The sequence below is a fragment of the Chrysoperla carnea genome, chromosome 3, assembly GCF_905475395.1.
Source record: "Chrysoperla carnea chromosome 3, inChrCarn1.1, whole genome shotgun sequence".
Lineage (NCBI taxonomy): Eukaryota > Metazoa > Arthropoda > Insecta > Neuroptera > Chrysopidae > Chrysoperla > Chrysoperla carnea.
The window spans coordinates 45692453-45764541 of NC_058339.1; the positions used below are offsets into that span (position 1 = coordinate 45692453).

A 72089-nucleotide genomic window follows, 5' to 3' on the forward strand; every position below is an offset into this window, starting at 1 on the left:
TCGCCTAAAAGACCTCTAAACATTGCTTGACCCCTAATTATCTTTCGAACGAAATCAAAAAAATTAAAATCGGTTCATCGGTTTAGGCGCTTCGATACCACAGACAGACTAACACACAGACACACACACACATAGCGGTCAAACTTATAACACCCCTTTTTTTGGTTCGGGGGTCAAAAAAATAGAAGAATACTCAATTTAGAAATTAATTTATTATAAAACACTTTTCAACAAAATTTTTGTTGAAAACATGAACAAGCCATTTTCGGTTATAACGAAAGCTGAACACATGGTTATTCAATCATCGACATGGACGAATTAGTTAAATTAAGATTTTAAATTTCTTATACAACGAAATTGACGTGAAATTTAAAAAATATTTTAGTACCTAAATTTTTATACTACAACGTAGTACCCTACATTTGAGTGGTCTTAGGTCTTTAGATACCCAGTATATATATAATATTATATATACGTACAATTCGATTTCTATTTATTTATTTATATACTTCATATTAAATAAATAATAAAACGACGTTATTGCGATATTAATGCAAGCTTCAATGCATATAAATAATTGGATTTTATATATAAATGGAACTAGTAAATTGCATACATATTACATACAGAGTGTTGCAAAACAACGAATACAACTTAATTATACCAATTTTTAACACATTAGATCCCACACAGTAAGGAATGGGAGTCATGAAATAGCCATTTATAACTAAACGTATAACGATTTCAATTTTTAACTAGAAGCAGCCAGCCAAACAAGTCAGGACAAATTTTAAATATTAATAATCGCTTATTTTCACATCTTAGAGGCGTAGATAAAGTTTTGTACGATATACGTGTGACTGATAACGCATTATTAACGTACTTCTGCGATTGTCCAAATCGTGCTACGCACTCGTTGTGCAAATTTTACAGGCTTACGTTAATAATGCTGTTCCCACTAGTATCGTAGCTCACTAGTATCGTAAATAACTATTTTTAGTTTTTATTGATGTTTTTGTTTTGAATTGAATATCCCTGACATCTTGTATAACTAAACTATAAAATTATAAAACAATTTGTATAGAAAAATATTATGAAAAAAATTAATTAATTTAGTTCATTTTATTCATTGTTTCTTCATGTTTTTTTTTTTTTATATTTTAAACGATTTTACAATTTAATACCTTTTTATATATTGAATTACCAAGTCATTAAAAATAAATTGTTATCTAACAAAAGTCATGAAAATTTAAAACATTCATATCTCTATTATGTAGTTAAATGTTGAATACCGTTTGTCCTTTATTATTATGACTAAATAATTTTTCAAATATGAATACATCTTTTATTTTATTAATTTATTATGAACGAAAACAAATCCGATAAAATTTTATGTTTAAATATGTATCGAGTAGTTCTGTTTAATGGGATGTAATGTAATTGCTCAATTATGCAACCTTTCTTTCCTTCTCAAGGTGTCGAATCTATAAAGTTTATGTTTTTAAATTATTGTATGTTAGTATGTTGGTATGTTAGTATTTTAGTATGTTAATACGTAACGGAAACTTTGAACATTATGACAATACAATAAGTAATATTTAATAAGTTTATTTGATAATCCCGAAACACATTTTCTATATCTGAAAACTATACATTTATTTGCGCTCCCATCATATTCATACTGAATTTTTGATGAAAAAATAATAGTCTAAAAAACTAAAAACACAAAATAAATAATAGTTTAATAAAAACTAAAAAACACTTAATAATTTCTTTAAATTCATAAAATTTGTTTTATCGTAAAAAAGCGTGTGGTGCTTTTTACGATATTTTATAATGGCTTTTTCTTTTGCCAATATCTGTCTATAAAATATTTACAATAATTGTAATTTAGCATCCCACGCTTTTTTATAATAAAATAGTTTTTTTGAATTTAAAGAAATTATTTTCTACCTTTTAGTTCAGCTAGTTACAAAAGCGTGTTTTTTAGTTTTTTTTAAACTATTATTTTACCGTATACGTTAAAACAGAAAGCTATAGATAACATTAAGAAAAAAAATTAGCCAGTTGTTTTTACGTACAGTAAAAAGTACAAATCTCAGAAATATCAAAATCGGAAAATTACAACGACAATTCCAACACATCAATTTCACTCATTTAAAAGAAAAAATCACCCACTTTGTTCGTACTTCTTTAACTGATGATCAACTCTATGGTTAGAATTGGAATTTTCGACTTAAAATTTTAGTTCGGTAAGTGTATCCCTGTATTTTATCTTGTAGTCTCAACAAAACAACTTTACTTTTTGCAAACGATTTCACTTACAAACAGCATAGGTATATGATTTTCTAACCAGAAAACTAGAAATTAAAATTAATATTATACAAGTGATAAAAAACTACCTAGTTATAAAATTATAGTCGCCTAGATAAAAAAAAAAAAAACAAAAAACTTCTGTATTCAACTCATAATTAAAAGAAAAATTTCTATTAGTCAGAGCTATTTTACCATAAATTATGGTTACCTAGTTATTCGGTTATCAGGCTCCATAATTGATATAAATGTTTTCGCACAGTAAAAGTTTGTATAAAAAATTTCCCGTTTATGTATTCTATACATGCACAGGATATAAAATCATCTCGTAAAAATATTTTTACAGCATACTATTTTTAAAAATTATTTTCACTTTATTATTTTATTCTTTTAAGATATTTTTTGAACAAAGTAAAGGATTTTCCGATAAAAATAATAAATTTTTGTAAGATAAAATTCACATTATTCCATTACCTGTTGTATCCGTTCAAAATATTATAAAAAAAAGGATATAATAATAATTATGAGGAATAATTATTATTAGATAATAACAATTTCAACTGAATGAGCGTTCGTTACTTCGGTACTTATTACGTTACTCCGGTACTAATTTCGTTATCTCTTACCTCACTTAATACCAACAAAAAAAAATTCATTAATATATTGCAAAAAAGAAAAGAGTTAATTTTGTGTAGGTATATGTTTTATATCAAATAATTGAATGAAAAGAAAATGCTGTAATTCTCTTACGTCCCTATTAATATGGGACAACTTGGAAGTAAAGAAAAATGAACGATTAACGATTTTTGTTTTTCTTTTTAACCGACTTCAACCAAAAAAGCATGAGGTTATCAATTCGACTGTTTTTTTTAGTGTGTTACCTCAGAACTTTCGACTAGGTGAACCAATTTTGATGATTCTTTATCTATTTGAAAGCTGGTGTTTCCTGTGTGGTCTCATTTTTGTCCAGGTCTGACAACGGCATAAATAAGAAAACCATAAAAGTCTTCAAATTGCATTATGTATGAACGACAAGAGGACGAATAACTCAATACCACGCCAACCGATTTCGATGATTCTTTTTTTAGTGACAAATTAGTACTTTAGATTCACTAAAAATCACAACAACAACAAAAATTTAACAAAAAGGAAACCTACTTTTCCCAAACAAATTAATATGCACTAAAAAGTAAAAAAATATCGAAAATACAATGTAGTTAAAATTATTGTTATTTTTGGAGCCGGTGTCAGCCAAGATAATGTTGTAAACTGTTCTATCAGAGTTGTTTCCTAGGCTGACACTGACTCCAAAAATAACAATAATTTTAACTACATTATATTATCGTTATTTTGTTACTTTTTAGTGCATATTAATTTGTTTTGGAAAGGTTTTTCTTTTGAAGTCGGTTTTCGTTTTGTTAGAAATTTTTTTATCTAAATATGTTATAAAGCTAACATACAATTTTTGGGCTTTTTTACAACAAGTAAAAAATTTTAAGCAAGGACGATATTGAGAGACCTGTTATTTTTATATTAATTTCAAAATCATTAGTGAAATTTAAGTTAATTTATCTCAGTTTAAACAAAAACAAAAATTTCTTTTTAAAAATCATTACGCTTAACAAATCCAACTCTCCTGAATTTCGACATAATAATACATGCTGGAAACAGAACCACTAGAAAACATTCGAATATTTTAGTATGCCTATATTCTTACTCGTAAAAGCAATACTAAATAATATAGAAGGTAGTTAGATAATATATTTTAGTGTTAATTTTAAATCCAAAGCATTTAAATTTAAAAGTTTATTTTAAAATATTTTATAATATACACTCAATTTATTTAAGTGGTAACGAACTAACTTCTTCATTAGATGGATAGCTTGATTATGATAGATAATATACAGTTATCAGTAAAAACTAAAATGTCGAATTTACACGTTAACGTTAGAGCTTTGTCTAATCTACACGATACCATTCTGATTGAGACAAATAAATAATCCAATATTTATATAATTTTCTAATATTACCAAAAACTGTACTTCTTTGGTATAACAGAAACACTAAGTAGGAAAAAACTTCACGCGAAACAGTAAAGGTATCTTTCCTTTGAAATACATATACATGAATCAAACGTTGTTTATACGTTAACGTGTAAATATCAAAACCTTTGAAGACATGAATGAATAATTACATTTTATGTAAAATTTTTATTTTGTATGAAACAATGTTTAATCCACATAAATTACAGGAAAAAAATACTACATTAAAAAAAAAAAAAAAAAAAAACTATAAAAAACACAATTTTATCATCAAGTTGACGCGACATTCTCTCTCTGTAACACATAAAATCTGTGACCGAATGATATAGTTGGAAAAATAAAAAATATCTCGCTTTTATATTGCGTTATACTCGTACATTATGGTACATTAATTTCCAACCATCAATTTCCACCGTTTTACAATTTAATATACAATTCTTATGTCATATAAATATATTAAAATAATACACTCCAGAAAAAAAGAATCAATAATTCATTTTAGAGAAGAACACACAAGTCAAACTAAGAATTTGTTGGTAAAAATAATATCTAATTGAGGGGTAGAAGTCTCGTAATCTAGACAAAAAATTATAGTTTTATGCGGTGGTATATAAAAATCAAATAAGTTTTGACATTTTTATTTATCTGTTAGGCTTAGGCATATCATACTTATCATTTTCCGAGTGTTTCTAGGAAATTGGGGCAAAAATCGAAATTTATTTTATCATCAGTATATGTTGAATTACTTCAAGACTGAAAAATGTCTACGCCTAGGAGGAACTCATCTTTAACATGAGTAAAATTTGCCTAAAAACAGAATTCATTCCCTTTAGGATATAACGTTCTTAAGTTATATTTTTTATGTAAAGTGGTAAACAGATAATTCGGAATAATTGATGAAATTTCTTTTTTACAGCGTTTTTAAAATGACACACTTCTCTGTCTCACTTTGTATATTCTAAATATTATTATCGTATATCTCGCAATAGATTCACGTAATGAAAAAAAAATTTAATCTAACGTTCAATAAAGCCTTTGAATTGTAATTTTCAGAATGTTGGACATTTTATCAAAAGGCATTATATAATTCTAGTAATAGTTATATTATTATATTATTCTCTATTATTAATATTATTCTTGCATTTGATTATTTATTAATATTATTCTTACAATTTAAAGCTTATTCGTACAGTTAAAAACTTAAGCCGAGGTCCTTGAATAGTGTTGAAACTTACCTTAGTCGAATCCCAAAACTTCATTTATTTTCTTGTTCATTTACCTACACTTCAGAGATCAGATCCAAAGATGAAACGTACTTGTTTGAGTGGAAAGTAGAATTGAGGATGCAAATTTTATTTTTTGTTAGTTATTCATTATTCTTATAATAAACATAAACTCCATTTCTGTATTAAACTTTGAATAACTTTGTTAAATATTTTGATGTCAATTGGTGACATTTTTCATCCACATGCTAAAGAACGACAGACTGCCTACTATTATCACTAATATACTTAACAGGCAGATGCTTTATCGTTTAAAAAAATTCCATTTAAAATATAAAAAACATTGATATAATTTCTTCTTTGTTTCAGCTGGTGAACGCACATATTCCTGTTCAAATATTGAATATTTTTCCAAGGAAGAGTATAGTCCGGATCCAAATGATTCTACAATGGCTATACCATGTAAGTAAAGTTTCAATTTTCATTCACAAATCAGTAAAGATATTATTGGAAAAATTAATTTTTTATGGAGACAATTTTGCTTTAAAATAGAAATACTATACAACATTCTTAATCTTGGCTTCCGTAGGCGTTGAATAAATTGGACGGATATTAGCAAGTCATAGTAATTTACGACAAAACTGTTCAAATGTACGAATGAACTGTTTAATAAAAATAATCCACTCTTTTAATGGTCTAGTCGTTCGTTGCATTGTGTTTTTTTATAAGAGTCCAACCTGTTTATCACTGTCGTATTAGCTGCTTGATGTAATTAGAGATTTTTCCAACAGAGATAGACATATGTACAAGGTTGTATATGTATAGTTTTAGTTGGTCACTAAAATTCGTTACCAAAACCTCCAATTCTTATTTATTATTTCACCATATAACGTAAATCGAAAGTCACAAAATGTACAAATTTTTCGATTCCGTACAAAAATTTTTTTACGTTGCTTTTAAACTTTTACGTTACTCCGTTTTTCTAGCCACCTTACAAATTTCAAATTTCAAAATTTCGTTCGATTAAAATGAGTTTTGCATTTTAATCATTTATCTATTCATTTCAATATAAAATGTCGCGGAAACGAAGCACTGAAGTTCGAGACTTTGAACAGTAAGGCGAATTTGAATGCGATTCTCCATTCGATTCCTTAGAGTGTCAAGAAATTTGATGACCTAAATTGATTTATAAGAAATTAAAAATATGCAAGCTGCATAAATAACTTGCATTTAATAATTTCATTTTAAATTAAACGTAATTATACTAAATTTACAATTGGGTTAATAATGATGAAAATGATTCCAAACTTTTTACCCGAGAGTTTTGGGGTCACTAAATACGAATATCGCAGAATTGGTCACCGAGGTACTTGGGGCACAGGGAAGTCCTGGACACCTTGTTCACCAAGTACCTATCTCGGACGCAGCAGGAACGCATTTGGGTACCAGGAACGAACCTAATGCAGAAACAACCGCATTCAAATCCATCTTACTGTTCAAATTTGTTGACTGTTTTTAGTGTTTTGTATGTGCGACTATATCTTTAATGAATGTGCCTCAAATTTAAGTTTACAGCGCAACTATAACTTTCATTTTTAATATTTAAAAAAAGTATTACATTGCTCAATGATTTTGTTTCGGTCGTTCCCGTTACTTGAGATTGAAGTAGTATTTAGAACTGTTCTTAAACCGCAAATTGTATAACGTTCAAATATTACAAAACAGAAACAGTTGATTCATAAAAATAAAGCAATCTGTCCATTTTTGTAAAACAAAATTATTGTCTAACAACTCAATTATTACAGTTGTATTGTATTGTATTTTTTAGCAATAAAGTAAAATTTTCAATATCCAGAAGAAAGTTATAAAAATGATAAATAGAATGGCCATTATTAGTTTACCACACAAAACAACGAATCTAAAAGGTTACAATGATAACGAAAATTTTCATTTTCGATTCAAAACTTGTATAGACATTTCACTTTAATAATACTGTTAAACTTTTTAAGAATATTAAGTAAAAAAAGAAAATCTGTAAACGAAGACTGTTGAAAAGAAAAGTTACAAGTATAATATTACTTTTTTAACACATACTATTGCACATCGTTTAGAATAGACGAGCGAAAAACCGAAAACAACCATTGATCATTTTGACATTTGAGGATAGACCAGTAACTTCCTGAGGTAAACGGTCATATCAGCTTTCTTAAAAATGCTCTAAGAACTTAAGGACAACATTTTTGACGTATAATGAATTCGTTGACGGAAATTGTGAACAATTTTTCTTTAATTAATGAAAATAATTACAAAATTTCCTTGTGAATAAAAGTTTTTTCGTGCCTGTAAAAATTAGTTGTTCAGTACCACCTTACTTATTATTAAATATGCTTAAAGTGTACAACAACTATAAAAATATACTCAATAAAATAATGCTTTTAGGTAAGTTTCTGAATATGAAGAAAAATGGCGGATTTTTCATTTATATATCAAACTCTGTGATTATATTCATCCTATGATCCAAGGGTATGCCCAAGTTTGCGAGATTTTTACCCTTGCGTTCAACCTGTGATCCACAAGTTAATAATGATTTTAATGGGAAGGAGTATGAATTTCAAACCAAAAGTATGAATTTTACACGAGCTGGTGGTACAAATGAATGTCCACCTGGTATGGGTACCTGGACACGGGATTTTCCGAAAATTGTGAACCGGACGAGCATGCTAGAAAGGGCACAATTCTGCCGAACATAAGCATCAATAGTCATCCGGGAGTTCCATTTACGAACTGTAAGTTGCTCCTTAAAGAGGATATCTTAAAAACGGCCAATCATAGATGGAGGCAGGAACGTACTTGTCGTACTATAAGACAAATATGGTGTAACTACAATCGTAGGCGCTCCGAAGATCTTATATCACCTCCAAGGGTCTCTATTATGAAAATTGTGGGTGCTACTACAGGACATTGACTAGGCAGCAGACACGCTGAACGTCTGGGTCTGACAGTGTATCATGACTACTGCAGGAGCTGTCACAGTGAGGAGGAGGAAGAAACTATATCTCATCTTTTCTGTCACAGTCCAGCTCTTGCCACGAGGAGGTCACTTAAGCCAGCCTTTCTTTGACGACCTGTCCAAGCTGAAATCCGTTGCCGTCAAAGCACTTCTACTATTCTAAAACAGCTCCAAATGGTTCATGGAGTAGTGGCCGGGCCCTTTTTCGGTATTACAACGGACCCTATGGTCAAAGTATGTCCCACCCCAGGAAAGGGGTGAGACACTTCGAATAAATCTAACCTAACCTAAGCTATGAATTTCGAGGACTAATGGTTTTTTATTTTGGATTTTATCATTCTATCCTTCAACTTCGTCTTACAGTATAAAGTTTTTAGTTATATTAATCAGGATACATTTATAATTTATGATATTTTCTCATATATGGTATTAAATTAAATAATGGATTTTGGAACGAATTTATTTATTAATGCAAAAACACAAAAGCACATTAATGTATTTTTTGAGTATGTTAAGTATATTTCGTTAGATTTTTTGAAATACTTCATTTCGAAGCTTTGAGTCAGCTTTTATTTAAATATATCAATACTAAATCCGCCATTATTAGCCATATTCAGAAAGTTATTTAAAAACATTATCCGAGTTTATTTAAATAATTTGTACATAATAAGCAATAATATTAATTCGTTTTAAAAACACGGAGTAAGACAACGTTTTTGCAAACACCTCCAAATGAAAAAGAAAATTTTTCGTTTCGATTTTCGAATTGAAAACAATATCTTTCTTTCAGAAAGTTAAATATGTGAAGCCTACAGGGTACAAAAAACCTCATCGTTTTCGCTTTGAAATCAGTCAGTACTACATAGCTCAACTACGTAAATAAATGGCAGCTAACCAAGTAACCACCAACGTTCTAATGACGCATGACGTGATAAGGAGACCAAGTGGTCAACATATAACATAGATGTGTTTATACATAGAATGTGTATTTCCATAATCAACCACATCATATAAACGCTCATACCATTTACTTAAACAAACAACAAAAGCCACATTAGCCCCATCGCTCCCATGATCGTTTACCCAATATTATAGCGTAGAATTGTGATAATACCTTTGACATCTGGTAAACTATATAGACAATGCACACGTCATTTTGACCACCTTCTCTATTTGTGCCATCTACTCTACCCTTAGTTGACCTTGAACGAGACCATGGAGCCAGTACGTATGACATCAATTATCAACAAATAAACACGCTACTATCGTTCCACTTTTTCGCTTCTTGGAAATTCTTTTCTAATGCAAAAAACTTTGTTTCCGCACGAGCAATTATCTATTTTGTCGTTTCATACAAAACCATACACAAAGATCAAACTTTCTGCATTCGCAATATAAAAATTTCTAAGCAATTCTTGCAGTTTTTCTATTACCCAGTCAATGTCAGAATGTTCGATAATTTCATATATACTATTTACATGCAAAATAACTAAAAGATAATTTTGAACACATCAAATTTTAGCTGTATCTCTGCGAAATCTGATTAAACCGGATTCTGCCACGTCTTATAGTTTATAGTTTTTGAATTCATCAATCGCTTTGTACTCAAAGGGTTACCAATTTTATCTCTAAATTTTTTATACATTTGGGTTGCGTACAAAAATCTTAGAAATTATTTTAGAATTTTAACAAAAGGACTTGAAAGTCTGTTCATTTTTCGGTGAAAATTGTTCTTTATCCTTATTGTCATTGAATACACTCTGGGTAATCTTTTATCCATTGGATACACTCTGGGTATGATTGTTTCCCATAACTTAAGAATAATCTGTCAATTTTAACATAAAAAATGTTGTAGTCATATAGTCATTTTTATATCTAGTTTATAAAACATTTAAGGTTTATACATTTACCAACGCCTTTGCTCATACAGCCTTCACAGAATCCATCCAAACATTGTTCATCTCCTGTTTAAATATCTTCCAACCATAGTTCTAACAATGTTGCCCCAAGAATATCTTTGTGATATTTGTATTATAACAATAATCTGTCATGAAAAAAATTATAAATACCATCTTTATCCATGGCTAAAGCTATGGGGCGTATAAATATACATTATTACTCAACTAGAAATTGTTGATATGTGTTTGAAATGCCCTTCAATCTGTATTTTCTAAAGTAGATTATTAACTGGTGTTTGGAATTGTTTACCCAGATTCATCCTGGGATTCATTTTACTACATGTGTAATGGTATTTTATACTGAAGGATCTAAGTTAGAGAAGAAAATAGGTTGTGGGATTTTCTCTGAAAATCTAGATTCACGGTTATCATTCCGGCCGAGAAGCGAAAGTGGTGGCTATCAAGCGGAAGTGACTATTTACGTGGAATGTAAATGTGTAAGACTAAACACTCTCATGTGCAGCGTCATTACTTTACCGACCGCTAAGCAGCGCTAAAATCCTTCACCTCGGTCTACCTAGCTTCAAAGGGTTTACAGGACTGCCTAACGTCCTTAAATCAGCTGGTGGAACGAATTAATGTAAACTTGGTATGGGTATCAGGACACGAAGACATCTTGCTAGAAATGGCACATTGCTTCCGGGAACAAGCATCAAGGGTTCCGGTTACGAACTGCAACCTGCTCCTTAAAGAGGATATCTTAAAAAAAGGCCAATCTGAGACAGGCTATCTGTCTTATGGTACTTTAAGACAGATATGGTCTAAGCACAATCGTGGACGTTCCGAAGATCTTATGTCTTAAAGAATCTGTTAGCAAAATTGTTGGGGCTAATACTGGACACTGATTAAGCGGCAGACATTCTGAACGCCTAAGACAGACAGTTAAAACCGCCTCTCACCAAAAAATGACAGGAAGTTTGCAACCATAAACAGTTGGAAATAGGAGTCCTACTGAACTATCCAATTGTCACTAACTTTCTTTTAATAAATACAGCAAACAAAAAAGTCGTCGAAAAACAGGAAATGAAAAATTATATTCCATAAATTTGATACCCAAGCCACGATTAAAACTTCCAAATTTTGTAATAAAACTTACTTTTATCAGCTGTCAAGAAGACAGGTGAAATATGGGAATTTGGTTTCATTGTGGGATCTATAATTAGTTTGCTGAAAAGTGATTAATAATGGTGTCTTACAGTTCATTGAAAAAAGACTGAAAGAGACTGAGTACACCTCATTCATGAATGTACCACGAACTCTGCCAAACAATAACACCATTAATTAAATTACCTAGGCATACTGCATACGAAATTGGCTACGCTTTAAATAACTGAGATACATGGTTTTGGAACACTCTGTAAATTGAATCAATTATAAAATTATAACAATTATAATCAATCATAAATAAATTTTTTAATTTTTCAAAAATAATAATTTTTGCGTAGTTGTTGGTATATTTACGAAGAAATTTTTTGCACTTTGAAGTTGGGAAATTTTTCTGTATTTCCTTCTATTTTTGAGATTAAGTTTAAAATCACCTCTGTATACACATGAAAGTTAAATGGGTTGCTACTAATATAAAAAAAATTTCAATAAGACTAAGGTAGTCATTTTAGGGATTTTTATTATTAATAAAATCTTCTGTCATCAAAAAAACATATAATATTAAAGGCATTAAAATTCTATATTTTTATGAGTATTTATTATACCATGCATATATGTAATATGCAAGGTATACTAAGTTTAGTCCCAAGTTTGTAACGCTTAAAAATATTGATGCTCCGAACAAAATTTTGGTATAGGTGTTCATAAAATCACCTAATTAGTCCATTTCCGGTTGTCCGTCCGTCCGTCTGTGGGCACGATAACTCAAAAACGAAAAAAGATATCAAGCTGAAATATTTACTGTGTACTCAGGACGTAAAACGTGAGGTCGAGTTCGTAAATGAGCAACTTAGGTCAATTGATTGACCTACGGGTCCGTAGGACCCATCTTGAAAACCGTTAGAGATAGAACAAAAGCTTAAATGTAAAAAATGTTCCTTATCATAAAATAAACAACTTTTGTTTGAAACATTTTTTCGTAAACATCACTGTTTACCCATGAAGGCGCAAATTGGGCGTAAATTGTATAGTATGTATTATATAAATTGTATATGTATGTGCAATGTGATAGAGTAACCAACACTATTTATGCATGGTATTTCAACAATTAACTCAGTCAATTGTTTGTTTTCACTTGTTTTTAATACAATTTCTTAATAAAGAATATTATTATTATATATGTTATCATATATTACAGTTTCTAAGAATCTATTATCTTTGCCTTAATTTAAGATGTTTTATTTCTACTAAATTTTTTATATACTATTAATAAAAGCAAATACAAAAATATTGCAAAAAAAGTATTATATAAACGTAATAGAAATTATGGTTTCGCATGACTATTGTCTTTTAATGCGATCTCTATATATTCTACTTCAAAACGTCGGATTAAATTGAAACACACTTATCAAGAACTAATTATATTAGTTTAAAAAACAAAAAAACATGCTTGTGTAACTATCTGAACTAAAAAGAATAATTTCGAAAAATAAAAGTATTATACAAATCGAAGGAGTGGGCTTAATGTGTATATTCAATTGTACTTTGAACCATTCTTATCTGGAAAACCGCTTTCCTTTATAAATTTTTTCCATACAAGTTTCACGCCAATCAAAAATTTGTACATAACATCCCTAATTAATTAATTATTAAAGATATCAAAATTTAAAAAATATATATATACTAACAAACGCTGAATAAACTGGGTTATAGTATTGTTGGTTTTTATTTGCTACCCAATGAATATCAAAGTAAAATATTTACATAAACTAGCTTGATACCCGCCCGCTTCACTGGGCTTAAAAGTAAAAACCACAGCTTTATAGCATCCACCTTTCTTGATCTCACTTATCCCCCTTCCATAACACTCGAATTGCTTTACACAGCTAAAATATATGCATAGTTTTCAATTGTAAAATTGTCATAATTCATTGAGTATATCAAAAAAGATGGCCATGAATTGTTTTACATTTAGTATTTTAAATTTTTACAAAAATCTTTAATTTATGGTTCAAAATATTTATGATAGATAAAGCAGTAAAATGTCAGATTAAATTTAATCTTTTTTTTGTTAATATATCTTTATAAATTATAGCTCATGTGTTCTGATGTAAGAGCTACATTATTGTTAATTTTCATTTTCATTCAAATCCATTCATTAGTTTTTGCGTGAAAGCGTAACAAACAAACAAAAACAAACAAACAAACATCCTTACTTTTACATATATAATACATAGGGATAAAAAAGGTTCATTCACAAAAATACACAAACAAATATAAATTTTCGTAGCTCAATTACGAACTGTATATTATTTAAGTAACAATCCTTGTGCACAAAAATGATATATTTTATATACACAAATAAATCTACTTATGAAAAATTATTTAGCTCTTTTATTCAAATATTTTCATATCATTTTCCTATGTCAGTTTCAATAAAATATAATTTTATGAATTGTATTAAAACTTGTAAAATATTTGATTACATCTGTAAACAAAATTGAGTTTAACAAGTTTGTATATATGGAAGAATCCATCTTATTGTTTTTCTTTCAAATAATGTTATATGAAACCAACGTTTTTCAACGAAAAACTTTATATAGCGTTTGATTAGAATATTAGACTGGATACAGGATGTTTCAAGATTAATAGAAAATATTTAGATACGTGTTAAGGGTCGTATGATGAACTTAAAAGTTACTTTACATATGGGTCTTATTCTCAATCGGTACAGAAGTATAGGGTTGTCCTTATTTCTAAAAGAATAGAGCAAGTTAAAAAAAATAGGATACGAAATAGAAATTTGAATGGTGGAGATCTCGAGAAGCCATATCTGTGGTTAATGTAAACACTGGGTTTTAATCTTAAATTTCAAATACAATTGTAAAATTCAATGTTTTCTCGGGATGGCTCATGGGATGGCTCGAATGGTCGATATCTGATAACATAGAGTTACTACAAAAGATTAACTATACATTTTGAAGCATTACGGTTGTAAACTGACTGTTTCAACTATTAAATCTAGACGCCGAAAAATGTTTGTCACGTTTCCAAAGCTTTATGTGTTGAGTTGAAGGCTGTAAATTGTAATGTCTATCTTGTACTGAAACGCATAAAAACTTGATCATATGCTCTTTCTAGTTTTATTATTATAAACAGGTACGTTTTATAGTCACTCTGTTGGCTAATTTATTACAAAATTGATTGTAGAAAGTACCCCACGCTTTATAATTTTGTACTTTTTAGCTCAGGCGTTGATAAAGCTTGTTTACGTCATGTTTTCAAAAATACCCCATTATCACTATTCAAATTTTTATTTCGTATCGCTTTGTCGAATTCTATTACGACAGCCGGTAGACAATACTGTACAATTGTATTGTATCAGTTTTCAATGCATATTTTCAGACGAAAATGATTTAAAAGTTCAAACAAAAACTCAATTCTCAAATCGAAAATGAGGGTTTATCTTTCTTTTTTAAGAAATGCTAGCTTTTGTAAATTGAAAATTCGGTTTTCTACTCGAAAAGTATCCTACTACATATTCGACTTTATATAAGGTATAATGTTTTAAAACTATCGTATGATTAGTCGGCATCTGAATCTGGATTACTGTATGTTATTATGCCATGTGTATATGAAATATACATAGTATGTTTAGTCCCAAGTTTATAACGCTTACAAATCGCTATATATTGACGCTACGAAAAAAAATTTAGTATACTTGTTCATAAAATCTTCTAATTAGTCCATTTTCGGTTGTCCGCCCGTCTGTCAACACGATAACTCAAAAACGAAAAAAGATACCAAGCTGAAGTTTTTACAGCGCAATCTGGGCGTAAAAAGTCAGGTCGAGTTCGTTAATGAGCAACACAGTTCAATTGGGTCTTGGGTCCGTAGGATCCATCTTGTAAACCGTTAGAGATAGAACAAAAGTTTAAATGAAAAAAATGTTCCTCATCAAAAAATAAACAACTTTTGTTTGAAACATTTTTTTGTAAACATCACTGAATTGTTTCCATCTGGATCACTAGGTAGATTATTTACAGAATGTCATATTCTTTTTGTTATTTTAATAGTATTTCAAACTATGTAATATTCATTGCAAACATAGTTAAGTATACAGTTCATAATATTTTATAATGAAAAGTTTGTTTAGACTTTAGACAATAATGACACATCATAAACGTTCAAACACTAAATAAACATTAACACTGTCTTATATTTCATTACATTCAAGTGAGCCTTACATGAAAGAAATTTGATAATACAATATTCGAATACTTTCAACTTTTGAGATCACCAATCCATTAAGTTTAATTGAAAAGTACGGCTTCTTTAGGTATTCTCTCCTTCTATTGATTGCTTCTCAAACACTTGACACGATAGTTGACACGATCGATTCATACAGTCATATACGTTTTCTTTGATAAAGCTAAGGATATTCAGGTATCAGTGATTGACTCAAATTCATAAAAAAGTAACCAAATCTAAAGCTTCCAGTTATTTAAAAATACTATAATATATAAATATACTAAAACAGGTCCATCTCTCTTGAATGTTTCGTTTAATCAACTCTTTTTTTTGTCGTATTTCTCCGAAAATATGCACTTAGGCACTGTATCTAAGGTAAGCGGAGAGACGTGGGGGTGTGTTACAAATCCATTTTACTTTATCTCGACTTATGGGGTTTTGGGGACCTCCTGTTTGTTCAAATATCGACGATTTTAATATTTTGCACACATGGAAATTTGGACTGTCAAATTCCCACTAAACTTGCCTACTTGCCCTTTTGTCATGGCAAAATAATACAGATTTTAGGGCATTGCCCATACATGTCCGTAATACCATTAACACTTTTATAATTTTGATCTGAATTTTTTTATAATTAGAACAGAATTTTATTTAAAAATATTTTTTTTGAAAAAAATTGATTGATTTCACATTATTCAATTATCTATAATGGTAGAATTAGAACTAAAATTATAATGGTAGAATTAAAAAATAATATTACCGTGTGGTATAAAATGACTAAAATTTTTGAAACTATCCAAAACCGTTTTTCCCCGACCAAGTAGAAAACATAACATCTTTGTTTCTTTTATCTATACTGATATATCAATTTCACTAAAGTTTGAAACACTCTATAATAACAGAACTATACGTACTAGACATAGATAATATTTAAACAAAAGTTTAGTAACAAAGTTTCATCAGAATGTTATGAAAAAAATTCTACCAAATTTTTACAAAAAGAAGCGGAAAGGGCGAGGAAAACACTTCATCCCCTATTTTCTATTTTTTAGGCGTAATTATGCAATAACTTTTCAAATAAAAATGTTATATGGCCTTATTTGTAAAAAATTTAATTTACGTTAACTTTTATCTCTCTACTCTCTTCGTTAAAACCATTAAATTCAAGATGCCGGTTTGACCAAAGATGTAACAACGAATTTTTGAAGTTCAGCTTGTTTAGCTCACCATATATACCAATATATTTTTCGGACTCAAATGATTTCTTTGTCTATCACATATAAGGAAAAGTTAATTTGATTGAAGTTGCAGGGAATTGAAGAGTTGATCAATATTGAGGAAACTATTTATCTAATCGTCTAATGAAGTGAATTATTTATTTTTTTGGATTTTAACCAAATCTATAAATATATAGGAGACTTTCTATAGATATAGATAGATAGATAGATAGATAGTCACTCATCACGATATCTCTGGAACTATAAGACCTAGAGACTTGAAATTTGGGAGGAATATTCCTTTTGCCAAGTAGAGGTCAGCTAAGAACGGATTTTACGAAATTCCACCCACAAGAGGGGTTGCGGAGGTGTTCATGAATAAAAAATTCATATTTTTCAATTATGGCTTTTAATAGTTCAAAACTTGGTCAGAATGTTTTAAATTACATTTAGAAATTTTTTTAACCTTCGGAGGGTAGAAAGGTGTAGCGAGAAAGTGGGAAGGAAATATCGAATATTTACAAATATACCTAAGTGGGGTATCAAATAAAAGAGCATGACGTGTACATTACAAAACTGTTATCCAACGCAAGGAAATGTGGAGGGAGGGGTGCAAGTGGGGATGTTGCCCAGCAAAGCGGGCGGGTAACAGCTAGTAATTAAATATAATTGAAAAATCAACGGAATAAAAATTTTATTTTATTTAGTTCCGATATTCGAAATAGGTGTCACTACTATACAAAAGTGTGATAGTGACATCTAGATTTCATTGTATTAAGCTATTATTCAAGACAAAAGTAGCAATAATTAAAACAATTCTATGCTTCACGATTTATTTTCAAACAGGAATTTTCTTCGTATATCATTAAAATTTATTCTAAAATATGTTCCAAATGTAATATTAAATCAATTTATGTTTGTTTTAGATGCTGTTACACGATCGACAATATTCATACTAGCAGCGACATTATTGCTATGTGGTGGATATTGTAGTTGTTTGATTGGACACTTCGTACGCCACCGTCGATTATTTACATTTATTTCTGGTGTTCTGTTTATAGTCACAGGTTTGTATCTTGGATATGTTATAATATAATAACTCTAATGTTCATATATAGATAGCGTTACATTGATAAGAGAAAACCGTAGATTATATACAGAGTGTAAACAAATACCGGAACTCCAAGCACTGAAAAATGAACTTCGAACTGGTAAGAGACCAAAAAAGCAAAAAGTTGTTAGTTTTTTTTTTGTGTTGAACCACTTTCTTATTCAAGATTTTCTGCGATCTCTAAATTAGTTAAAAGTTACTGCACCCTTTTCAGTGCTTGGGATAACGATATTTTTTTAACACTCTGTGTATTTATAATATGGTGCGCTTATCCCCAAACTTAATGCAGATAGCTGATAGCCTATACTTTTAGGCTATCACACATTAAAAAACGTAAGAATTAAGCGAATAAACCAATCAGAGACAAGTATTTCATTCTCCTAACCGTCAAAAAGTATGAAGTATGACATATTTTAGTCAATTTGTATACGTCCTACGCTTTTTTAATTTGTGACAGCCATAAAGCTTACCAAGATAAGAATCGTTCTTAAAATTTTCGGTAAATGAAAGTTTTAAATTTTTACCTTAGTTACCATATAGTAAATATAGTAAACGGCGCAATGATCAAATGATGAATGATCGGTTTGGAGAAATTTTTCCAAAAAAATAATGTACAGTTGAATCATGAAAATATCTTTGATGCAAAACATTTGAAAACAGAAACAGACAAAGCGAAAGCGATCGTAGCTAAACACGTGTCTATGATACAGAACTATGGAAAAGAGACAGGTATCGACTGTACGGTCTATTCTCTATATCATCGGTTCGAATAATTATTAGATCATATTGGACAGCTATAAAAATGAAAAAGAGAGTCAGTCATTGGAGACTCTCGACGGAAGTGAAAACTTAAAACTTTGGAATAACTGTATGTTTTTTTAAATTAATTAATTAATGATAGTATGAATAATCATAATTTGTAAGTTAAAATTATTAACGCGTGTATAAAAAACTATTCTAATAATAATTATTATAAAAATGTAAGCAAATGATAAGTATCACCATCTATGAACAGTTATTAGAAGCTACCAATATCAGAATCACTAAGATAATAATTAATTTCACAGCTTTAATTATTATTACATAGATGTCGTTCTTTCGATTGTAAAAAGTTTTAATTTCCTATTCCTAGGTTCCTAGGTTACGTATTCTATCTGTAGCTATATTCGTAGCATGTTGCTGACGATGATGATGATGATGATGATGATGTAGCATTTCTGAAGCGAATTCATAAAAATTTCCACTAAAAGAATCGTCTAACGCGCCTATAGAAGTTTTCAATTCAAAAAACTTCGGGACACCAACTTTATCTTCATCTGTTCGGCATCTATTTTAAACTTGAATTCAGAAATATTTTTAGGTATTATCATTATTAAGAAAACAGTTGGCGTCATAGTCATACAGTACAATGAAAATCAACATTCTTTTAAGAATTATATTTAGCAAACTCATTGATGAACAATTTATCACAATTCCAAATAACTGTAATAAAAAACAAAAAACAAAATTATGAAATATTATTTTTATCATTAAAAATTTAGGTTACTTTCTTAATACTATTATTGTTATTATATTAAATATTAAAAATTAGTTCGTAGAATTTTTATTACATTTAATACAATAAATAATTTTGGAACATAACAATCAATCGTTTGTTATAAATATAGCATATCGAAATTATTCCATTTATACCTAATATTATTATATAGTCAATATTGAAAATAGAATTCATTAGAAAATATACTAAAAACTTATTTCTATTATTATCATAGTAATTTACTATTTACGCATAAGTTAAACATATAATAAAAGTCATATATATATAAAACTTTTACTGAGAATTTTTATTAAAAAAATATGGAAAATTGTATTAAATACAGTGTATTCCAAAAGTTTAATAAATTTCATGGTATATAATGATCTTGATTTATAGAGAAGAGTAGTATATTACATATCGGTGTTTAATTCATACTGCCCGGTGATATTTCACAATCGGTGATTTTTATGCGAAGTCTCACGATCAATTCGATCATTTATGATGGTTAAATGTAAAAAATAAAAGTGTCAAAAAATCAGATAACGTCAGTTTAAAATATAAATCTCATGTCTCTTTAAAATACAATTTTTGTAGCATTTTTGATAGGATTACGAGGTTTTCTAAGATGCAGAATGTTCATTCTACGTTTACTATTCCATTTATTCTACGATTCCATTCAGGCAACTTCGGTTTGGTACATTATATCTGATTACATCATTACAAACAGTCGCGCGACAGCTGCTTTCTAGGTAATCGCTTTGAAAAAAGGAAAAGTAAAAAGCTAAGCTGACAAACTTTGTCGGTTTATGATTGATAAATTTTTAAAGATTTAGGATAATCGTCTGAAAATCAGGATACTTATGATCGCCTCGCACTTACATTTAAGTGAAAGTAAAAAAGAATCGTTAAAACTAAAAATTTGTTTTCTGCAGTACCATAACAAAGTTATATAATGAAGAATTACTTCATTAACTCTTTGATTATGATGATTATGATTGATAACTGTTTTCATTTGCAATATCAGGTAAAAAAGATAATACATCATAAAAACAGAAGTGATTGTTTCTTCATGCCAACTGCTAATAAATAAGAATTAAAAAAATTATTCATGTAGCAGCTGATTAAATATATATAGATAATTTTTGGTGACTAATGTACAGGTGTTCCTCTGTACAGAGGTGACTGACTCACCGATTGTTCATGTATTATATGTTATACAGGGTGGTCCAAGTTATAACAGTAGGACTTTAAAAAGTAGATAACGTGAAAATAATGACAATTTAACAATACACTTAAAAAAGGCAAAGTATATTTTTCTAGATACATGGTGTTGATGTGCTAAGAATCTTTTACGATTCGAGACCTATGATGATAAATAACTCAAATAGCGGTAGAAACATGGGTCTGCCATCCTTCCGTTTCGAGAAAGAATCTCTATCGCATTTGACTTGGTTGACAATACTATAACCTTATGCAATACTCTATACAATCGCTTCGGCAATATTAGAACTAATATCCTTTGTTATTTGAAATTTCAAACACTGTGTCTAGGAAAGGAATTTTTTCCAGCTCTAAGTTGAGCAATTGTTATTTTGACGGTATCTACCATTTGATAAAGTTCCTGCTGTTATAACTTGGACCATGCTGTATATCAAGATAATAAAATTTAACATTGGATTCACACTTTAACTTGACAGTTCTATTAAAAGATCACGTCGATTAGAAATGAATGACTTGAATAGTGATGATGTAACGCAAAAATAATATTTATTATTAGAATTGAAGAACAATAGAAAACTATAATTTATCCTTATTCCAATAAAATGCATTAAACTTTTTAAAAACTGGGTTATATGCTTATGTAGGTATTAACATTACAAGGTAGTTGAATATGTCGTATCTTTTATACATACATTTTTATATCGAAATCATTTTTTTTATTCAAAGTGGTTCACATTAACTGTTCATGGTGCATATCTCCTTATCGTAACAAGTGTTTACTGGAAGCGTGTATTCAGACCCGTAAGATAATGTTTCACGTTTTTCTAACATAATTAAACGTACCTTACGTGTCACAAAAATCGCCCGGATTAATAAAGAGTAATATATTAAAATTTGCGTTTTTTGTGACAAAGAGATACGTCGTGTTTCTTCAGCTTTCACTTAATTAAAGACGGAGTCTAATTTAACTTTTGATACCATGAAAGAATATTTTGATACCATGAAAATATGAGATATATCAGGGTTTACTAAGTTTAAATCCAAGTTTGTAACGCTTAAAAATATCGATGTTACAAATAAAATTTTGGTATATCTGTTCATAAAATCACCTTATTAGTCCATTTCCGGCTGTCCGGCCCGTCTGACTGTCAACACGATAACTGAAAAATGAAAAGAAATATCAAGCTGATATTTTTAAAGCGTGCTTAGGGCATAAAAAATGAGATTGAGTTCGTCAATGAGCGACATAGAACATTTGGGTCTTGTCCGTGGTATCCATCTATTGTAAACCGTTAGAGATAGAACAAGAGTTTAACTGTAAAACATGTTCTTTATAAAAAAATAAACAACTTTTGTTTGAAACATTTTTCCCGTGGCTAAAAACAGGCTAGAGAAATAATATATAAGCAATATAATTTACTTTCTTTTTATTCATAGGCAACTTTATTACAGATATGATATACAAATTACATAGTGAATAAAATTAAATCCTTCTATTATTCAGCCTGTTGTTCCCTACTCGGTACATTTTTAGACCGCTAATGACGTATTTTTCGTCATAAGGCAGCACGATAAGCGTTAAAATAAGGGGAAATCATGAAATTTGATAAAGGAATGAGGAAGATATCGCGTACTCAGGAAAAAATAGGCTCGAGAAATAATATATAAGATCGACAAAGTCAGTTTCCACCTGCTTCAAACTACGGCTAAAGTTAAATACCATTTATCTGAATTTAAGTTGCTAATTTTAAAAATCAGTGAATAGGTGACCCTTATTTTGTTTGCATAATCTCTATATATTATAAATGCGAAAATAAGCATGTTTGTTTGTTTGTTTGTTACGCTTTCACGCTAAAACTAGCGAATGGTTTTTAATGAAACTGTACAACAATATAGCTCATACTTTAGAATAACACATGAGGTATAATTTATAAAGATATGTTAATAAATAATTTAAGAATTAATTTAATTTGATATTACCATAAATTACAGATTTCTGTAAAAATTCTCAATATAAAATATTTCACGGCCATCTTTTCTGATATACTCAATGAATAATTACGACTATTATACATTTAAAAAAATAGAAAACCATACATATATTTTACCTGTGTAAAACAATCTTTACCATTATTTCGACTGTTATAGAAAGGGGATAAGCGAAAGAAATCTTTATCTTTACTTTTAAACCCAGCGAAGCGGGTGCGTAACACTCTAGTATTTTATATTAAAATACTTTTATAACTGTTAAACTTTTTTGTATACAACCGTGTATATTTAACATTATAGGAATAATTCAACCATTCAGTTTTTACCAGTTTTTACATAAATTAATTTCTTAGAAATGATTAAAGGAAACTTTCTATAAATAATTAGTATTTAATTCTAGCACATGTATTTTAATGTTTAAGTACGCATGATTTAATTTTTATATTATTTTCTGGAAAAGCAATATCGATATAGTTCAAGGTATATCTAACTAGTGGGGGTGTAGGTATCAATTATATTTTAAAAAAATGAGTTAAAATTTTCTTCGAATTTATTGGTTTTTTTAATGTTATTATTTATTATATGAGGTTTTATAGCCCCCATAATGTGGGGTGGTAATAGATACTACGAATTTCAGTTTGATTGACATAAAATTGTATTTTTAAATGGAAATTGACATAATAATGTGTTTATAATACGCTTTCTACTTACTTAACATTGACAAATGCTCACAAAAGTAGACACACTGTTTTGAATAGCAGGGAATTTGTATGTAAGAACTAAATTGTTTGAGTTTGTTTACTATGTTTATTTAGTTTATGTTTAGGGAATTTTCTGAAACAAAATTAAGGTATTGTATTAGGTACAGGGAAAAATGGTTTATTAACTCAATAATATTTTCTGTATTTTAAAAGGAAGACAGGAATTTTCTTGAATCAAGAGAAAAAAATTCTAGAACCAAGAAATTTATTTCTCAAATATGTTTTTTCTCTCTCATAGATTGCAAAAATATTTTTGATCCAAGAAAAAATTTCTGGCATCAAATTGTACCGAAATTGCCTGCCTGACCTTATAGAAGTCGAAATGCACGATGCTTGATAGAAGTCCGTTCAAAATTATTTGATATAAAAATACATAATTTGCTTTGAATATTTTAGGAAAAATTGAGGATTTTCCATGATAATATTTATTCGACGTGCAACACCGTAGCAGCGATTACAGAATTATACTATAGGGTTGTTTCTGAATTAGCGTTAGGTTGTTTTTGTTCGTTTTAGGTCAAGGGTACTTTGCACTTAAGGGGCAGTCAGGAAAAACGGGTTTTAAAGTGAGAAAAGAATCAAAGATTAAATGGGAATACTGTGTGATGATTTTATAAAGTTGGAATAGTCCAGCGAAGTGTACGGGTAACGGCTGTTAGTGATATTAATATGATTTTTATTTAATTTCGTTTTAAATGTGGTTCATTGTAACAACACTAATGAATTATTTTTAATGTAATTAGGATTTCTAGTGAATTTTCAATCTAAATATAACACACCCATGCAAATAGGATGTCTGTAAATTTTGATTCTCAAAAACAGAAATATTTTTATTCAACTTTCTTCTATATGAGTTCTACGAATAAATTTATGTAAAGTCTAGTAGTTCACTAAATTGATGATATTATAATTCTTCGAAATTCATGAATGAAATAAAATTATTTTTGAGAAATTAAAATACATAATGCATTTGGTTAAAAAATTCTGAATACAGTTTTCTGATTTCTGATTGATCCGCATTGGTAATCTTTGTAATGGATTTGTTATCTCTCAATATCGCCAGCTGACATTTTTTAAATATAAAACTTGGGGTGTGACATTAGGTATGGATTGGCAGATCGAGTTCTGAACCGTCAAGTAAGCCTTATTTGGTTCTATGAATAGTAAATTTTTCAAAATGTGAAAATTTTTAAATTTATACATGTGAAAATAAACAATTAACTAAGTTAGTTGATAAAATACTCTGTTTAGAAAATTGAATAACAGTGCTTTGATTATTTAAAAAAGAATTAGAAAAATTTCAAAAACTAACACAATTAGGTTTTGTTTTGGTTTTCGAAAGCTTCGAAAATTGTCAAAACTATTTTCTAGATATATTTTCGTTATTCAAGAATGTTTCACTGCAGTGCCACTATTTAGCTGAAGCTACTTACAAGTTTTTAACTTCCTATCTTTTACAATTTTGAAGAAATTTAATACCAAAGTTTGTCCTAATTTGCGTCCACACGGGTAAACATTTACGAAAAAATGTGTCAAATATTGTTAATTTTTTTAAAAGGAACATTTTTTTAAATTAAATTTTCGTTCTGTTTCTAACGGTTTCAACATGGGTCTTACGGACTCACAAGACTCAATAGACTGCTCATTTACTAACTCAATTTCATTTTTTATGTTTTGAGCACGATATCTCTTTTTGTTCTTGAGTTATCGTGTTCACGGGCGGGCGGATGGATGGGTGGACAACAGACAAGGGGAAATGGAATACTTAAGTGACTCACCTGTACCAAAATTTTATTTTAGTATCAATATTTCTCAGCAACTTTTTCTAATAACTTTTTTCGATATCTCTAACCATCTCTGACGCTAGACAAAATATTAAGAATCGGCCTTATTTGTCAATTTGTAGTAGGCTGAGTTTAAAGTTCAGATTTCGTTTAAGTATCTTAAAAATTTTAACCCATCACTATATGTAACCCATGATTGTGCAAAATTTCAAATCGATATTCTTATAAATAACGAAAATATGAGGGTGTCTTCATCTTGTAACACACTGTTTAAGCTTGCGACACACTGTAAAAGATCAATAGAAATTAAGAATCACCAGGTCGTTATATTGAACTTACGTAATTCAATTCATTCATAGTATAAATTTGAAGCACCAGATGTTATAAACAAAAGTTAATTAGCAAACCAATTCACTCACAAAATTAACAATATGATCAGTCTATGAAAACTCGTCGATATGATTGAAGTCACGTCGATCGACCAAATGTGAACGTACCTTAAATGGGTAAAAAATACTTACTAAAGAATACATATTTATAAATTTTAAAAATAGTCGGTATAATTTTTATATAAGTTATGATGGATATGTCCTTTGGAAGGTCGACCAATAAAGTCCTTTTTTTAGTTCATTAGTTTCAAGGTTGGTTGGTTGTTCGGGGCAGTTCTCTGGCTTGAACTATCGTTATTAAATAAGAAACATAGATGAATACCTTAGTCATGAAAGCAGTTTTCTAAATCACCAGAATACATCGCTACTAATACTTGCTCTATTTTGAACTTCTTCAGTGTTCAAATTGATCAAATTGAACACTGAAGAATTTAATTGAAAAATTGATTAAAGAAACCGAAAATTTACTGTAAGAATTGCTGTACAATTCTCGTATCTTTTGAAGCTCAACCATAAGTTTGTCTATAATTACTAGATTATCTAGTATCTATTATCACCTTGAATATTTCGCGATCAGATAATGAAGAAGTAATAACTACGGCAGATTCATTTGTTGAGGGCTTCTCTCCCGTATACTCTTTGTAACCTGTTCATATTCTTTGACTATTGAGAGTCTTGGTATATGAAATATATTACAACTTCTTCATATACCACCATGTAAAAAGGGCTGTTTTTATACCATTTATATGAAATATACCAAGGTATACTAAGTTTAGTCCCAAGTTTGTAACGCTTAAAAATATTGATACTATGAACAAAATTTTGGTATAGGTGTTTGGTACAGATGATAAATTTACTTTTTGCAACTTATGACAAACAAATATTACGATAATATTTTTTTCGACAAATTCCAAATTTAGTTTCGAATTCAAGAATTGTCGTACAAATTTAGTTTCAACCGCACCCACCAGTAAATATTTCAATGTGAATCAATGATTTATTCGGAAGCTATCGGAAGTTAATTTCGTATGGGGGCACCTTTAATCATAAAGATCTCATAAAATTTTTATTTCGATTTTTGGAATGAAAAAAAAAACTTTCTATTAAAAAGTTAAAAATATATATTTTTGCAACATGACGAATTATGAAATAATTTCCGTTGTAAAATGTATATTAAGACAGACTCAGTCCATTCATTCTACACCACAGTATATAATTATTTATTTTTGTACTAGCTCATTCCTTTTTATATATTTTGATTATAATATTGTAAAATTTATTATACCTTCAAACAGTCAAGCAGTCTACTAATAATAATTATGATATAAAATATTTTTTGTAAGGAAATAAAACATTCTTTTCAAAGCATATGTGAAGGCGGATACACACCTACCAAAGCAAGTGGTTTTGAGGTACCATGCTTATATGTAATATGCAAGTTGTATACTAAGTTTAGTCCCAAGTTTGTAACGCTTAAAATTTATTGATGCTACGAACAAAATTTTAGTATACGTCTTCATAAAATCACCTAATTAGTCCATTTCCGGTTGTCCGTCCGTCCGTCCGTCTGTGGGCACGATAACTCAAAAACGAAAAAAGATATCAAGCTGAAATTTTTACAGCGTACTCAGGACCTAAGAGAGGTCGAGTTCGTCGAAATGAGCAACATAGGTCAATTGGGTCTTGAAGATTATCGATTAATGGGAAAATCATTTTGCCGGGTATTCAATAAACGAGGTGTCTGTAAACCGATATGCAGAAAAATGCAATTTTCAAGTACTGTCGAGAATTGTCTTATGTATGAAGTTGTACAATAGGACATATCGAAAATGTATACAACGTCTCAACGATGATGTAAGTTTGTCGGTGTTCAGTCGGTCTGCAGACTATTATATTATTATTTTACCCATATGTTTAAACATTTAAAGTCTCTATTTAAGACATATACTTTATAAATGTTGCAAATTTTGTTAATAAGCATATTATTAATTTGACATCGTAACTTTAAATACTCAAACAACAATTTTAATTTAATTAACAAAAATATTTTATTTATTAATGATCACAAGCTGTTTGTGTGAGTATGATTTTTATGAGACACATCATAAACTTGATGTTGAAAATCAGAGGCGTAACGAGGCTACATAGCGCCGGTGGCAAGTGTTTAAGTCAAGCCATATATATATATATATATATCGGAATCGGCTCTATCGATTTTGAAGAAAATTCGTATACTGATAGTATTTAACATAAGAATAAAGGCAAAACGGGGGAGAGTCGCCATAATCGTGATATTTTACCTTAAAGAGTCTGTTAATTAATTGATAAACTTAAATTTATTCAAATGATAGAGTATCAAATTAAAGTATTGATTTCTCTATACGCTTCCGAGCAAAACAAGGAAATCTTTACTCTCGTAAATGGGGTAACTGGGGTATTTTGCATAAGGAACTACAGAGTAATACAAACAAAATTGGATAGAAAAATGTAATTATTAGTATTACAATGTATTATTATTAATATACCTATTCGCTGTTCATTAAAAGGTATCAAAACGTACCTTATTGGAAATTTGGTTAAATCAAGTATGTAATCCTACTAAATTTGGGACGTCGTCAGAATCCAAAAAATTAAATTTTGCATACTTTTCAAATTTTTGATCAAAATTAACCTAGCTCTTATAGGTTTTCCTGGTTCTGGAATTCAGCACATAAGTGGTAGATAGCGAAAAATTGACTTCTCAGCTGAAAAGAATGACCCAAAATTAGGGGGTTTCAAAAAAAATTCCAATTCGATTGGATCAAATTTGCCTGTATTATCAAAAAAATTAAATTTTTTAACTTAATGACGTCATCAGAATCCAAAAATTTAATTTTGCTCTATCACATCCAAATTTTATCCAATTTTGATAAACCAAGTATGTAATCCTACTAATTTTGGGTCATACTTTTCAAATTTGTGATTAAAATTAACCTAGCTCTTATAGGTTTCCAGAATGTGGAATCCTGGTTCCGGAATTCAGCACATAAGTGATAGCTAGCGAAAAATTGACATCACAGCTGAAAAGAATGACCCAAAATTAGTGGGTTTCAAAAAAAATTCCAATTAGATTGGATCAAATTTGCCTGTGTTATCAAAAAAATTAAATTTTTTAACTTTATGACGTCATCAGAATCCAAAAATTTAATTTTGCTCTATCACCTCCAAATTTTATCCAATTTTGATAAACCAAGTATGTAATCCTACTAATTCTGGGCCATACTTTTCAAATTTGTGATTAAAATTAACCTTGCTCTTATAGGTTTCCAGAATGTGAAATCCTGGTTCTGGAATTCAGCACATAAGTGATAGCTAGCGAAAAATTGACTTCACAGCTGAAAAGAATGACCCAAAATTAGTGGGTTTCAAAAAAAATTCCAATTAGATTGGATCAAATTTGCCTGTGTTATCAAAAAAATTAAATTGTTTAACTTTATGACGTCATCAGAATCTAAAAATTTTATTTTGCTCTATCACATCCAAATTTTATCCAATTTTGATAAACCAAGTATGTAATCCTACTAATTTTGGGTCATACTTTTCAAATTTGTGATTAAAATTAACCTAGATCTTATAGGTTTCCAGAATGTGGAATCCTGGTTCCGGAATTCAGCACATTAGCGAAAAATTGACATCACAGCTGAAAAGAATGAACCAAAATTAGTGGTTTTCAAAAAAAAGTTTTTCTTAAAGTGGTGTTAATTCAATGTTCTGACTTTGAAACGAAAAGATAAATTTCTATTTGAATTTTCGCATCCATTAAATAACTTGTCTGCTGGGAAGTTACTAAAATATATATGATTTATAATTATAAATAGATATTCGATAATAATTATTTTATCTTCTTATTAATAATATTTTAGTTTGTGCAATTTTAACTTTGATATTGCCCTATAAACCTTTCATTCTTATTTATGATCATAAATCATTTCAAAGAAAATATTTTTTCAATAATTGTTAATTCATTAATAAAATTATATTTCATTCAAACACACGATTTACGTTTTCTAAAATTAAAATAATATTTGTATCACATAAGGAATTTCATCAAATGGTGGATAACGTTAAGATTATGACAATTACTCAAAATACTTATAGTTAGGAAAACATGGGGCAATTGCATGATGTAATTATATTTGCACTAGTCAGTCGCTATAGCGATTTTTCTCGAAACGGAAACGTTCGTTTACGTGATAACAGACCCACATTTCTGCTGTTGGATAGCGTAATTTATCAGCATAGGCCTTAAAACATGAATGGTCAAAAATATTAATACCTATATATAAATATTTTTCCAAAATTTCAACACTTTGAATCCATAAAAAAACACTTTCCCAATTCTATGTGTATTAAGAACATTGCAGATGAAACATTAACATATTATTTACAAAGAAAAAAGGTGAGAACTTTATCATTGCTACCATGAATGGAGTTCAGTGAATAATTTTGGCGTTAAAGGATAGTCTTATGACTAATTTTCAATTGTTTACTTATAATTGGTATAGTAAATGCCAAATTAAAATTATTGAAAAAAAATAATAAATTAAACTGGCGTTAAATTAACATAATTATTACTTATTTAAATTTGTTAGATTATGAAATTTACAAAATTTATAAAAAAACCCCGACATATTATTCGGGTATGGAACTCTAAGCTCGCACTTGAAACATATCTTAGAACACTCTCCATTAATTTATCTTTCTAATGAAACAACAAAATCAAAATCGGTTTATCCGTTTAGGCGCTGCGAGGACACAGATAGACAGACAGATACACACACGTTAGCGGTCAAACTTATAACACTCCTTTTTTTAGTTCGTATATATAATCCATAGACTTATATGGCCATTCATAAAATAATAGTCGAGTGTCGTCACTATGGTAACTCCCAGAAATAAAACTCATGCACGGAGCGACTATGATTTAATCATAATTTTTTTATAATTTCGAGTATTTTTTAAACAGATAGTTCATATATAGATTATAGCGAAATTATTATATTATAATAATAAGGTTAGAGATCTTGACCAATACGGCGAGGGGCGTGGGAGTGAACACAAACAAAAGAATAACGTTATCATAGTAACATATATTTAATTATATTTTAAATATTCAGTCACCTGATAAAAGTAACCTGTGACCTAATTGATAACATTATGAATTCATTGTGAATAATGAATAAAATATAAAGGCTATTATTAAAAATTTCAGAGAAATATAAATTTCCAATAAATAGATAAAACCTGCCAAATAAATTCATATAACATATTAGAACGAGCAATTTTAACAGAAATATGGAATGGTGGAATACAATTTGCTCTTATGAATACTCAAAATAGAAATTGTTCTTAATGTTGTATGTGAAATATTACGTGGCTGCTATAGCTAAAAATAAGCAAATTGTAATTATTTATAAGAGTGCCAAGGTAACTATTCCTATCGGTAGTCGGAAAAAATAGACCGAAAATTTAATAGACCAGGAGTAGGTATTCTTTTTCCTAAATTCAATTCTTTATCGCCTGTACCATTTTGCTTTTTTTCAAGAAAAGTTTTTTACCTCCTAAAAACTATATATTATTGACCAAGCAGACCAAGGACTACTATTTTTTACCAGAACATACCTCAATAGATTTTATTAAATAAAACATACTTTTTCTCAATTGAATGAATATCAATTAAGATATTTCCAGAAATAAGTACAATTTACATATTTAAAATTGAGAACTATCAATTTTCTTGGCCATTAAATTGTTTAAATTTTCTTTCCCGTTATGACAAATGATAATTTTTCATCAGAATTTCGAAAGTTTATTCCCTTCTAAAATAAGCAAGTGATTGTAGACTTGTTACTGTTAAAGAATTCGGTATTCATTTGTCTGTTATGGTATAATTATTGTTACAACTATAGATTAATCAACAACGCCCGGTATAAAATATATTTACACAAGAAATTACATTCTCAAAAATAGTATATTTTTAGCATTTTGAACTCAATTTGTATACTAAGAATTTATTTAATTACTTTATTGATTTGAATTCTATTAATCATACAAAAAATATTACATTAAAATGTCAAAGGCCTATTAATTGTCAGTACTCCCTGCCAGTGGCGGATTTAGGCTTGATGCTGCCCTATTCACGGTTTGATATGCCGCCCTTTTTGCTTTATGAGTGAGTGATTATTATTACTTTTTTTTGTTGGTATCCTAATCCTAATATTCTATTATCAGTTCCTTAAAAAATGATTATTGAAATTAAAAATCTAATTTTCAAATATTTTTAAATTTTTATGGATAAAATTTTATTAAATAGAATATAATTTCAAATATTATAATTTCGAATATAATTTTTCAAAAATAAATAATTAATTGGCTTTGGTTTGCGCGAAATAACGTCGATTATATATCTTTATAATCAATTTCTTACACTAATTCAGCTTCCAATAAACAATAATACATGATCATTAAGTCTAACATGTTTCATGCTTGCACGTAATGTTTACCCTTTTCAGAGTGGAAAAATATCTTTCTCTTGCACAATTGACAGCTGGGACGCAAAAAATAGAGCAAAATCTAGCACTGTACCCTGCATTATTTCGGGAATCAGAAATAATTGAATCAAAAAACATAAAGCTCCACTTTGCTTTTTCCAATAGGGAAATTTAAAAAGGCGTATTTTGGTTTTTGATCATAATTTTTAAAAATATTCGAAGATCGAAGACATTTTGAAAGAGATATGAGTAGCTTTCAAAGCTGAAAATTTAACCTCTTTTCGTAGTTCACTTCGTAGTACTTAAAGAGAAAAATTTGAAATTAATATTCGATCTTAAACATTTATTATAAATAAATACCTTTGCTTACATTACTTCGGCAATAAATACCAGGAATTTATCTTATATAACTAGTTTGAATGTTAAAGGTAATGTAAATATGAATTTTATATACATAGTTCGAAAGACTCCTACATTGTAAACAGAAAAGTGTACACAAAGCATACACAATAAGAGTCCGCCACCAAATAAGCAACGAGTAACATACACAATAAGAGTAATTATGATTACCTAATTTATACTGATGATGACTACTTGGTAGTCGAAATATTTATATAATACAAAAAAATTGATCTAGGAATTTGGGGCAAAATACGAAATTTATTAGGGTCACAAGAGATATCCAACTGCATTGGGGGAAAATATCATAATATCCACACCGTTCTAAGCCATTAAGTGTATAAGTATATATTTTCAGGACAAAAAATGAAAATGTCACCTTGAATGTAACGTCTGATGACCAAGGTGATTAAAATACAAAAGTAATAACTGTTTCTCGGAAGTTTACTAATCTACCCACGTCATTACTATGGATTCCCTTTGAAACACATACACATATACAAAATTTTTAGAAACACTGAATATTTTATAAATACTTAAATCCTTATTTAAATTAATATTCATTGATTATTAATTCGACGAATTTGACGTCAGGAATAATAATCATATATACACTCTAATAAATATATTTTAAAAGTAACTGTAGATATGTTACTATACTGCATTTGCATATAACTTGTAGTATTTGTAACTATATCGGACAGTAGGGGCCTAGCAGAATGCATTGTGTGTCTTTTGTTAGCACAGGATGGTGAAATAAATTTTATAAATAATATTAAACCATGCACATGCATAACTTAAGTGGGTACTTGACCCATTTCTTTCTTTAATGGATAGGGAGTCGCTTTAATCGTACCACTTACTTTTTACCTAACTGAGCAACGCGAAGAAGTGGTAATGTGTTTAGCAGTCTATATATGTGTGTTCCTATATGACATACTAGAGACCAAACATGTGGTCCGATTTTGATGATTGAGACGTTAATCGATTTGTCTTAACCTTGCGAGACCTACTGAAGATATGATAATAATGAAAATTCAATGGGTTTAATAATTTTTAATAGGTTTTATTCCTTACAAAAAATACAGGAAAGGAGTTTTCCGGTTTCGAAACGATCCGCACGACCTTCTGCACACTTGGAACAATTTATCTCTACATTGTTTTCTTTGGTGATATTTTCTTGAATATCACTGCTTCTGCTGCACTGATCGGATTGGGGCGAAAAAAAAAATGTGATCGAACCCTGACCATAGTAAAATTACCTCAAAATTAGTAACCTCATATTTTGAACTTTCTCTGGTAATTTTTCGAAAAATGAAGGAATTGAGTTGAAATCTGGAAAAAGATGTAGCTTATGATCATAAAAAAGTGTGGTAAATTTTAGCTCGATACATAACCTCAGGTTTGAGAAAAACGATTTTTCTGAAAAATTTCAACAGCTTCGTACAGTTCAGGCGTATCATCGGATCCTAACTTCTTGTTTTTTAAATTGCAGGTTTTTATATGTACTTTCGGATAGTGCCAAAAGTTTTATTTCAAAACCTGATTTTGGGCCGAAATCTGGCTAAAAAATTAGCCTTCTCCCAAAATTTTCCGAATTGATTATCCACATACGATAGAATTACCCTATTATTTAAAAAGTGCAAATATGATAAAATTCATTAAATTAACAATGATAATAAATATACATATGTTAATTATTTATAACAATATAATTAAATAAAATCATTTTAATTATCTATAATAAATATTTACGTGTAAATGAATCTATTTAATATCTTATATAAATAAATATTTCAGACGTATTTAAATTAATTTAATGTAATATTGATACATTGGTTAATAGTTTTTCTTAGAATTGTCAAGAAAAAAAAAAAAAAAAAATTTTGTTAAATTATCCTAAAAATATAACCTTGAAATGACGTGCAGCGTTGGAAAAAAGAAACGTGATTTATTTATTATTATTGACAGTCACATTTCTCCACAGAAAAATAAATTTAAAAAATATTATTACATTATTACGTCTAGATATTATTCATTATTAGTTTGTAAAATCAGTTAGCAATTTGTTTTTTTTATACCATGTATACATGTTATATATATCAAGGTATACTAAGTTTAGTCCCAAGTTTGTAACGCTTAAAAATATTGATGCTACCAACAAAAAGCTTTGGTATAGGAGTTCAAAAAATCACCTAATTAGTCCATTTCTGGTTGTCCGTCCGTCTGTCTGTAAACACGATAACTCAAAAACGAAAAAAGATTTCAAAGATTTTTACTGCGTACTCAGGACGTAAAAAGTGAGGTCAAGTTCGTAAATGAGCAATATAGGTCAATTGGGTCTTGGGTCCGTAAACCGTTAGAGATAGAACAAAAGTTTAAATGTAAAAAATGTTCCTCATAAAAAAAAAAAAACTTTTATTTAAGACATTTTTTCGTAAACATCACTGTTTACCCGTGAGGGTGCAAATTGTATAGTAGGTATGTATTATGCCGGAATATCAGTTATGTGTGACATGTATGTGTAATGTGATAGAGTAATCAACACTGTCTCTACATGGTAGTTCAATAATTAACTCAGTCAATTGTTTGTTTTCACTTGTTTTTTTATTTTATTTTTTTATTTGCATATGTGATCGGATACAATGATTACTTTTACCTCTATATAAGTAGAAATATAGTAATACAGGTTATATAGAATAGTTACTCTTGTCCATAATGCACTAAATTACAGGAGCTATTTTTATACCATTCATATATGTAATATGCATGGTATACCAAGTTTAGTCCCAAATTTGAAACGCTTAAACGTATTGATGCTATGAAAAAAAAAACAAGCTGAAATTTTAACAGCGTGCACAGGACGTAAAAAGTGAGGTCGAGTTCGCAAATGAGCAACAATAGTTCAATTGGGTCTTGGGTCCGTAAGATCCAATATATAGAATCCCTTATAAAAAATAACCAACTTTTGTTTGATACATTTTTTCGTAAATATCACTGTTTACCCGTGAGGGCGCAAATTGTATAGTATGTATTATATGCGAATATCAGTTATGTATGCTTGACATGTATGCATGTATAATGTGATAGAGTAATCAACACTGTCTACGCATGGTACTTTAACAATTAACTCAGTCAATTGTTTGTTTTCCCTTGTTTTTATTTAAATAGGTTCAGTATGACGTACTGAATGTAAATGCACAAAATTATTACAAAAATCAGCGGGGGAAGTTCCTTCATTTTAAGAAAAACCGTTCTAGGCTATATCTCAATAACCGTGCATCTTGAGACCAAAAATGGTAATAACCTTTATTGTAGATAACTAAATTACCTTGTAAACTAAATTTTTTTTGTATCATTAACCTTTTATGATTTATACGGGTATGACGATTTATTTAATTTGCAAATTAATTTTAGGTTTTTGTACACTTAAATAACATAATATTAAAATTACAGACATACTAATATACTTTTAAAATTTAGGATTATTACCTGTACATTTAGGCTGCGCAGTACTAAACGTAACCACTACCGCCAACCAGATGGACCAAACTCTAACTGAAAGAGCATGAAGAATAAATATTAATAAATTCTCTCTCGAAAACGTTTAGAGATCCTAAGCTATTAGGATTCGACTTTCACCACCGGTTTCCTTATTCTCGTCGCCGTACATGTGGTAGTTAGATAATTATTATCAAATGTTCATAAATAACTTATTATTTTAATTTTAAAAATTTATTGCTGATGCAAGATTTTATAGACAAACAAACCCACTTTTATGTATTTTAGTATTAACTTCTCTTGTGAAATATTTGTCAAAGAAATTTAGAACCATACAGTCTCTATCCAACCATGCCTTGTATATAGACGTAATGAGTCGAGTGCACCACATTTCTCAAATATGATTATTATATGTCACCCAGCTGTAATGGAGAGCTCTCGTATTTCCGAGTATTATAAAAATAAAATAATGATATGTTTCAATTTCATACGCCTGCATCATATTATTTGTCAGGATAATCTGTATATATAGGGCGTTTTGTTATTGATAGCAGAAAATGGTACCAGAAAATTAAGCTTTTTAAGACAAATGGCAAGCTCTTTACCAAATTTCGATCTGAGGCCTGATTCGGGAGATGTGGCTATGGGAAAAATAGAAAGATTTATGAATTCACAAACCTATCAAATTCGTTAAATTAGTAGGTGTCACTTTAGAATATTGTATTCGCTACCCAATTAAATCAATTTACAATCAATTATTGTTTTATGATAGTCCCCTTTATATTCTAAAGTGACACCTACTAATTTAATGAATTTGATAGGTTTGTGAATTCATAAATCTTTCTATTTTTCCCATAGCCACATCTCCCGAATCAGGCCTCATATCGAAATTTGGTAAAGAGCTTTTCCATTTGTCTTGATAAGCTTAATTTACTGGTACCATTTTCTGCTATATATATATTAGAGCTTTCCAGATTCTTCTCGTGGTTTACAGATCGATCTGGAATATTTCTGATAATTCTAGAAATGTCTAGATTAATAAATAACGTTGTAAATCTACTATGTTACTACTTTATTATTCGTCTTCATTGTTATGGACTGATTTACAACGTTATTTATTAATCTAGACATTTCTAGAATTATCAGAAATATTCCAGATCAATCTGTAAACCACGAGAAGAATCTGGAAAGCTCTAAAATCTATTATTATGACAGACCTAGAAAGCTCTAAAACTTATTGAGATGTTTGTTTTAAATGAAGATAAAATGATGATCATTCTAGAATATTCTGAACTGTTTAAAAAAATTTAAGGAATGAGATTTTTTGCATTTGGTGTGGAATTTTTCAAACTAATGAGGTCATTCGATTAACTTTAATATGTCGCCACTCATTTTAAAATGGAAAAAACACCTCCAAAAACAACCTATTTACTAATTTACATGTTTGAAATATGTAGTTTTTTGCATTCAACGCAAAATATCTGCAAATTAAGAACTTAAATTAATAAATTTAATGCATCGCTATTCCTCGAAAATGCTAATGTGAGACTTATCTATGCGCAGTTATAATATTCCGACACATGGGCAGAATTGTTGAGATCAACCTTTGCGCACTATAATTATATAAGGTCGAAATGTGCACACTTACAAAACATGGGGATTCTGTAGGAACCAAAGCCAAATGGCTTTTTGTAACAATTTGATCATGTTATTAGAAAATTCAATGGACAAAAAATCAAAATTTTAATCCAAATCTTTTTTTGCGCATTTTTCTTCTTTTCTTGTCCCTACCATGACGACACAGCCAACGAATATTCATAAACATACAAATAGAATAATACACTAAGAGGTTGGTAATTGAGTCACTTATACGTAGAACAGAAGTGGCTAGAATTGGTTACGTTCTAGACCGCAAACTAAAAATTCATCAATCTAAAATATTTATTTTTGGCATATTTGATTTTTATTTTTTGGCATGTCATTCTCGAATAATTTACCCAAAAAAAGTTTGTGTGTCTATACGTAATAGTATTGCTAAGTGGCGTGGTAACAACACATGTTGCTTTTTCGATTTTTTTAAATGTTTATTTCTTTTTATTTATTCTAGAAAACATTAATTTCAAAAATAATGTAATTTCCAAAGAATTCTTAATTAAATTTGTAGTTTGAAGTTTAATTCTGTATCTAAAATATTTTGATAAAAAATATACTGGAAATATTATAAAAACCCGAAATTGGATAAATTATTATTATTAAAAATATAGTTTAAAAATACGTTCACGCTTAATTAAGATGTGAACTAAAGAGTACAAACTAATTTTGTATAATAATCTAAGAGTAGTTTGTACTTTTTCAAATCCACTGGATTGTTCTCGATTTGTAGTCTTGAAGTTAGTGTATTTGGCAGATATCGAACATCTCGCTAGAGTCGCGCAGAGTTCTTATTTGAAGCGCTCTATTTTTTGTTTTTTATCAAAATCATTTTCATGGTTTTTATACAACTTCCTACACTCTGATTTTTTCCAAAGTATATTTTCTAAAAACCACTATTTTTATCACAATTATCCCGTTGAAAAACCGAACTGGATAATTATTTTAAATTTAAAATTCATTTGATTGCACTATTAATAATAAATCCCAGGTTGTGTTAATCACTACAAGCTAATAATAAGAAGTGTGAAAATTGACATTTGTGCCTTTGTAAAGACCTGGTGATTCTTATTTCTATGATATTATACAAATTGAATGAGATCCGTAGTTACTATCACGCATATATTTTTTTGATTACGCCAACAACCAATTACCTTCAGAAAATGGACTTCAAGACATCATTCAAGTTGTTTGCATTTCTTTTTCAAGTTTTAACATTCATACGTAAGAGCAACCTCTTAAATTTTTGATTTCGTTACCGTTAGTCGAACCCGAGCCTCCTGGGTGAAAGCTAAGTATCCTCACCATCACTAACCTAGAGGATGAAAAAAACATGTTTGTAATTCTTTTAACCACTTAAGTTTTTACATGAAATTTTTTGAGCTACAAGTATTGTATATGTATGCGTTAAAAAAAACCAATAGCCGCCTTTTAAACGTTGAGCGGATGTCAGTATCCCAGCACAAAGTCAACAGCATTCATTTTCTTATTTTCCTGATTATACTCGATAAGAATTTCGGTTGTTGGTTTTGTGAACAATTTTTTGTTTGTTTGAAAATAACAAAGAATTTATAAAATTCCATTAAAATTGTATTAAAATTAATGATGAAGTAAGATTGCTTGAGATACGTGTAAATAATTTTGAGTATCCGTAAACATTATTTTAAAAAACGTAACAATTTTAAAAAGTATGTTCTATACATTGAGTAATGCTATTGCATCATCATCGGAATTATTTAAACTATAATATTGAAAAGTGACCGAAACACTTTTCTAAAAAAGTTTTAATTTCCCAGGCGGAAATTGAATAATTTACCTTAGTAGGTATTACCTACTATATTTATAGGTATTAGTAAAAGTTAGCTTTAGAGTATTGGCATTATATTTTTCCATCACACGATAAATTTTATAGTAAATTTTATTTTTTATATCTTTATACCTTGCATATTATGTACATAATATGCAAGGTATACTAAGTTTAGTCCCAAGTTTATAACGCTAAAAAATATTGATGCTACGCACAAAATTTTGGTATAGGTGTTCATAAAATCACCTAATTAGTCCATTTCCGGTTGTCCGTCCGTCCGTCCGCCCGTCTGTCACCACGATAACTCAAAAACGAAAAAAGATATCAAGCTGAAAGTTTTACAGCGTACTCAGGGCGTAAAAAGTGAGGTCGTAAATGAGCAACATAGGCCAATTGGCTCTTGGGTCCGTAGGACCCATCATGAAAACCGTTAGAGATAGAACAAAAGTTTAAATGTAAAAAATGTTCCTTATCGAAAAATAAACAACTTTTGTTTGAAACATTTTTTCGTAAACATCACTGTTTACCCGTGAGGGTGCAAAGTGTATAGTATGTATTATATGGGAATATCAGTTATGTTTGTATGTTATGTATGTATGTGTAATGTGATAGAGTATTCAACACTGTCTATGCATGGTATTTCAACAATTAACTCAGTCAATTTGTTGTTTTCATTTGTTTCATCTGATAATTTTTACTTACAATTTTACGATTTGTGTCTTCTCTAAATGTGGAATAGATTGCATGAAGAATAAAAAAATATACTTCTGTATTCAATGTTAAAGAAATAAAAATATTTACATTTCCAGTAAAAGAAGTTATTGTTTTCCAGTTAAACAATATTAAATGAATAATAATATTCTGAAAAATGGATGATTTAACTAAATCAGGTATAATTTACTAATTTATTTGCGTTTTTATGAATTCATATGAATCCATTTCGAATTTTATTAAAAAAAAAAAAATGATTCTTTAAATTTGTGGTAAATTGTTTTTGTAATATTTAATTCCATTTAAATTTGCGGTAAAAATTATTAAGTTGTTAAATAAGTAAGTACAGATTAACTATTAGTCCATCAACTCGTTTCTGAGTTGAATCATTATGAACGTAAGAAAGTGGTTGACGTTATTTGTTTACGGAGCTTACGGAGAAAATGCGACTTTAAATTATATCATTATTGCATTTAATTGAAAGAAAATACGCTTAAAGTTTATTGATAATTATGGTGAAAGGTATTTTCCTGTATCAAGCGTGATTAAATACCTTTTTTTTTATCTCATACCTTTAAGGATCTAAATTGACTATTGAAGTAATTCGGAGAACTAGGTCCAATCTGATATAAGAACGCGATATCTTCTATCAAGCTCTACAACTTAGTTATTTCTCGAATGGCTAACCTACAAAAAGAGCTTTTAGCCGTAATAGATTAAAAGGGTCCACACTGTATCCTTTTCACCTAATATTTTCTTAAAATTTCTAAGAATACATTACATTTTAATCAATTGTGGCACCCAGGTTTACAGTATGTATATGTATTTAATAATATGACACCCAGAGTGCAAGAATATTTAATAATTGAAAATACATTTTCTTTTTTTAATAGAGCAGACAATATTTATAATATTAGCAAGAAGTGTCTATGATGACATTCGCCATTAATAGACTATCAATCAATATATGATACTAAACTTGTCGTACAATTATAAAACTTGTATGTCAAATTAAAGGATGTCAAACAATTTTTATACCATGCATATATGGTAATATGCAAGGTATACTAACTTTAGTCCCAAGTTTGTAACGCTTAAAAATATTGATGCCACGCACAAAATTTTGCTATAGGTGTTAATAGAATCACCTAATTAGTCCATTTCCGGTTGTCCGTCCGTCCGTCTGTAAACACGATAACTCAAAAACGAAACAAGATATCGAGCTGAAATTTTTACAGCGTACTCAGGAAGTAAAGGTCGAGTTCGAAAATGACCATCCTAGGTCAATTGGGTCTTGGGCGCGTAGGATCCATCTTTTAAACCGTTAGAGATAGAACAAAAGTTTAAATGTAAAAAATGTTCCTAATCAAAAAATAAACAACTTTTGTTTGAAACATTTTTTCGTAAACATCATTGTTTATCCGTGAGGGCGCCAATTAGGCGGAAATTTTATAGTATTTACCATACTAGAATATCAGTTATGTATGTGTCACATGTGTGTATGTGTTATGAGATAAAGAAATCAACACTGTCTATGCATGGTATTTCAACAATTAATTCAGTCAATTGTTTGTTTTCACTTGTTTCTAATATGTTCTACTACTAAGAAACCATAAAAAGACAAACAATTTTGGACAACTGGAAGCTTCCTAATTTCATTAATACGCCATAAATAAAATTTTCTAGGGATTTTCCAAAAAAAAAAAAATTCAGTTTATTTTCATTTCAAGTTTTTGATAAAAAATAATATCTATGAATTAAGTGAATTACTTTACTCCGAAAAATTTTGTTTGGGAAATTTAATATTATCTTTCATTTTGTTATTGTGAAAACTACGTTTAATTTTTCTGTTCTATTTTTACACATAATATCTAATATCAAAACCTAAACAATACTTAGAAATAAAAGTAATAAACATTCTCCAAATGAGAAAGGACTTGACCATATAATTCAAAAATATATACAGCGTGTCCAAAATTACCACTATATATGATGGATCCCTCCGATGAAACTGAAATTCTGAGCGGAAAAAATAATAATATGTCAAATTAAATGCGTAAAAACTTTACACTTTACAGTTTAAACTAAACTTTAAGGTAACTTTCATTATAAAAAAAATTGGATTAAATCGTCATTAAATAGAAAATATTCATGAAAAAAATTTGGTTCAAATATTTTTCGTCCGTAACTTTAATGACTGGACATTTCAACTAAACCATTATTTTAGTAATTTATATCTTTTTAATTACTTAAAATTAATTAATAAAAGTACAAATTCAGTGAGGCCATTTGAAATTTCTAAAATGGAAATTCAAATTTTTATACGGACGTGACATCATAGTACGGGCTTGAATGACATCATGGTACGATAGAGCACGTACTTATACGTCATCAACAGAGAGCGCCAAAAAACTGCGTTTAAATATCTCAAAATTATAATGTATTTTAAATATTTTTTACACTTAAATACAGCATTTTTAAGCAGTATTTATATTTTTTACTTTGTTATAACGGTGTAAACAATGAATTAAAAATATAAAAAAATACATGAATATTCCCTATTGGGAAGATGATAAAGGAGAAGATTTTTCGAATTGTCAGGCTAAAAATCGTTAATTCAATAATAAAGTAATAAAAGAAATTTATATTCATGATTCATCTATTCATTACTTTTTTTTATAATTGTCACACTAGTTTTTTACTCCATGAATAAGATTGTTCCTCGGAACATATTTTTTCTCTGTTATCATATTTAGATAATGTGGAAATATTTTTTTTTTATTTTATTTTTAATATTGTTTTTGTTTGGCGTTATTTTCTCATAAAATGAAAAAACTTGTACGTATATACATATAAGCATAATCTCTGAGAATTAAATAATTGTCTTTGACGAACAGAATAATGAAAATAGAAATGAGATATGCGTAGGAAAGATTTTTAATTTAAATGACATATTTTCATGATTAAAATTGGATTTAGGAAAAAATAGACCGGAAAAGTAGACCGAAAAGAATTTCTGTAATAGTGTCCCATTTATGAATGCAAAAGGTAAAAAGTTTAGAACTCAACCAACTTCTCTTTCAATACCCCGGATCGTCCGGGTCTATTTTTTCCGATCAGATTGGATCTAGCTCTTCGGGTTTCTTTATTAGCCAATTGAGATTCTAAACGGCAAGGAATAGAATAACACTTTAATTTAGAAAGTCGATCCTCATAAAAAAACTAATAATTTTTGTTCAAAACATTTTTTCGGAGGAAATGCGTCTTAAAAATATGGCATTATTGCATTTAATTGCAAGAAAATACGCTAAAAGTTTATCGATAATTGTAGGCCAAAATCAAGGACACAGGCGAATGTCCTCTATTGCCTTTGATAACTGTTGCGTTTTCTTTCGATTAAATGCAATAATGACATATTTTTAAGTCGCATTTACTCCGAAAGTTGACGATTTACGAAAATAAGGTTCCGATAAAAAATGTATGCTTTTTTATGAGGGTCAACTTTCTAATTTAAAGTGTTATTCTATCTCTTACCATTTGGCTATTAAAGAACCGTAGAACTAGGTTCAATCTGATACCAGAATATGATGTCGTACATTAAACTCTGCAACTTTTGTTAAAGTTATTTTTTGATTGGTTAGATACAAACCGAGATATTAAGATGTATACATATAATATAAATATTTTCGAAGATTATAAATGAGAACTCTATAGGATATATCGAAATAAATTTCTGCTGAAACTGCACAAATTTGATGCAGTCCGTCACCAAATTAGCAAAGAGTAACATTCATAATAAGAGTAATCACTAGCTAATTCTTACTGATGATGACTACTTGGTAGTCGAAAATACGTATTTTAAAAATACAAAAAACTGATCTAGGAAATTGGGGCAAAAATCGAAATTTATCTACTTATAAGTTAAAAAAATACATTATTCTACTAATGATTGATTTTTCTGTCTGTTTCAGGTTTAATAATGTTATTCGGCTTAATAATGTATATATCGGTATTTAAAGCAGAAGTTGGTGGAAAATTACGACCTCGTTCGCAACTCGTACCAGCAATGTTCACCTATCAATATGGTTATAGTTTTTTATTATACGTAAGTGGTTTTATAACAACCGAATTAGCTGGTACAAGTGCAATATTTTTATACATATATTCACATCAATGTGAATGGCGACGAAAATTTATCAAAGATTATCTACATCCAAGTGGCCATCATAATACACGTGGCGGTCATCATCATCATTTACATCATAATCATCATCATTCGACATCCGGATCATCGAATAGAAAATACATAAATCGTCCAATACCAGCACCAAGTGCCGCCTCAGCATTCTATCATCTAGATCATGTAATGATGTATCATCCAGCATGTCAACGGCATCCTGGTGCATATATTAATTCAAATAGTGCTATACAACATTTTTATCCAACACAAATACCACAAAGACGTTATTTTTTTAATAAAGAAACGACGACAAATAATTCTGCTGGTCAATCATCACAAATGACATCACCATGTAGTATACATCGTACGAATTCATTAAAAGATCTATCATACGATTTACCACCGCCTCCACCGCCGTTACCAACAATCAGTTATCAAGGATTCGATTCAAATGATTTTTTACATTTACAATCATCACCATTTACTGGTCCTGGTGGTGGAGGAGGAAATAGTGGTCCAGGTGGTGACGGTAACACAACTTTATTACATCACTTAAAACTACAGCAACATCGTACAATACCACGTGATATCACGACAACAATCGCTGCAGAAATAACAAGTGATAATGAACAGTTTTTATTAAATAATTGTGATGATTATTCACCAAGTATACAACATGAATTTGTAACATTTGATTTAGATGAGCCTCCACCAGCACCCCCACCACCACAACAACATCATCAACGTAGTAACAGTGTTGGTGTTGGTGCTGTTCCACCATTATCCCCACCAACATCCCTACCATTAATGACAACAACAAGTCAACAAACAGACAATAGTAATTGTATTAATAATAATAATAATAATTTAAATAATACAAATAATAATACAACAAATATTGTACAAATACGACCTCAAATAATACGTAGTGAATACTCGATTGATACTTTACGTCGTACGACACCTGTGTAGTATTTAATTCGATTAAATAATATAATATATTATTATGGGAGGATGTTGTACCTTGGATCACAATTTACATTTATAAAGCCATTACTTAAATTATAACAATGGAAATGATATTCTTTTATAGCATAATTATTTAAGACATATTAATTTTTTTTTGGGGAAATTTAAATGCTAAAAAGCTATCGATTTAAACTAAATTAACATTAAAAAAAAAGTAATTCATGTTACAAGCACATAATGAACCATGAATCACACCCTAATGTACTTTGGACCATCCTTTACTGAGCGTACTTCGGAACGCTTTTGTTAATATGTTACTTTTACCAGTTTATTCCAGGGACCAGCATCATGTGAGGAATATGATTAAGCTTTTCCACTTTTCAATCAGCAATTCTACAGAAAAAAGTTTTTTGTATGTATATTGTATTCATATTCTAAAAACAATTCTGCTATAGTTGTGTTAGAAGGTTAACTAGTTATTACTACTTTTTGAATAAATCACTGTTTTTAAAATTAAAACAACTCCAAAGGTGTCCAATGAGTACAAAATTTAATATCTAACTCCTAATTTTGCATGATAGACTTGCGGCGTGTGTAATCTGTTTCTTTATCAAAAAGATTTTAAATTATTAAAGTAAAGAAAGCAATGTTAGTAAGTGTATTATTTATTTTTTTATTTTATAATAAATTGATTTCTTTTTTCCTTCCTTACAAAAAAAGCTTTTATTTTTTTACATTCTTCAACTCCTACGCCATTTCTCTTAAAAAAAAAAAAAGTAAATAAAAGTTGAGACAAGAATATTAAAAAATACTAAAATATAATATTTCAGGGAGCCGGTTAAAAATAACAGTTATGTTTTATCTATCTCCTTAAAGAAGGAAACATTTCTTTTATATATGAACGATGTCAACAAAAACAGGTGTCAGGACAACGGCTGTAATTTTTTTACTACTTGAAAGTTTTAAACCAAATTTTTCCGCTCATAAATAAAATTTAGTTTTATACACACAAAAATTACTAAACATGTGTCTACGATCAGTCATCTCAAGTGTAGATAACCATTAATAAAAACTTTATTCTACTTCAAATCAACTGGATTTTCAGAGTTTATAATTTAAAAAAATGGCTATTGTAAAATTTACGAATATGGAGTTGGCAAGTTTATGAATTAAAGTATCTCTTTTATTATCTCTCTAACAGCCTCTAGCCTTCTACAACTATTGGATTGGTAACTTATAACGAAGGCACAACAAATTGTTACAAGTAACTATAATCATTGATCAGAAGAACAGTTGGTTGATTTAATCCAAGGTACATGACGGTGCATCTTTACAAACTTTACCACTTCAACATTTTATATTTTGTTCAAAACTGGGACTAAGTAGGCACTAATATGCAAAGATTTAGATAGAATGTGATTTGAAACACAAAACATAATTATCAACTTGTAAATAAATAAACAATAGTCTTTTTTATTTGAAAAAGCATTGTCTGATTTGCTCGCCTTTTGGTAAGTAAACAATGCCTACATATGTCTCCAAGGTACAACACTTTACCCGGCTACAAAACGATATTATTAGGTTTATAAATACGAATATTATTGTTTTCGTTATTAATTAATTAATTATAATTCGTAATTAATACGTATATTGTTCATGTTATTACTGTTGTTATTCTTCTGTTTATTTATTAATTTAAATTATATGTTGTTTGTTATATTTTAGCTTTTCCATTGAATATCGTTTTCTTGTTTATTCATCGGAAAAAAAACATAATTGATGTATACACATACGTTTTTCGATTGAAAATTTCAGTATAATTGTCAAGTAAGGTAATGTAGGGTGAAATCAGGCACCTCAACTTTGAATTAGCAAATTGAATTTGATAACGTCATTCTTCGAGGGATGCAACCCGTCAAAATTGTACCTACAATAGCTTTTAAGCTTTTTTGTAACTGTAATTGTGTTTTTTTTTTTTTGTGACAAAAGTCAAAATTACAGACTAAAACGAAGCCTTTCAAAGAATAATTCCACATAAATTGTTTTTTATTTAGGAGATATTCATCTTTAAACGCGCATAAATTTTGTCTTACTCTAACGAAATCACCCTTCTGTAATTATTGTTCTTATCTCATATTTAAAAGCATTGTATTTTGTTTGAATTCAGAAATTAAATATTTGAGTGATTAATACAGAATCCTTTATTTTTGTTAATATACATACTTGACAATGTCTTTGATAACATCAATTCCCAATAACTACCTAGTAATAATTCAATCGATAGGTAATTTAACATTTCTCTAGAAAAGCAATTTGTAGCTTATAAGCTCTGTTGCCTCGGGGTCGTTGTTTCTGGCGTCATTTTGGAAAACAAGCTTTGATTAATATATGTATATGTTATTTCACCCCGCATTATCATACTTTAAATTGTTATAAAAATACAAAAAATGATGTTTTTCAAAAATGAATTCTGAAGAATGCTCTACGAGGAAGAATACACTTCTGAAAACCGTGAAAAAAATCACGGTTTAAAAATAACTTGCGAGTGCATTATATATCCAGTGACCTGCTACATTTTTATCGTTTGCTGGACTTCTAACATTAGTATAAAACTAAAGAATGGTATTTTTTACTCGCCACCTTCATATAAAGAAAAACTATCTACATTGGTTACTTCATGTATTTTAGGTAACGCTAAAGAGCTAGTTAAAGTAGTGAATGTTGATAGTGTTCTTTGGTGGCGTGCCCTACACTATGGAGAGTAGAGATAAGGTTGTAGTCCGCCCAAAAGTATTAAATAAGAATAGCACTGCTGTGGCAAAAGTTAAATAAGCGAAAAACATTAAATAAGCTGAAAATTTTTAAAAAAGTGTAAATTTTAAAAGAAGTGTTCAAAGTAATAAAACTAGGATGAAAAACTAAACAACTTCTTCAAACACACTCTTTCTACACAAACCCTATTCTGGTCAAGTCTAGAACTGTTATTTAATTTTTTTTCAGCTGGACACTTACTTTGACCCCTATTTAAGATGGCCCCTCTCACCGCTACCCTTCATACCCATACACATAACTTGCTGCATCTTTAAATATTGGTTAATGATACCAAAGAATTTTCTAGAGAATTTCTGAAATTTTAGAGAAGAAAAACAATTCGCCAAAAATTGGATAACAATCTATATTTAAAGAAATTGTTCCCATATCATTTTAGCAGGTAAACGAGGTATCGAAAATGTACTCAACTGTAACTCGAAGCTACAATAAATTTTTAACAGACGTTTTTGCCCCCACTTTTTGCACCCAAAAGTTGGGTACACCCATGAACTCAACCTTTAAATATTAAAAGTAGCAAAATGTAAAAATATCAAATTTCTTTCTGTATATGGACAAATCGCTAGAGTGTGTAAAGGCACAGACATTTAGAGCAGACCCAAAAAGGCGAGCTCGTATAAAAAATACTTCGTTTGTGGTTAAGCTAAGGTACCAACCAATGAAAAAATGCATGATGTCACCAAATATTGTGGTCGGGTTTATCATAAATCATTATTAACTATCTCGGTTATATTTGTTAAAGGAAATTTTTTTCACCAGTTCTAAGAACATTTTATTTCCTTTTGTTTTTCGCGATAATCAAAAATATATTCCGGAAAGAGAAAAAGATAATACAATAACGAACAATTTACAATATAATATATAATTTTAAATTTGAATTTATATAAAAAATTTTGTTCATTTCATCTTTTAATTAATTAATTTAATGACCTTCAAATGATCCATTAAATTACAATAATTTTTGATAAGGTTACTATTTATTTAAAATGAAATTATGCATTGTAATTATTATCAGGCGCCCGTTTAAAGTTTCTTATCGGATAGGTTTCTTAAGTACGGTAAAACCCATCACTGATAATTACTTTGTTATTTAGGAATTTAATTCATGATGTCATCAAATATGAGATAAGTACATAAAAATAAGTATTCATACATTAGGAAAATATTTTATAACTTGAAAAGCTATACATGAATTAAATTCTTAGTTCAAAAATCCGTAGCATAAATTATCTAATTATAAATAAACTACATTATCAAGTATTCCAGCTTTTCTTTTCCTCTAGTTTTTATAAGTTTTGAAAGAATACACTTCTTTCAAGCTTAATGATCCTGTAAAAGATGTTTTTCCTATAAAAGATGTTCTTTAACTGTTTCTTGTAAATTTTTCTTATACTCAACAAACAAAGTATACGCCTTTAATGTTACTTTCGTCAAAATTTTACGAGAGATTTTTTACTAAATTGGATTATTCCACCTCAAAATTTAGTTCTTAGTTCAAAAATCCGTAGCATAAATTATCTAATTATAAATAAACTACATTATCAAGTATTCCAGCTTTTCTTTTTCTCTAGTTTTTATAAGTTTTGAAAGAATACACTTCTTTCAAGCTTAATGATCCTGTAAAAGATGTTTTTCCTATAAAAGATGTTCTTTAACTGTTTCTTGTAAATTTTTCTTATACTCAACAAACAAAGTATACGCCTTTAATGTTACTTTCGTCAAAATTTTACGAGAGATTTTTTACTAAATTGGATTATTCCACCTCAAAATTATATAGATATTAATTAAATTGTCAATTGGTGATTTAAAGTTGTACTAAAAAATTTAAAATGGAATGAAACTGGAAATGAAGCATTTTGAATATTCAATTTTATATTCTTACGCAGATTAAGTTTATACCAAAGTTTAATAATCATTATGTTGAAAGTATTTCTGCCGTCAAAAATTTAAGGGCACCCAAAAAAGCCAGTCTCACAAACAATTTTGAATTTCAAGACATTTTCATGCATGCATATTATTATAGATGTTTACGATAGATTTTTACATTCGATTTGTGCAGAATCTATTCAACTCAAAAATATGTTAAAAACAAAAAATATAGTTTTTTTTTTAAGATCAAGTCCAATCACAGTTGCTTATTTGATAAGAACAATTTTTGCTTGAAATATTTTTCTTTTTCTTATACGCAGGTACATTGGAATAAATAATTCAAAAGATAGTTAAGTACCGAATTCAATCTGATCAAGTACGAAAAACTTGTAATTCAAAACCGCATGGATTTTATTGAGTCCGGATTACCGAGACACCACTCAAAAATAATTAGGAAACTCCAATTTTATAAGTAACGTCATATAAATATATGTATGTATCAGATGAAAAGTTTATTTACATCCCTCAAAAAAGAAGTGAATCGACCACATTCCAAATTGCCAAAATCTATTTTACATCTAAGGTGTTTGTTGAAGATCCTCAGAGTTACTTCCTCAATCGCATACAGTTCTTAACCGCAATTACGTTTAATATTCATTAAAATGACGTAGTGTCAAATAAAAATCGTTTTCTACCACTATCTTAAAAAACCAAATAAATATTGGTATTTGGTAACACTGAATAATAATTTTTTCAATGTCTACTCATCAAGCAAACAATCAAATATCCGGTTGGATTCCCAAATATTACAATTTCATTAATGAATTAAATTAATCTTATCAAATTCTTGAAATATAATTTCTTAAAATTATGAATTTGTTATTTTGCAAAACAGTTGAAATGACATTGAAAATTTCTGATTAAAACAAACAAATATTACGACGAATTTTTTATAGTTGTGTATTAATATATAATTGCAAAACAAGATTTCAGGATGTACAAGCGCCAAGGCAATTTTAAATAAAAACCTTTGATGATATGTTTGGATTTCTCCAAAACTAGTCAGTGGAAATTAAGAAAAAACTATTCAAATGAAAGTTAATTAAAACTTAACAAAAAAAAAACCGCTGTGCCCGACTAATTAAGGATGTATGAACACGTTAATGGGGACACAAATTTAATATATTTTCAATTTTGATGGTGACTTATGATATAACTTGACAACATAAGACGAAAGCATATATAATCATTTGTCATGTTTAAGGTAGTACGATACGAAAGTATTTGGTCATTTTTACCTTATTTTCAACTCTGATGATGAATTTTGTTATTACTTCATGAAGGTAAATGAAAAGAAATAATGAAAATTTTTTCGATATCTGGAGTAATTTTCAAAGAATCGAAAATTGAAAAAATTTGTATAATTTACCTTTCGATATTTCGAAAACTAGCTCATTCATGAAGTTAAAACGAAATTCATCATCAAAGTTGAAGAAAATAAGGTACAAATAATTTCAACCCTAAATAAAAAATTGCCTTGGTGCTCGTACTATCTTAAGAAAAATAAAATCGTTCATTATCGAGTAGACATGAATGAAAATTATCCGGGTAGATTAGAACTGTTGTTTGAAAGAATTCTAGCAATTGATATGAATAGCTTCTAAACATGTTCTACTGATTTTACGACTTACAAACGGATTTTTTTCTGGTGCTAAAAATGTAGTAGTACGAGTCGCTAAGTTTAGAACATAGCAACAATCGTCAAACTCTCTATATTTGGCAAATACGGAAGCCTGAATAGCTCACTGTCAATTTATGAGAAAGTGGCACTACAGTAGCTTATTTTTGAAATCTGTACTGACCACAAGTATAAAATCAACTTTTAACAAGTGCACTTGTGACTTGTGGCATTATGAAAACGAAACTCTTTGAAGGTGTCGGTATTTTGTCATGTGCAGATTTCTAATTAAACGGCGTAATAAACACTTAGTAATACTTTTAAAGGTAAGAAATTAGGAATGTGCAGATGCAAAAGAAAAACATCAACGATTAAAGTATTATATTTTTTATATAAAGAAAATTTCTAACTAACTACATAAGACAAATTATAAACGTTATCATATTATTATTAAATCGGGACATACAATTATTAATAATTCCAGACAGTTTTGGTAGTGTCTAATTAAAGGATATTCATTACCGACTGACATCTTCAAAAAGGTTCGTTTCCATAATGCCACAAGCCACAAGTGCAATTGTTGAAAGTTGGTTTTATACTTGTGGGTAGTACACATTTAAAAAATATGCTAGTGTCCCCACTTTCCCATAAATTGACAGTGAGACATTCAGGCTTCCGTAGGTAAATACCATTTTTATTTAAAAAAAACTATAAATAATAAACAGAATTTTATAAATATTACAAAAATGACGTAAAGTGTCTTAATTAGCATCAACATATCCGCAGGTTGAAGAAAAAAGATGAATAATAATAATTTAAACCATATGGCAATACAACACAAATATTTTATTATTTGTTTATGTTTACACATATTTTTTTCAATAATATTTTGTAATGACGTCATTAATGACGTTTTAATTGGTGGTGATGATCATCATAAAAATGTCTATAAAAGTACTGAATATATAATTTGAAAAAAAAAAGTAATCAAGAAAGTGAATAAAAACGTATTTTACAAAAGATTTTAAAATAATTATTTGTTTTATAGTCTAGTGTGAGATGGATTCCCTGCACAGAAATCAATTTAGTTAATAAAGTATAAGTAGTTCAAGAGTTAAGCGTAGTGAAACCATCTTTGGACAACATTTTCAAATGAATCGTTTGTAGAAAACAAAATTTAGTCTCTCGGTAACTCATTATGAAAATATCATAATATGAAAAAGAAAATTGTGATATAAAAATATATTGGTCTAGACTCAGGCGTAGTAATTGATACTTTCACTTACTTCAACTTCTTTGTCTATGAAAATTTGTATAGTTGAATATTTCTCTTTTAGGAGTCCAGAATCAGTTTCCGTTATCCGCCACCTTAAAAATAGGTGTCAGACTATGCACACCCTGCTTGTTCAAATGATCGCGCTAAAAGATTTTTTAATTCTTATTCCATTTCAATCTTATTTTCGTTTTTAATTTAGGTCTTTATAAATGAATATTCGCCAACTTTAAGTTTACTATGCAATGAAAGTTTTCCACTTTTCCTGATGATGATGAAAATGGCTAAGAAAATTAGAAGAAATCTATTTCTCAACAGAATATAAAATTTTCAGTATATCTGGAATATGTGCCAAATACTATCCAAGATTTAAGTAAAAGTTAATAACCGAACTAATTTAACAACCAATATAAGAATCAATAGATAATTTTAAGAAAAAAAGATGATTATTATGATTGCCACTACTTTTATTATTATCGATTATCAATCGTATTTTTCAATAGATAGATAGATATTTTATTTGTAAATCTACAATCGTCATTACAAAGAAGTTTGGCATATAGATACAAAAATTTAAAAAAAAAGAAAAAGAAAAAAAAAGTATTAACATTATAAAAATAGAAAAAAAAAAAAAAAAAGAAAAAAGTACAGTAAATATATACGAAAAAGGCCTTAATGGATTCTACTAATCTATTGCATAAAGGAAAAGACACAAAAATTTGAGTAACTAGAGTTCACTCATTCAAGATGAATGACCGTGTTCGCAAAGCTCCCTCGACAAAGGAGCATAAGTTATTTAGGTGGTCAAGATTGGCGACATTCAATAGGAGCGGTGCAAAATTTTCAGGCTCTATCGTTACGGATAACGTTTGCATGTACTTTTTCAGGTAATGGAGTCGTAGTCCATTGTAAATGGGACATTCAATTAGAAAATGGTACAAAGTTGCCATCTTGCCCAAATTACAAATAGTACAAATTTCGTTCGGGTACCATTTGTAGCCATTTCCATTACAATAAAAGCTGATTCTTACATCGTTTGTTGTTCGTACTTGAAACAGTATTCTTAGTTTCTTGATTGACGAACACAGAAGTGACATGTTGTCTTGAGCGTGGTTAATTAAACGGTACATAGGGCTATATTTCGAATCAACAATACGCTTCATATCGTCATTTTGATGCAAATTATATAAATCGTTTACAAGTACATTTATATTTCTTTTAATTAACCCGATATTCTGCGTAAGCCACAAATCGTATTTTTCAATAATAAAGTAATAAATTCGATGCGGAAGTACCATCCCACACTGAACTGTTATTAATTTATTAATTTTTTTATATATAAAAATAAGTATAATTAAGTGTTAATGAAGAATAAAAAAAAAAAATCATTTTGTATATTAATTTAACAAACTATAATAATTATGTATATTATATTAATTATATCCAATTAATAATAAATATATTATTGAAAATAAATTAAAAATGTTATGTAAAAAATGATAAAAATCTCATTGTGTTGTTGTTATTCATTTTATCCTAAATAATCAATCAATTTGTAATCATGATTAAAAATAAAATCTGATGTATATACAAGGTGAGACAGTGATGTATGCCATTTTGAAAACGCTGAAAAACAAAAACTTATCAATTTACATACATTGTATTTTCAAGTGAATTATCGTATTTTAACTAAAAACTGTTTTAATAAAATTTCATAAAAAAGTATTCAAGAACATTAACGAATTGTAATTAAGTCACAAGAAAAGGCTTCCCTAACATGGCATTCACCCAAGTGAACAGTCTTAAAGATGATCAAATTTCCGCAGGATTTGAAGCACCTAGTATCAGATGAAGCACCGTTCTTTACTTTAACCGTTGGTGGTCCTTATAATAAACTAGACCTCTTTTGTTCGAAATATTTATTCGATAATCAAATAGCTTCGGCAGAAATTAGAGGCGATAAAATGTTTCCAAAAAACTTTTTATTTCCTTATTTTAAAAAAGCTCATCTCCACTTCTCTTGGCTAAAGCTTGGCTCAATTTATTATATATCGATTAACGAAAAAATTTTTCGAAAAAAATCTGTTTGTTTTTGGAAAAATTACAACATTTTAATTTTAATGATTTGGCTTATGAAAATATTTTAGATTATATTATATTGGCTAAATATAAAAAAAAAAAACTTAATTGGACTTCTATTTCTCAGTTTAATTAATATTAATCTCAAATTCGTTGATAGGTCAAAATATTTTTGTGAGCGTTGGGAACTGTCAAAACTTCGATTTGTTGAGCATCCACTATTTACAAGGATACAAAAATAGGCGTCAAACTCATTAGATGCCTCGTCTTTTGTTTTGTTGAAAAAACACAAATTTCCTATATTTATTTGCTGCTCAACGCCTGTTTATTTTATTTCTCATGACATGAAAATGAAACGAAAATAGATTGATGCATACAAAATAAAAATCCATCTAACATGTTAGGCACCCCCAATTTTTTTTTGTTTTTTTTTTTTTTTTTGTTAAATAAATACAATTTTCCTATATTTGCAAATCAACGCTTTTTTTGTGTGTTTTCATGACATGAAAGTGAAACGAAAATAAATTGATGAGTTCGTAATTTTTCATACTTACATTAGATGATAAAATGTAATCTACCCACATTGCTTTCACCCTCAACGAATCAAAACTGAAGGAAAATTAAATATTGATCTGACAAAAATAACATTTTATTTGAATAATAGATCGTGAGCTCATGATGTAGCAAAAACTTTTTTACTCCTTTTTACTGTCTTTGGTAAATATAAAAATGTAAGGTTGTAATATCAAGGTTTTCGCTTTTCAGGTTTGTTGTTGCCTTCCCTGCAAGAAATGAAGAATTTGAGGTTGCAATTAAAAACTAAAATATGATTTTCGATGGAATCTGGACTCTATTCCAATCAAAGCAAATAAGCATATAATTGCAAATTTTTTCGGTATAACGCTGATTTTTCAAAAACGGTGTGGTTAGGTAAAAAAATAGAGAAGTAAAAATTGTTTAGAATTGTCGAATAGATTATCCAATGAGTTTCATATTAAATATTTGATCGAAACCACACAATAATAGTTAATTTCGACAATATCAAATTTTCTTAAAAATAATGTTTTATTTTTTTCAATCACTTGTATCTCAAAAACAGTTAATTTTCGAAAAATCGCCTAGAGGTATAAAATACTTAGAATAGTCGAACACATGAAATCCAATTGTTTTTATTTTTTTCATAATTTTTCAAGAGAATTGCATCGGCTAAATTCCAAGGCGCACTTGCATGTGCCCATCGCGAGAGCAACTTTTCTAATCACTATGATTTTGTTCTACACACTCGTATGAATATTTTACGATGGGCCCCATCAATTATAATATTGTACTTTTTAATTGCAACCACTGGCCTTTTTCCGACTTCATTTCCAGAATTAGTTTCGTATATGTTATCAAAAAGTCATTCATTAATTACAAATTACGTAAAAAAATATAATCAGCTTACAACTTTCGTTGCCGTTGAAAAACGGAAAAGAAAATCGTTTTTCAACCTTTCCGATAGGTAGGTACTTATAAAATTTCGCCATATTGATCAACGTATATGTGTTGTGTATTTCGGTTTAAACGTTGAAAAAGACGAATCATTCAACGAAATCATTAAAATTAACACCAACAATCTTTGGTTCCAAATAAACTCACGGTCTATAATATTTATGGGAAAGTTTATAAAAGATAATATAGGTGTATCAATCTAATTTTTTTTTGTTTAGAAAATTTATGAAAAGGCATTTTTATTTAAGTTTCCTGTTTGTATAATTTTATTTCTTCTATGTTTATGATGTAGAAATTTATATTTATATATGTAAATTTTAATGTGTCTGTATTTAAAATTTCCATTTTCGTGGAAAACACACAAAGGAAAATTTTTAATGAGTAATTAACACTCATTCCAAAGTTAGAAATTGTTAATTAAGAATAAAATAATATCTTAAAGAAAGATGCTCTTAAAAGGATTGTTAATTAAAAATGAAATGAATATTCAAAATTAAAATTTTTAATATTTTCTTACAGGGTGAACGAATAACTATTACCACATTAAATATCATGAATCCAATGTCGAGGCCCATAGACAATGCAATTCTCCGGGGCACTTAGCCCCGGAAATGAGAAAATCAGACAGCGCAGTATCTTTTTTAATCTAAGCCAAGTTTACATCTCATAAAAATTACATTTCCCCGAGTCCCCGAGGCCCTTAAGCAATAGCCTACTCTCTCTTATGATTCATCTGTCACTAATCAGATCATTTAGCGTGTGCTGCAAGGTGGGGGATTCATAAAGTTGGAGAATGGAAAGACTTTTAGGTAAGAACATGACTTTGGTCACGTAAGCACGAGTCTAGTCAACTTATATAATCGAGCTTTCTAAATGAGAAGGAATTTGAGTTATTAATCATTTTGTGTTTTATTAATGTTTGTCAAAATTGTTTTTATTATTTTAATGTTTTTAAATATTTTGAGGTAAGTGTAGTTTTTAAAATAATTTTCAAAACTAATTTTGCAACTACATGTATAATTTTATAATTATTATAACTTAAATAGTTGGTGCAATAATGTTTTGAGTTGAAAAACGGACTTCTCACATGTAATAATATAAAATTAATAAGTTTTTAAGTATTGTATATTAAAAAATTTACCTAATTTTATTTCTAAGAAAAGATTATTTCATTGAATAAAATTACTTATTATTTATTATTATATTACAAATGCTCCATGATATAAAAATTGTATATAATTATATTTTTTATTTTTGTATATTTTTATTTTTGCTTACATCAGTTTGTTTTTTGTTTCTTTTTGTAATCTTATACTTATTTTTATGTTTCCTCAAGCAAATATTTGTCTTTAATTAACTTTATTATGCTAAATTTTAGTATACGTGATAAAATTGTCACTGTTAGAGATATACCTCAATGTTCCCTAAATCAATTCGAAGTGAAAATATACAGCGTGTCTACTAAAGTTGGCTACATATAGAAAAATTTTATATTATAGGGTTCGCGAGAAAAAGATATTTTCTATAAAATTCTCGGCTCTCGAAAATATTAACATTCAGCTAATCACTTTTGACATCAAATGTACAGAGTGTGAACAAATTGAAATAGTTCGACCATTAACAGTCGGTTAGAAATGTAAACTTTTTAGAATAGATAATAAAAGAAACGGTTCAAGAAATAACTCCCGAAGGATGTAGGAGTGTATTTAAAGAATTTTGTAAAATAACAATGATATGTATGGAACGTGAAGGTGGATGCGTTGAGGCAAAAATGAATTGAAGATAACCACTATAGTTACTTACGCCAACTGTATTTTTGATGTAATGTATTAGAAATAGATGTTCTGTATTATTTATTTTGTTACATATCATCCATTAAATGTGTCTAATCAGCAAATAAACATTTTTTGCACCGGAAAAAACGGCTAGCCCGATACTTATCGAATAGTAGATTTAAGGATGTACGAGTACCAAGGCATTTTTCAACAAAAAGGCTTAATTTTTTTTATATGAATTTGGATTAAGTCTAACTCAATCCTGAAAATTTTAGAGGGAGGTGCTCGATTATTAAAATGTATAAATGACTTCAAAAGTAGGCATATTAAAGATTGGTTTTATGATAAAACGGTAGGTAGATGGATGACATTGATATGTCTTCATAGATTTCTGCAAAACTAGTCGGTGGAAATTAAAAAAAAAACTATTTAAATTAAAGTTAAAACCTTCATAAATTATTGAAAATAAATAAAACACCGTAGTACCTGACTAATTCACGATGTATGAGCACGGTAGTGTGGACACAAATTAAAAAAAATATTTATTTTAATTTTGATGGTGAATTATGTTATAACTTGACAATTTAAGACGAAAAGTAACAATAATGATTTTCGATATCTGGAGTAATTTTCAAAAATTTTATTCTTATTTTTCGTCCACATTAAGTTATAACACAATTCATTCATAAAAATTCAACCCCAATTATAAGTTTATTTTTATATTTAATTATATTATGGCATTATTATTCGAGTAAGTTTTTTAGAAAACCACCATTAAAATGAATAAAAGCTACCTGTCTTTGCATCATAAAAATGATTTGACTTCCGGAGCAGACTTTCATGACTTTTAGGATATGTTTCCGCCAAATTAAAGGTTAATCTATCGTCAGTTTACAATCTTACTAAATTTATTATAAAATAGCAATTTAAAAGAAAAACATCCGGTAAAATATATATCTCTTAGAATGTTGATTTTATACGAAATGTTTGGAAAGTTTTTTCGCGGAATCTATAAATAGTAAATACTATCTTATTTACTTTGTCTGTAGTATCTATAAAGAAAATTATATACCCTTTTTAGATTCTTATATCATCTGTTACCGTTAAGACTAGCTACTTTCGATGCACTTAATTAGTAAAATGTAAATACCTCTTAACACTGGGAACAGATTTTTGAAAATTTTACTCCTAAGTTGGTGAAAAAAGGAATGATAGTTATTTTAGGAAAACCCCATGTAAAAAATCTTATAGACAAATATAGATCAATGTTTACTGTAATGTCAATGTTACAAAGGTTTTCTTCCAACGATAATTCTAATTATTCTTCTCACAAGCAGTATGTTAGGAATGTTTCTTTATAAATCGGAAATCTCTTATATCAGAAACAGTTCCTTTGCACAGTAAATTTTATCATTGTACGGAAAATTGGAAACAATGGTTATAATTCTATATGTAAGCACTATGTATCTATATGTATCTATAATATGGCATCCAATTTTTCTGTTCATAAAATAATTTTACTAACATAATAATAATTCATATTCCGGAATATCTCGGAAGTTTCGTATCAGGTCGAATTTTGATAACGTCGTTTGTCATTTATCTTGATGAGCTTAATTTCATAGGAGAGCTTTGAAGGATCAATTAAAGGACAATCTGTATAATAGTGAAGTCCTTAGAAAGAGTAGAATTTTACAGAATGCATTGCATGAATAGAGTGTTCTACTATATTTGAAAAAGTACTTCAAAATGTTGATTTTGCTAATAAAAAGCCACAAAAAATTTATTTCGGAAAAATACACACGCTTTCTTGCAAAAAACTTAAATTAAATTTTAAACTGTCAAAAACGCGGGCTTTCAATTTGGTGACGTAATATCGGTATCATTATACGAAATAATACTGATAAATTTAACAGATAGACAACTAATTATAATAAATATAAATATTCATTATATATGGATATATTATACCCAGCTGTCTACACTGAACTTACTGATGGTCTATGGTTCATACCGATATGACATCACATCAGGACTTGTCCTCGTTTTAGGTCACGTCATATACAGTTTAAAAATTACGATTTTTAATTTTAATAATATAAAAGAAAAATGTGCTTTTATGACTCGAAATCAGAATATTTAAGTATATTTTTACATAAATTTTAACTTTTTTCAAATTTCATAATTTATTTTGCACTACCGAAAGTACCCTATTCAGTATACAACGTTCTATGCATAAAATGACGAGTCTTAACGATAACATCCAGTGCATCAACAACATTAATAGTTTCAATAGTATATTATTCATCCATCCATCCATCCATTCATCCACTATACTCTCTATAGGTAGGTATCTGTTATATACTTTTATATTAAATTTCTTGGAATTTCTTATTGACATTTAAATTCTCAGATAGAGAAAAGTTTTCTTGTTATTAGAACATAAGATTTTCTTCTCAATATCCAATCTAGTAGTAGTACTATTACTATGTTAGTAGTACTACTACCACTATTACTATAATGCAACACAAAACGACGCAAAAATAATCAAGAGTGCAGAAAATTTATTTATTTTATGAGTTTAATTAAGGGTCAATGAAGTATTCGAAAATCCATGTTAAGAAGTTGGAAGAAAAGGTCAGATTACCCCTCCTCTTTTTTGGAGAATGCAAAAACTTTTTATGCGACCTTATGTAGGTTTTTATATTATTTTTTATTAAGTCACAAGTTTCCGAAGGAAATTTCTTCTATATTGAGTCACTTTCGAGATAATGCATCCCGAGAAGAATTAAGCGAATTTTTGCTTGTTAATTCTTACTATTACAGGCCTTGGAGGGAGATGAAGCCAGTACTTTGCCTTACTTGTGTCTATCTAGAAATAGTTTCAAAAGTTTTCGAAAACTCGAATTATTTAGAAATTCTTTCAAAAATAAATGATTAAAAATCGTATTTTCTAAGGTAATTATTAAAAACTTCGAAAATCGGAATGCTTTGAACTTTGGTTACGGATATCTTTTAAACGCCTACATTAATCTAATAAAAAACGAGACCATTTTTGTAGATCAGTTAAGTTTCTTGGTTTGCTGTACGTTCAATAAAGGCAAGATATTAATTTTTTCGTAATAGGTTGAGGTAAAAATGAAAACTTTGATGAGGAGGACCTTCCTGTTTATATTAATTTTTGGATCTAATTTTCTATAGTGCACGACAACCCTAGTCGATTGTTTTGAGCCACCCAAGTGTAGATGCAGATGCACCTTCCCGAATGTTATCCATGCCCATGGCTAGAAAAAAAAATTTTCAAACAGATGTGGCTTCTTTTGTAACAAAGAAAAAAGTTACGAGTATCAAAAATAGTGAAAACGGTAAAAAAGTCAAATAAAACATTAAATAAAAAGCAACTCATTGAAAAATTTGAAAATGCGTATGTCAATTTTCATTTATGAATATATATTATACTAGATTAATACCCGTTCGCTTCACTGGGCTTAAAAGTAAAAACCACCGCTTTATAGCCTCCACCCTCTCTTCTATACACAGTTTTCAATTTTGTTAAATGTAAAATAGTCATAATTTATTGAGTATATCAGAATAGTTGGCCATGATTTGTTTAACATTTACTATCTTAAATTTTTACAGAATTCTTTAATTTATGGTTCAAAATGATGATCATAGATCTGCTCTACCTATAATTATCATTTTGAGCCATAAATTAAAGATTTCTGTAAAAATTTAAAAAATAGTAAATTAAATTTAATTTTTTAATTTTTTTTAAATGTAAATTTATAAATTATAGTTCATGTGTTATTTTAATATATCAGCTATATTGCTGTACAGTTTCATTAAAAATCATTCGCTAGTTTTAGAGTGAAATCGTAATAAACAAACAAACAAACAAACACGCTTACTTTCACATTTATAATATATAGGGATAGCAAATGGGAAAAAGTTGAAAATCTAAAAATAAGTATCGAGTAGGTGTTGTATTAATACGAATCAGACAAAACCATATACCAAATGATGAAGGTTTTCATATAATAAATTCATGTTATTTATATCACACAAAATCTTCTCACACAAACACTTCTCACTCAAAATCGATTTTCAAAGATATACCTACAGTTGAACCAGGATAATAATTCAAGGAATTGAGCATTTTTCACAGTTATAGAGATACTGCCAAATTTTCAGATATAAGGAGCAGGAACGTAAACAGAAGTACAAAAAGACAAATTGATTATTATCCAACAAAAAAAAGGAAATTTTTTTTTTTTTATTTGGAATTTTACTGTGTGTTTAACTGCTTGAGGAAGATATTTGTATTTCTCATATCTTTGGCTGTTTTATTTTAGTTGTTTCCAAAGACTAGAGAATGGACAGAGTGTTCCTTTTTCATCTGTATAGTAAATACGAGCAAGAAACTATGAGAGAGATAAAGCGAATGTACAGCCAGTAGTTGTCTTTTTCTACAATTTCTGCAGACCTATAGAAAAGATACAGGTGTTAGCCACACAGCCGCTTTGTCTCTTTCTACAGAGCTGCTAATTTTTTGCAGGTATTGCTCAGTCCATTCTCTATGTCTTTAGTTGTTCCACTGTCAAAAACATCTAAACTGATTTTAATAACTGTATTATCGTTCTAGTGATACGTTAGATCTGGGATAGTTGGCTTTACAAAATAGGTAATATGGCGACTGTCAGTGCCGAGACAATAGAAAATTTTTGGCCTGTCCTCACATGATATCTCTCTCTATATACAGGATGTTCGATTTACATCTAGGCATACAAATATCACGAGTATGACAGAATACATGCGTTAAGCAATGCATCTAAGTGAGAGGTATTATATACATGTGTTGACCCCCACTCTCTGCAGGCACACCTCAGAAGAACTATCGTATAGCTTAACTGACATCGAAGCCACGATACAAGTCACTTTTACAATTTCATATAACATCTATAATACCTCTTACTTAGATGCATTGCTTAACGCATGTACTCTCTTATAATAGTGATAGTTATATGCCTAGATGTAAATCGAACTAGTGGTATACTGAAAAGCCCAGTAACAATCGACTTTACCTGGGAAGAGTCAACTCTTACTGGAGGATCAACTTTTCCTGTAACATATACATAAAAACAAAACTTTTAAAAATAAAATTAATTAAAATTGATATATCTATGATATTTCTTGGAAATATCAATAAAAATGTTTTGAGGTTTTGACTCTTGATATTCTAAAATATGTAAAACAAATATTATAAAAAATTTTTCCAATTGAATACGATTACAATAAAAAAACGATCAAAAAATCATCCTTATAAGTGGAATTGAAATTTGTGTATATTATACAATCATTTTTCTAAGGTAAACAATTTATAAGCATATTTCTCAGAACTATTCTATTGAAAATTTGTATTTTCATGTATTCCTAATAGTAGGTAAAAAAAAATTGTATTTTGAAAAATTAATCAAATTCAATGTCTAGATGTTCCATGAAACATACATCGTCCTTTCATCGAACTTTCTTGAATATACAAATTATTCTATCTACGTATCTTATACACTAAACTATAGCTCTGAGAACTGAATGGAGAAAGAGTTTGAAAAGATACAATGGAACTATTTTCAATGTATAATGTAGCACGTAGGGAGATGTTTCCTGTATAGAATCGATCTAAAAGCATATTCTGCAACAATAAAAATAATTTTCATAAGAATGTGCGTTTTGCAGTTTTTTGTTGGGTTGGTATTATTTAATAGCTTGCAGTTCATTGGCCAGCAATTTTTTTTTGTTAAATGATTAATACATACCTTTAATTTCATGAGTGGCTTCCTTTTGGCGAAAAAGATAACATATTTTGTAAATCTGGAAACGCTTATTTATAAATAGACAGTTACTTACCATGCCTATACTAGCAATTTTATATACAAACTTAATATACTATGTATATTTCATATATACATGGTATAATAATATACTATGTATATTTCATATATACATGGTATAAAAATATGAGTAAAGTACATAGTAGTGAAGTTTGGGGTTATTTTGCAATTTATGGTACAAAATGATGATATTTTTTGTCAAAAAATGCGAATATTCACCCCATCACTATTAAGTATCTTAAAAAAAGTGACACATTACTCTGTTTCTACATATGCTATTGTATTCCATGCGTATTACTTCATCTATAAATATATAGGAGACTTTCTATAGATATAGATAGTCACTCATCACGATATCTCTGGAACTATAAGACCTAGAGACTTGAAATTTGGCAGGAATATTCCTTTTGCCAAGTAGAGGTCAGCTAAGAACGGATTTTACGAAATTCCACCCACAAGGGGGGTTGCGGGGGTGTTCATGAATAAAAAATTCATATTTTTCAATTATGGCTTTTAATAGTTCAAAACTTGGTCAGAATGTTTTAAATTACATTTAGAAATTTTTTTAACCTTCGGAGGGTAGAAAGGTGTAGCGAGAAAGTGGGAAGGAAATATCGAATATTTACAAATATACCTAAGTGGGGTATCAAATAAAAGAGCATGACGTGTACATTACAAAACTGTTATCCAACGCAAGGAAATGTGGAGGGAGAGGTGCAAGTGGGGATGTTGCCCAGCAAAGCGGGTAGTTCCCAGCTAGTTATTAATAAGCAATTTTTAAAAAAAATTTGTTATCATTGGGTAACAAATATCATGTCATTTATTTTTTCATCTTCCACATCTTTGCTTATTGTGTTTACAGATTGCAAATAGTAAACAAAAAAAAAAATTACTCTGTATGACTGTGCAAAATTTCAAATCGATATTCCTATAAATATCGAAATAAGAGGGTGTCTTCATCTTAAATGCGACACATTGTATGTATAGAAAGATGTGTGTACATGTACAATGAACAGTTTATACGATATTGCCAGATTCTCATTGTTATTATTATCTATGTTCCGCGCTTCTCACCCTTTTGATAAATAAATCACAATTTAATTTCTTTAAAATAATAAAACATTTGAAATTGAATATATCCTTACAATGCAACAAATCAGTCGACTAGGATGTTAAAATGATACCTCTAGCTCTCGTACGTACATACGATCGGTGGTTGTGATGTCTTCCTACATATAAACAAGCCGCTTTGAAGTCTATTTTAGTAAACGACAAGGGCTTTTGAGCTAAACAATTTACCGCAACTATCAGTTCCATACTACATGTATGCGCTGCTCCCGTGTTGTTTGTGAAGTTTAATATGAATTAATTAATGAATGTATGTATGTGCTAGTATTAATAGTTTAGTTAATAACAAAATAATGAACCAATACAAAATAATTTATTTGGTATATAGGATGTTTCAAATCATTATAGCGAAATACCTGCTTATGTATCAAAATTTTAATCATTTTAATCCCTATATATATTATAAATGTGAAAGTAAGGATGTTTGTTTGTTTGTTTGTTACGCATTCGCGCAAAAACTAGCGAATGGTTTTTAATGAAACTGTACAGCAATAAAGCTCATAAATCAGAATAACACATGAGCTATAAATTATAAAGATATAGCGGGCGGGTATCAAGCTAGTAAGATAACAGAAATTTTAATTATATATATATATTCCCGTTTTGTATTAAAATTTCACCAAAACTTTATGGTCCGCTTTCGGTTTTCGATTAAAATACATTCTCCAATAAACGAAGATAAAAAATAGACCAAATCTATAAATTTCGATCTAAAGCACCGATTTTAATGAAATTATGGAATTAAGCTTTGTCCACCCTCTAGATCAAAAGATACATGGTGGCTAGTGGTGCTTTTTCCCAGAAAGTGGTATCCACCTCTTTTAGGAGGTAGGGAAATTTATGTTTAAAAATGGTAACGAGAATCGATAGAGTGATGAAATCGAAGCAAAAAGAGTTATTTAAGTATATTTCGAAAAATCAATATTTTCCTAGTTATTGGCGAATTAAATTTATAGAGTATTTAGCGTCAAATAGCTGAAAAGTTTCAACGTTTTTTGAAAAAAGAATGCCGTACACTTTTTTTAAAGTGCTCTAATAAACCTGAAAATGAAAAAATTTTCAAGTCATATGAAAAAAGTTTCAAGTCATTAGAAAAGAGAGTTTCTCGTATGTTTTCTTGATGTTTCATTGGTAAATTATTGCTTGCCGCTTTCCAGTCCGAACAACAACAATGGTTGTTCGGACTTTTTAAGGATTTTAAGTGATTTTATGAACACCTATAACAAAAATTTGTTCGTAGCATCAATATTTTTAAGCATTACATCATGACTAAACTTAATAAAATGGAGTAGGTTTCGATAAAAAATAAGAAAATATTCCCATAATGTTATGTTCTATGATGGTAATAGTTTTAAATATTGCCGCCATATTCAGAAATAATGAAGTTGTTGTTGCAGATATTTTGGATTGATTTTATCATGAGTGTTGTAGTTGGTAAAGGTAGAATTTCTTAAAATTTGACATTCGTAGTTCTACCTGCTATATTCACGGTAACTCTAGCTAGAATAATTTCCCAGTTAGAAGTGAAGAAAATGACCTTATGACTCTATGCTAAAGTGTCAGAGCCACAAAAAAGGTTCCCAGAAAAATAACGTCAAAAAGTGAAAAAAAGACATGTGAAAAATAATCTACTGAACAAAGATTCCTGGGAAACTTGGGGAAATGAGCTATCTTGGGTTAACTTTTTTCAGTATTTATCAAAGTGATAACCTGTATTTCTTTCATATCGTGTTAGGCATTCGTAATCCCGTAACCCTATATTACATGTGCATATCCTGTATAATTATAAACTTTTTCAATTCTAGTAATATCAGCTTTATTTATTGAATCATCGTTACCAAGCGTATAGATAATAATAATTATTGATACAAATTCGAAATGAAACTGTGGTAAATGAAGTAGGTATTGTAGAAACAAATACGAGCGTATATGAATAAGAGGGGGGCTTAGGTTGCTTCAACCTTACCCATAGCCTATTTAAAAATTTTAATATCCGCCGCATATACTCCCCTAAATACTAAATCGATTCATTGCATTGAATTTTATATGGTATTTAATAAATATATTTTTCTTGTACATACTTCATTTGTATTAATTGTTGAGCTCACATGTTACCCCTCAGATACGGAATCTACACCTTGAAAACAAACAAGTCTTTGACTCACAATATGAGCTTCATAAAATAGAGTATTTTAATCAATTTAATCAATATAATTCGTAGTAATATAACCTTTATATCCTCGCACTAAACCACACTACCTACAACCTATCTTCAAAATTCAATGATAACATGTATAATTTCCACGAATAACAGACATTCGTTGTCCGAAATCCTCGGCCAATATTGGATTGGATGGTGGTCAAGTGCGGATCTAGGGGATGGTCAAATTAAGTATAAATTATAATTAAAAGTAGAATTATCTGAAACTAGAAGTCCCCACAAACAAGCCCTAGGTAGATGCAAGAAAACTAAAAAAAAGGAAAAAGTGTGCAAATAGAAGAAAATTAGGAGAAAGGAAGAAAATTTTTGGTCAAATGGCAATTAGATTTACGAAAATTAAAACAAATAGCCCCATCAAAATTTTAGGAAAAGTAGTTTCTTTTTTTCGAAATATAAAATTTTTTTCTTAAAACACACTAGTTAAAACAATCTACAAAATTCCATCTTTCTATCTTCTAGAATTTTGGGGAAAATGAACACAAAAGTTTTGCCTTAATTAAAACTAATGCTCGGTGTGAATAGAGGACTCTTGCACTTACTTTTAAATGGCACATACCAATTTCCAACTCCAAAATTAAAATGTTCAAGAATATATTTTTAATTTGTTGATATTTCAACGGTTTCCATTAAAATAGACAAAAATTTTAACTACAGTAAATTCATTAAATACTGCCAGGAAAAATATATTTTGCTTACCTACTTGTACAGAAACTGAACTGTATCTAACTGAACTGTAACGACTTAGAGCAGTGAACCTAAAATGCGTTATTTTCAAAATGAAATCATATTCTAACTTCCAGGCCAGAGTCCCGTACTGGTTTTTGCGTTTTAAACCCATTGGCATGCAATTCACAACAGCCGAATGGGATCAAAGGATTACGTAAAAATGATAAAAAACAAGTGAAAACAAACAATTGACTGAGTTAATTGTTGAAATACCATGTATAGATTTTTATAAAAAAAAAACTTTCATTATTTTACAAACTCCTTTTACGTGTTATAAACAAATACAGCACATTTGTCGATGAAAAATAATGGAAATGGTTTTTGTGGTTTTCCACAAAACAAATTACAAATTTTGTGTACACATCAGTAGTTGCAATTCAATTTGAAACTACAAAATTTTATTGATAATTGCAGCGATTAAATACGATTACGTCATATACATTAAAATTAATCTAAAGTTTTTTTTTAGTTAAATCTTCTCTGAAAATATATACTTATGCATTGTATCAAATATCAACGGGAAAGAGTAAGGAATTTATGGGTTTTTGGTGATAAATTATACCTTTTTTCAATGAATCCTTATTTGAAGAACTAAAATTCGATATATAGGGTTGTTTACTAGGCAAATCAATGTTATACAAAGGATAAAGGATGTTTCAGCAATTTTTTTCTTCATTTTTATGGTTTACAACTATAGTACATTCTCCAAAAATTAAGCAAGAGTGCTAAAAACTCGTGTATGGGTTGGAGTTACCACCACCGATGTGCCTTTTGTGTATCAATTTCGCACCTTCTTTCCCATTTTTATGTCGAAGAATGGTGCTTTTTTGCGAATGTAATAGCTTGTAACTTCAGAACAGCCTCGCCAAATTTAACTAGAGAGTCAAAAATCGGTCGGTAGGTGGGTTGGGTTTGTGATAGCCTTACATACAAAGTAATAAGAGTATCTTTCTTCTCATTTTCTGACAGGATATAGATAGTATAAAAATTTAAATAAATACAATACCTGTATACATACCTACTATATAATGTTTCTAACCTAATTTGTGTTGTTTATTTTTTACAAGAAACATTTTTTAAATTTAAATTTTTGTTTGATCTTTAACGGTTTACAAAATGGATCCTACGGACCCAATCGACCTATGTCGTTCATTTACGAACTCGATCTCACTTTTTACGTCTTTAAGACACTATAAAAATTTCAGCTTGATATCTCTTTTCGTTTTTCAGATATCGTGCCCACAGACAGGCGGGCAGACAACCGGAAATGGACTAATTAGGTGATTGTAAGAACATTTACACCAAAATTTTGTTCGTAGCATCAATATTTTTAAGCGTTACAAACTTCGAACAAATCTTGATATATTTCATACATACATGGTATAAAAATATATAATGAAAGGTAAATATAATCATAATAATAATAATAATAATGGGGTTTAACCTCCGTTTCTCTGACATATACGCCTATAACAGAGGCCACCCACATCATTATCTTTATTTATTTAATTATAAACATATTTACAATTACATTTTGATGTGGGTGGAGTCGGTTACTTCGTTCTTATCCAAGCGACGACAATGTGATCAATTCTGCACTCTCATTAATTATACAATTAATTGTTCACACTGCCGCTGCCTGGATCCGAACCCGTAACCTAAGTCTAAATGGACAAACAGACAAAGACAAACGCCTTAGACCGCTCGGCCATTTAGGCTCTGATGAAAGGGAAATATGACTTTAGTAATGGAACTCTGCTGCTCGTAAGTTTTTGTCGTTGTTGTGTATTTTCAACGTCAATAACAATAATATTTTACATCCTAATTAATTACCTTAATTTCTATTTTATATACTTATGTATGTATATAGTAATAATTGTCTAGGTCATTTTCTACGAAATAGTATAATTTTTTTTAATTGTTTCATTAAAAAAAATTTTTTTTTTACTTAAAAACTTTAATCACGACACATTGTTAATAAACTTAAAACCTTGAATTTATTTATTATTATTAATTAATGGATTGGGACGAACATACAATATAATTGAATATCCGGGGGAAATTTTGGTTGTTAATATTTTGTAGGATTAACACTTGTTTCGTTAAACGAATTTGCATAATTTTTAATGAATTTTTGTTTACTTTCACTTTTTCATAAAAATCTTATGTTAATATTGGAATCTTTTATTATACATATTTATTACTCTTTCATTTCTTACTTTTACAAATTTATTACTTTTACGAAAACCAACCAAAGTTGTTTCCAAAAAAAACAAGTAGGAATTGCTTATACAGTGTGTCACATTTAAGATGAAGACAATCTCATATTTTCGTTATTTATAGGAATATCGATTTGAAAGTTTTTACACTCATACAGAATGATGGGTCAGATTTTTTAAGATACTTAACCGAAATCAGAATTTTAATCTCAGCCTACTAAAATTGAAAAACATGTCCGATTCTTAATATTTTGCCTATAGCGTCAAAGATGGCTACAGATATCGAAGAAAACTTTTGGAAAAAGTAGCTTAGAATATTTTCAATATGCCGATTTTCAGGACAAAATTCGCATTTATAATTTTTTCATTATTTTTGTCCACACTCATAATTATTACAAGTATATGGCAATATTTGAATACATAACATAATTAAATTATCCATTTGCCCAGTTTTTTCGAAAGTTTATTATATATATTTATAACTAGTGTGCTACGGAATACAAAAACATGACAAATTTAAAATTTAATTGAGTTATGTATTCAAATATTTCAATAAACTTGTATTAAATATGATTGAGGACCAAAATAGTAGGGAAAAAAATTGCGAATTTTGGCATAAAAATCGGCATATGGATATATAAAACTATTCTAACAGTTTTTTTCGATGTCTCCCGTAAATATATGGTCTTCATCTTAAATGCGACACGCTGTGTAAGCTCAGCCTGATTTCAGATCTCAGCCCACTCCCAAATAGGACCAGAGTCACAAATAGAGTCCATACACACTATTACGGCAGTACGGGCTATTTAACTGCAGTGTTATAAGATTCAAATGGGTTTTTTAAGATTAAATTTTTTAAATTATAAATGGTACCCTTTTTTATAGTTTTATGCTTATTGCCACAATGGCAATATTACCCACAGAATTTGGAAGCGAAAATGAATAATATAAATCCTCGTTTTTCTTTTTCCTATATTGCCCATTAATGATGCGTTCCGATGAACAACTCATGTACGGTAGTTGTATCACATTCGTGGCACCATTCATCATACACCATGTCGCGGTGAGGTTGAGACATCATATCGGTTGGTATTAAGAATTTTTTTTTCAGTGAAGGAAATTCAGTTAAAGGCTAAATCACGATAGTTAGTTTTAAAGTTGAAATTACCTAGCAAACGGATCCACCCCGAATCGCTAAATATACAATAAATTTACATTCTCTAGTCGTTTTGTAGCTGGTATCCTAGTAGATATTA

The 72089-nt window shown here is 29.0% G+C and overlaps 1 protein-coding gene across 1 annotated transcript; it reads left to right on the forward strand.

Moving 5' to 3' along the window:
• Window positions 1-5147: 5147 nt before the first annotated feature.
• LOC123296062 lies at window positions 5148-45660 on the forward strand. Its single transcript, XM_044877523.1, has 5 exons — window positions 5148-5151; window positions 5948-6040; window positions 18045-18185; window positions 44480-45424; window positions 45614-45660. The coding sequence occupies exons 1-5, from the start codon at window positions 5148-5150 to the stop codon at window positions 45658-45660; spliced, it is 1230 nt and encodes a 409-aa protein (XP_044733458.1).
• Window positions 45661-72089: the final 26429 nt, after the last annotated feature.

Bases quoted from the DNA above. Each gene is read 5' to 3' on its own strand.
- LOC123296062 (XM_044877523.1), top strand. The intron at 18,186-44,479 runs GTTTGTATCTTG...TGTCTGTTTCAG, and splicing joins TGTTCTGTTTATAGTCACAG to GTTTAATAATGTTATTCGGC. The intron at 45,425-45,613 runs ATCATCAACGTA...CTCAAATAATAC, and splicing joins ACCCCCACCACCACAACAAC to GTAGTGAATACTCGATTGAT.